At 36.9% G+C, this 62484-nt stretch overlaps 4 protein-coding genes and 4 long non-coding RNA genes across 9 annotated transcripts; 6 read left to right on the top strand and 2 right to left on the bottom strand.

The window, feature by feature from the left end:
* The first annotated feature begins 18795 nt into the window (after nt 1-18795).
* LOC139785557 (uncharacterized) lies at nt 18796-19356 on the top strand. Its single transcript, XM_071724722.1, has one exon. The coding sequence runs from the start codon at nt 18796-18798 to the stop codon at nt 19354-19356; it is 561 nt and encodes a 186-aa protein (XP_071580823.1).
* Nucleotides 19357-22996: 3640 nt separating this feature from the next.
* Nucleotides 22997-26309, top strand: LOC139785556 (uncharacterized). Its single transcript, XM_071724721.1, has 5 exons — nt 22997-23805; nt 24571-24978; nt 25257-25592; nt 25656-25842; nt 26217-26309. The coding sequence occupies exons 1-5, from the start codon at nt 22997-22999 to the stop codon at nt 26307-26309; spliced, it is 1833 nt and encodes a 610-aa protein (XP_071580822.1).
* Nucleotides 26310-38802: 12493 nt separating this feature from the next.
* LOC139785552 (uncharacterized) lies at nt 38803-39384 on the bottom strand. Its single transcript, XR_011721992.1, has 2 exons — nt 39192-39384; nt 38803-39102 (listed from the first exon to the last, which is right to left on the bottom strand). It is a non-coding gene; the product is annotated as an uncharacterized lncRNA (long non-coding RNA).
* Nucleotides 39385-41661: 2277 nt separating this feature from the next.
* LOC139785551 (uncharacterized) lies at nt 41662-42846 on the top strand. Its single transcript, XM_071724718.1, has one exon. The coding sequence runs from the start codon at nt 41662-41664 to the stop codon at nt 42844-42846; it is 1185 nt and encodes a 394-aa protein (XP_071580819.1).
* Nucleotides 42847-42914: 68 nt separating this feature from the next.
* LOC139785554 (uncharacterized) lies at nt 42915-53279 on the top strand. Of its 2 annotated transcripts, XR_011721994.1 has the most exons (4): nt 42915-43032; nt 43122-43722; nt 49339-49522; nt 53101-53279. XR_011721994.1 is itself a non-coding variant. In XM_071724720.1 (2 exons), the coding sequence occupies exon 1, from the start codon at nt 47548-47550 to the stop codon at nt 49237-49239; it is 1692 nt and encodes a 563-aa protein (XP_071580821.1). In that variant the 3' UTR covers nt 49240-49522; nt 53101-53279. The 2 variants fall into 2 exon arrangements, 1 of the variants encoding a protein (XP_071580821.1); XM_071724720.1 differs by lacking the exons at nt 42915-43032; nt 43122-43722 and having other exon boundaries at nt 47548-49522.
* On the bottom strand, nt 46966-47496 carry LOC139785555 (uncharacterized). The gene is made up of 2 exons (XR_011721995.1): nt 47381-47496; nt 46966-47255 (listed from the first exon to the last, which is right to left on the bottom strand). It is a non-coding gene; the product is annotated as an uncharacterized lncRNA (long non-coding RNA).
* A 23-nt stretch (nt 53280-53302) lies between the features above and the next one.
* LOC139785553 (uncharacterized) lies at nt 53303-54077 on the top strand. The gene is made up of 3 exons (XR_011721993.1): nt 53303-53723; nt 53929-53982; nt 54068-54077. It is a non-coding gene; the product is annotated as an uncharacterized lncRNA (long non-coding RNA).
* A 528-nt stretch (nt 54078-54605) lies between these two features.
* LOC139785558 (uncharacterized) lies at nt 54606-55467 on the top strand. Its single transcript, XR_011721996.1, has 3 exons — nt 54606-54643; nt 54727-54895; nt 55216-55467. It is a non-coding gene; the product is annotated as an uncharacterized lncRNA (long non-coding RNA).
* The last annotated feature ends 7017 nt before the right edge of the window (nt 55468-62484 follow it).

Below are 62484 nucleotides of genomic sequence, written 5' to 3'. Positions count from 1 at the left end.
TTTTACTCTATCAAATAAGCTAAAAACTATTAGTGATTTTTTTTTACAAGAAAATGTTATATATAGAAAGCGTAAAAAATTCTAATATGTTTTCGCGAAATATTTTATTTTTCTTTATCTGCAAATATGATGAGCGTTTTGTTACATTACATTTATACTTATATTGTTTCTAAATATATGTTATAGAAATATTATATATTTTTAAAAATTATGTATTTTTTAAGTAATATATGTATTTTGAAAGATATGTACGTATTATAATTAAATAAATGGATCACATTAATATTATTATCAATTTATATTTTGAAACATTTATGCGATACTATAATAATCATTACAAAAGCATATCGTAGTAACGTATAAGTATTATTCCTAAAAAAACGTTTCTGGCACAACATCAAAAGATGTTTCTGCAACATCGTGTGTTTTGGTATCTGAATACGGACATTAATTATTTTTGTAATGAATCTGAGATGTTTCCGTACGTATCTCCGAAACATTTCATGTTACAGAGGAATGTTTCTGAAAAGTTTTTGATACGTTTTTTTGCATAGTGGGTGACCTTGACCACATACTAAAATATCAAGGTCATTCAAGGTGACCCCCTCGATGTACATAATTACCTCAAGGGAGGTTAAACGGCCAAAATTTGAGCAAGAAATTTTAGATGTTAGTTTAAAATTAAAATTTAATAAAAATATGTATATGTAACATTTACGTTTCGACCTACTTGGTCTTCATCAGAACGTTCAAATCGATAAAATTACATTAATAAATTACGCAAAATAGATATAAAAGATTGAGAGAGACAATGGCTGATGGTCAATTTTAAAAAGTGGCATTACAATAAAAGAGTTATAACAATTTTCGTCGTTGGACAAGCGCGAAATTGAAGTTCCAAATTTAAAAAAGTCCAAAATGATGTGAGAACCGACTTATTGATCGATAAGTGATTATATCACGTGAAAGGAAAAAGAAAAAAAGAAAAGAAGTCTCGATCAGCCAAAGGCGTCTCGTCTATGTGAAGTATCGTGAGAGAGTCTCGTCTATGTGCAGTCTCTTATAATCTAAGCGATGTATTTTTCAAAAAATTCTTAACAAAACTAGAATATCACAAAGTTCCGTTAATTAACTCAACCCAAGTAATATGTATTTTCTAAAAGCAAACAAATCTATGAAATCTTTGTGGTGGTCTACGTCACTTGTGGTACACGCCCGCGCGATAACTCGACGGCCCTGTATTACCAGCGGCTACTTCGCATCAACGCCGATAGGCGCCGCATCGCCGGTATCGTTTCGCGAATTTCATATTCAGCCTCGACCTGTATATAAAAGGACACCCTACGAGGCCAGAGCAGATCTTCTTAGGCGCTAGACGCCTACGGCAGCAGCGCGTGAATGCTCACCGACTCGAGGCGCCTGGACGCCCTCGGCAGTAGCACACGATCGATTGCCGCCTTCTTAGGCGCTCGGTCGCCTTCGGCAGTGGCGCACGGACGCCCGCCGACTCCTCGGCGCGAGACGCCTCCGGCAGTAGCGCGTAGACGCTCGCCGACACCTAGGCGCTCGGTCGCTCTCGGCAGTAGCGCACGGACGCCCGCCTACCTCCTCGGCGCGAGACGCCTCCGGCAGAAGCGCTTAGACGCTCACCGACTCCTCGGCGCTAGTCGCCTTCGGCAGAAGCGCACGGTCGCTTGCCGATTCCTCGGCGCACAGACGCCTCCAGCAGTAGCGCTTGGAAGCTCGCCGACTTCCTAGGCGCACGGACACCTTCGACATCCACGGAAACCAGCCCAAGGAAGGAAGGAATAAACGCGGTCACGCAAACCAAACGAAAGAGGAGACAGAATCATTTTCAAGCAAAATGACATTAAAGACCCTGACACACTAACACATGTATATAGTGTAAATATACGTTAATTGTTTAAAATGCAAACAAGTGTCACCTTCCTTTCTACCCCTTTGCGATTCACAATCCATGGGCCAACTCCTACTCACGCAATAACGGATAAGTTAGAATAAGGTAGATAACCGCTTAAATATAAAAGTAGCAACGCCCATATCTTTACATTGTGTCAATTAGATAAAGAATTAACAATGAAAAAACAAGGGCCAATAATCGAGCAAATAGTAGATGTCAAATTTAAAAGTTTATTTCAATCTCAATAATACATACTATGTCGGGACGTTTTGAACTGTACACAGTCTTCTTCAGCCGACAAACAAAGTTATTTAAATAAGTTCAATCGGAGTCACATCAAACATGAGAGCAGTCAACTATTAAATGTAGACGATGTATACATATATGTAGATATTTATGGGTGAAGTCAAATATTAGATTAATTGGTAAATCAGAAGCCAAAGTTATATGCATGATTTATTCTTCGTTCTGATGGCGAGAAGGACCCAAGTGTCAGTTGTGTTAATCAAGCGCCAAGTTTTGTGTCAATAAGTTACTGGATGAAGTCTGCTTTATGTATGTACGTTAGATTGTAAAATTTAAATTGTAGTCAAATGTTTCGTGCTCTCACGGTCCATGTTGGCTCCTGTACATCTTAATTGACGTTTACTATTTGCTGGATTATTGGCTCTTGTTTTTCCGTTGTTGGTTTGAGACACACGAGCAAGATCTTTTTAATTTATAGATAAAGAATGTATGATAATAATTTTAAAAAATTAAAAATTTTTAAATCTAACAAGGGAATATAAGATATTTAAATACAAAGTTTATATACAAGGTGTAAAGCATTACAAACTATTATTTCTAAAACTAAAGCAAATAATGAAATTTTTGATTCTTAAAAATAATAGCCTGTAATATCTTAGCTTTCACCATTAGTATACGGGAGGCAGTGAACATTTTTGACACTTATTTTCACAGTCAGTGAATATAGATAGGATTGTTCCATTAGTGACTCTAATTAACAAATCGCCAGTCTGGCTATGATTTTCCGCTGGATCAAGCCAGGAAAAGCCTTGGAAAATACAAATGCGTTGCACTTTTTTTCGCACTAACGAATTTTTTTCTACTAATGAGTGTTATCCTAAAAGTCAGTAAAAAAGCAGTCTGGCTGATCTGCAGGTATGGCAAATAAGTCTGGCACGTAAATAATTGAAAAAATGGAACAAAAGTTAATGCACTTACTTTCGCAGTGCTGAAAATTTGTTAGATAATAATTTACATTATAAAAATAGCAAAGAAACGAGTCTGGCTATAATATGGGACCACCAAAGCCTTGCCAGACTGATCGAAAGATGCAAAAAACCTGCAAATTCATAAGCGATCGGAATATTTTTTGTTCGCACTCGTGCAAGAGCGGCAGTTTTATTTTTGCAGTGCTGAAAATTTATCAGATGATAGTCTATACTTTATATACTATAAATAAATGAAATAAAGCAGTCTGGCTGCTATTTAGAATCACCAGAGCCTCGCCAGACTCGTCTAACGCATTAACTGACCAGCGTTCAATTGTGTATTTTCGATTATACACAGACGACTTACATTCTACTTTCTCATATCTGTTTTTTTATACTTTTGAACATTAAGAAAATATGCAAGTGCCTATTTGGTAAACTGCAGAATGTTATCTAATTTGTCATAAACAATTTTATTAATTAACTAATTAATTTTTATGAAAGTAATAAAAAGAACATAGGGGTGACGACTAGTCTAGTGGGTAGAGCGCCAAATTCGTAATCCGGAGAACCGGGTTCGAATCCCACTAGGCCACTGAGAATTCTCAGCAAAAACGCTGCCCCCCCCCCCCCCATCTAGTGGAGAGGTATCCCTAGATGGAAAAACTGGGCTCCGTCTTTCGGAAGAGACGTTAAACCGTTGGTCCAAAGGAAATGGTAATGGTAATGGATGAGTTGGATAGGGTTGGGTACGTCACTTCAAAAACGCCACAAGGTACTAGATTGTAAACCCTACGGGGATATGCAATAAAATAATAGTTTACGAGTTTACGAGTTTTTAAAAAGAACATAAGCATGTGTGTATATTCTAGTACTGTAATGTAATAGCCAAAAATTTTCAAATGTTTACGCAGGTAGGTGTCGACGCCGAAACGCTCAAGGTCTTTTTTCACCTTTTTCACTTTTTCACTTTTTTTAAAGTTTGTTTACAATGACGTTGTATATTATGACGACGACGAGTCCCCTCGGTCTCGCCCGCCAAGAAGGAGCGCGCCGTCAATTTCACTAAATTTTATAATCTATATTGCACTGTAGGCTGGAATCGTTAAAGGTTGTTAATCACGTCGGGTAGCTCGACCAGGTATATTTCCGAAGCTCAGTACGGGCGCCAGGTACGATTACTCGTACCACGATACGCGAAATCTAAGCCAGCTAATTATCTCAGTTGTGGATTCAATAGTTCGATCGCTGTTAGATCTCGGAGAGGAAGAGAGGGAGCGCAGCGCAATCAACACACAAATTAAATGACAAAAGTAATAATATATTTAATTAGAAAGAAAAGCTTAGTAAATAAAGAGGCAAAGTAGAAAACATAAGAACGAATACTATATTCGTTAGAATGGATTCGATCACGGTCGCGGTAAAGGAGAGATCAAAATAGAAAGCATAATTCGTTAGCATAGAATCGATTACGGCGGCAATAAATGACATCAAATAGAAAGGAACAATAGAATCAATTACGGTCGCAACACGTCCCGTCACGAAAACTACCAGAAGAGAGAACAATGTTTAATAGATGTTCAATAAAATAGCCAATCTCGATGATGGCAACGATTATGGTCGCAACACGTCCCGCTACGAATTTCGCGGTAACGGAAAGATTAACTAATAACGCGAATGATAGTTCGCCTTTACGCGAAGCTACTTCGCCCGCAATACTGTAATGACCCCGCGAAGGGCATCCGCAATGGCGCCCGATACCTCGCGAGGTCCGCAATACTCAACGCAACAGATGTCCCGCACGCCACGACGCGATCACGTGAAGCCCATTCTACGGCTACACGACAATACGGTGTCCGGCCCGTGCGAAGGACCTTTCGCCCAAAACGATCCGGTCACGCGGAACGCATTTCGCCGCTTCGCGATGATCGCGAGTCTAACTTAACTTTTATTCTTTCTATTACATCGGTTACGATCCCACACGACGGGAGCGTAACTGCACACGATCTCCGCGCAATCCGTGTGCGAAGATCCCGACTTCGGTCCCGCATTACGGAACGCGATGTACGCGTGGCTCTAATTACGCGTTGTTCGGCGCGCGTGTTGATTCTAATTACGCCTGACGCGCGCGTTGACTGTCGGCGGCCGTGCGCGAGCTCCCAAGATGGACAATTACAATTCACTAAACCTCGGCCGGGCCCTCCCGCGGTATTTCTCGCTGTATTAATTAGCGGAAATCATGACAACTCTCGCGGCACAACGCGACTCCTGGGAGGGCCTCGGTCTCGGTACGATCTTACTGGCTTACGGTGGTTGAGCGGTGGCCTTACAGTAGTTATCGCACGCTGGGCAGCCGGTGGTCCTGGCCCTGGCGAAAATTAAGAAGCTTTATAAAGCGTTGACAACCGTTTAATGAGGGTTTTTTGAGAGTTTATACGCTTTCAAACTTTATAAGAACGCTTACACAACGCCGTTGGATTTTGAACGCTTCCAGAACGCTTATAAAACGCTGTATATAACGTTTCATGAAAGTTCTTAAATGCTGAGGCAACGCTTTTCAGAGAACGCTCAGTAAACGCTGCGTGCAGAGAGTTTGCTGTCAGATTTTTCAAACGTTTAGCAAACGCTTTTCCCAACGCCGTAAGACAAGCGTTTTCAATCCGTTCGGCAAACGCTCTTCCGATGGCGAATTGTAGAGGCGCAGTGAACGATTTGTAAGGCGTTAACGCAAACGGCTTGGAGACGCCCAAGAAACGCTTTTCCCGACTCCGTAACACAAGCGTTTTCCCTCCGTTCAGCAAACGTTCTTCTAACAATGCCGCTAGGCGGCGCATCTTTCTCGCGTTTAAAATACATCCAGCCGCGTATATAAGCAGACCCCCTGCGAGGCGAAAAGCAGATTTTAACATTTAACGCTCTTTACGCCGTTTCTTCTAACGACAAGAGTAAACGCCCGTTAAGCTCAATAGAGGCTGCACGCAGTTTCCAATGATGAAAGCAAACTCTTTCGACTTAGGCTGGATTCGAGGAGCGCGCTATTAGCGCTATTTGCTTATTCTATCCTTGTTTTACATCTGATGAGCGATAAAGACAAAATGATTCAATAGCGCTAATAGCGCTAATAGCGCGCTAATAGCGCGCTAATAGCGCGCTCCCCGAACGCAGCCTTATTAAACGCTTAACAGAAGATCTCTAAATGTTTTAAAGAACTCTCAGCAAACGTCATACGTCATGTAAACGCTGTGCAAACTCTCAAAAACGCTATATACAAACGCCTTTCAAACGCTGCAGCGTTGCAATTTCCGCTCTACGAACTCTCTACTGACCGTTTCTAAACTCTCAACGAACTTCCGCTCACGTAAACATCAAACAAACGTTTATGAAACTTCTCATTTTCGCCAGGGGGGTAGCACCTCACTTTACGACAGCTCGCACGACAGTGCCGCTCTCCTGGCCCGGTGGGACCACGCTGGGCCCGCGCGCCTGCGCGCCGGGGTTGCACACCCTGCTCGCCGGTCAACCCTCCGCGAGCGCTGCGCCCGATTTGAACCCGCCTCTTCCCGAGTCCGGCTGACCGGGCCGCGACTCTGGTGCCGGTAATCGACGGCCAGGCTGGTCGGACCATGGCGCGTCGTCCGGCGGCAGTATCCCGTGGGCGATGGCTGATTTCTTCCTCGACGGGGATCTCGTCGGGGCGTCCCCCGCCCGGATGCCCCGTGAGCGGGCCGACATTCCGTGTATTGGGCTGAGCGCTCGCCCTGCGAGACGCTCTGTTTTACCGGCTGTGGGCCTCAGCGTGACTCGCCCGCCGGCCGTCCTTCCGCAGCAAGCCTCCACCTGTAATTCCCGCGGTGCGACACAAGTCGTTACAAGTTCCAGCGGCCACCTGCTCAACACCTCCTTCCGTATCCTGTAAGCTTCGCAAATACTATTAGATCTAATACTAACGCAGCCGCCTCGCCCCCTCTCGGGTGGAGGCACCACCCTTGACGCTACCCTCGGCCGAGCTACCATCTGGACAGGGGACGTGACCTTGTCATGTCACAATATGTTACGGGCAAAGTCCGCATGGTGTGCAGTGTCGGCATTGTACAACGCGACTGGGCAAAGTAGTTTATTAGCGGACATTGCCCGGTTTAATGTAGGCAAAGTTAACACTGCTTATCCAGCGATGGCAATGTCAGCAACTATTATCACATTGCAAACTTTGCTCGGTTTCAAGTGAGCAATGTCGACAATGCTAATATTTAATTAAAATAAAATTAATAAATTTTTCTTGTAAAAAAGCTTGGCGCTGCTAGACTTTGAAATTTAAACATTAAAGTTTAAACATTAGTACTAAAATTTTTGATTGAATAAAAAAACAATAAACATAATTTAAGGAAGAATGTGACGGGAGTAAAAAAGCAGCGCCAAGTTTTTTTACAAGAAAAATTTATTTTATTTTAATTAAATATTTTTATTTTGTACTGTTACTTCTTTCATTTTTTGTGATTAAAATGATTCTTTGTAATATTATCATTTTGTTAAGGAGAATTAAGAAGCTATTACCACTTGGGTTGGAATAGAAAGACCCTTGAATGGGAACACAAAGATATGTACCACTTGAGTTTTATTTTTTAAAAGTAGTTGCACACAACAATTATTTTTCAAAGCAATATATATATTTTCTTTGCAATTGGCACAATTTAAAGATTTCACATCTTTTTTTAAAATACATGTCACTTGAGTTGAGTTAGGTAACATAATTTTGTGATATAATAATTTTGTTAAGGAAGAAATTAAAGCTACTACCACTTAGGTTGGATTTTTGGATTTATACATATCACTTAGGTTAAACTAGGTAACGTAATTTTGTGATGATATAATTTTGTTAAGGAGAAATAAAGCTACCACTTAGGTTGGAGTTTTGAATTTACAAAATACATTGCGTGTACTTGGCGCCTTTATTTTACCTTTTTTGAAAAAGGTAATTTTGTACTAATATCACGCATTTTTGTAGTGTTAAACAGGGATATATAGGTAAAAGTAAATTACAGATTACTTAAAGAATTGGTAATTTGGCAGAGAAAAATTTCTAGTTTGTGAAAGTTAGTATTTAGGTGAAAATGAATTAATTTCTTTTGCAAATTGATAATTAGTAAAAATAAATTCTTTATTATTAAAATAATTAATAATTTGTCAAAAATAAATTACTGCTTACTTGAAAATTAATAATTAGTGGAAAATAATTATTAATATTTTTAGTAATAAATAAAATTAGTCTCAGGTACATTACTTATATCCCATTTACATGGAGGAATTATCGTAAGTTACTACACTGGAAAAAAATAGTTAATCCCAAAAAATATTTAGTCCAATACGTTCAACTAAACATTTTAGTTAATAAATTTTTTTCTTAGTGTACAGGAGTAACGCTTGCGTAAACATACAGTTTGACAACTTTTACGAGACAGCATATACGTGTGCGATTTTGAATACACAAGTTCTTAAAGAACTCCTTGGCATCAGCTTTCTACGGTCAATCTATATATATAAAGGAAGATGTCCTGACTGACTCACTCACTCATCAACGCCCAGCCTAAACCCCTGAACCGAATTTTTACCAAAAGTATATGAAATAGGGGTAGAATTTTCCGGGGAGTGCCACTATGTGTATAGTTTTTCGTTACCGATTTTCTGGAAACCGGTTTTTTTAATTTTTCTAATTTTTCGAGAAATAATTGACCGAATCTCAAACCCCTGAACCGAATTTTTACCAAAAGTATATGAAATAGGGGTAGAATTTTCCGGGGAGTGCCACTATGTGTATAGTTTTTTGTTATCAATTTTCTGGAAACCGGTTTTTCTAATTTTTCTAATTTTTCGGGAAATAATTGACCGAATCTCAAAGAATTATAGATTGAACAGGGATAGAATTTTTCGGGGAGTGCTATAAAGTGTATAATTTTTCGTTACCGATCTTTTTGGAAGCCGGTACCGAAATTTTTTCAATTTTTCGGGAATTAATCGAGAGAGAGAGAGAGAGAGAGAGAGAGAGAGAGAGAGAGAGAGAGAGAGAGGGGAGAGAGGGGGGAGAGGGAGAGAGAGGGGGAGAGAGGGGGAGAAAGGGGGAGAGAGGGGGGAGAGGGGGAGAGAAGGGGAGAGAGGGGGAGAGAGAGAGACTATTTGCGTGTCTTATTACATATGTCCTCCGGGGCGAAGCCCGGGTAACCAGCTAGTACTTATATATATTTCACTATTTGTCACAACGCGGCGACGGTCACGACTGTCACACTCTCGTTTGCATGGAATGAATTATCGTAATTTACCACAAAATCCTGTCTACGCGGAGGAATTATCGTAAGTTACTACAAAAATAACGCTTACGTAAACATAGTAATGATAGCGCGCTGAACCGGTTGAACGCACACGTACTACGTTACATATGCTGTCAGGCACTGCGACAGTGCACTGCGTGGCACGCAGTGCACGGTCTGCACGATTATCACTACCCTCTCATGTCAAAAAAAGGAAAGGTACAGACGCCATTTTTGTCCGACGACGACAACGACGTTTCTTAAAATATAAAACTAGCGATACTAGCACCACTAGCGTCGAAAAAGTGAAAAGGACGCGCAACTAGCGCTGTGGTGTAAAAGTGAAAGTGACGTTCTGACGACAATGACGTATCTTAATAAAAATTTACACACTTCAGACTTTGCATCACAAAATCTCCGCTCGTAGGGTACGTAGAGGAAAAATAAAAACACTTTTGTCATATAATTCAACCCAAGCTATCGATTGAGATTAGTCTGAACTCGATCCGTTCAGTCATTTATTGAGACTTAAAATCTCGGGTACTCGCAACTCGTCGCGTCGCGTAAAAGAGTCACGGTCGGTCTCGCTCCGCGCGTACTTGGCGCCAGACACTACCGTGTCTCTTGATTTTCTTTAAATAAATATTTAATTTTGTATTCATTTTTACATATTACTTGGATTGAGTAAGGTAATACAATTTGATGGTATTATTTTTTAAGGAGAATTAAAGCTACATATTACCACTTGGGTTGGAGTAGGAAGAACCTTAAATGGGAATAGAAAGATACGTACCACTTTTTAGGTTTAATTTGTTAAAAATGCAAAAGTTATTGTAGTGTACTCAGGTGGAAATGATTCGTGCTACGGCTTGGTTATAACAATATCTTTATTAGCTTAAAGGGTATCTGTCTTGGCCCTGCGCCTGCCGTGCTCGGACTCTCGTACGTTCTGTTGCACGCTACGCACGCTGCTCACGCCCCTCTCTCTAGCCTACCTATTGATATACAATGCGGCGATACGCAATGGGCGCGTTCTCACGCAACATCTTTCCCTCTTTTTAAATAATAATAATATTAGAGGTGCAAATACATATATGGGCGCTGCTACTTATATCTAAACGGTATTCTACCTTAGTCTGCTACTGTGAGTAGGCGTTGTGCTCGTTACCTCTGAAGATGCCGATGATAGCACGACTTTCCGCTTTCTAACTGTTAATGCCTGAAGCGATATAGGTTGCGTCCGCCGACGCTTAGTGGGGTCTCCATTTATGGAGACGAAACGCTCATCGAACAAGCGCGGCGTTTTGCCTTTTTCCGGCTTACTGCTAAAGGTGTGAGACGCCAGGGTTAGATGACCACGCGTCGGGCGTCCGAGCGCCGTAACAGTATGAGGTGATTTTTAACCTGCGTGGCAAGCGACCGTGCGCCGTGGTAGATCGACAGGGGTCTGGCGCCTCAGTTCGGCGACCGTGCGCCTTGATTGGCCGGTGCCTCGTATCCCGGTTGGTCGGCTGTGCGTCGTTACTGGTTGGCGATTTACGCCCATGCCGGGCGGCCGTGCGCCGCTATTGGTCGGGAGGCGACTCGCGCCGAATGAGCGACTAGCGCTGTGATTGGCTGGCCTATTGCTTAATGCCGTGGGATTGTCTAGCGTAGAGGATGACTAACAGGCGACTCGCGCCGAGTAAGCGGCTTAGCGCTGTGAATGCTGTCTGGCGACTCGCGCCTATTTTAAGCGGCTAGCGCTGTGTTGGGCGATTAACGCCTTGCTGTGTACCCTGAGCGTCTAGGCGCTTCTATGCTAGGCAACTGGCGCCTAAGAATATCTGTTTCGGTCCCGTAGGGGGTCTCCCTTTATACTAGTCGATGCGGAATTTTGACCGTGAGAGAATGCGCGGGCGATGCGACGCCTAGCGGCGTTGCCGCGAACTGCCGGTAATGCAGGCGCCGCGCGAGCGTGCACCAATGGTGGCGCATGCCGCCACAACATATATAATACAAAATATAAATAAAAGGGCCTGCGAACTAGCGAGATATTTGTGCTAAATTTATTATATTATGAACACAACAGATAATCAATAAACATCAAACGTTTCGGCCATTACTGTGACCTTCTTCAGTGTAAGAAACCAATAACCTTGATCGTTGAATATAAAATTAACGGAAAAGTCGTTACATCGTTATTAAATTAAAAATTACAGAACAATCGTTATTAAAAAACGCCAATCGCTTACATACGTGTCTTCGTGTGGATCCTTATCATTTCTCGCAGAACCAGTTAACACAGTTCATCGTATACAATTATCGTTCGAGCGTCCATAAGTCGGTCATGGAAAGGATTTGTCTCTGCTGTCCAACAAGTCGCGGTCATTGATTGGATAGGACCGATGCCGAATGTCCTTACATAAATTATATAATTTATATGCATTGAATTGTATGTAATGAAATTAAAGTGATTCTCAATACCTTGAATAGTAGAGATGCGTGTCGAGGAATACATGTTTTGCTGTGGTCGGTCTAATGTCAAATGCGGGAGTCGGAGAATTGTAGTGTGGAGCATGTGGAAGGGACGGAATACAGGAGAGGAAAGGAACCTGAGTGGGAATTAGGAAGGAGGGAGTAAATTGAGTATTGGGAGATATGCTTCTGGTAATAATTCCGTGTCACTTTGTTTGTTGAGGCCCTCATTCTGTCTTTTAATATGCACCATCTCAGAAATGAGTCGTTTGTGATATATAGGTTCATTATCTAAGATTTTTACCCCTTCCCAATCTAATCTGTGATCTGTCTTCATGCGATGTTCAGTAATAACTGATGGAGATCCGCTTTTCTTCATAGTATCAGATTTGTGCTCTTTGATTCTAGTTTTTAATTGTCTTTTTGATTGTCCAACATATGTGGCATCACAATCATTACAACTTATTTTGTATACGATTCCACAATGTGCCGATCTTTCTAATTTATCTTTGCCCTTTGTAATAAATTTGTTCAATTTAAACGGAATCGTAAAAGCCGGGCGAAAATTAATATTTTTAGCTAACGTTGTGAAACCTTCTGAAATGGATTTAATATACGGTATTGTGAAATTAGGAGTCTTGTTTTCAATAGCGAGATTGTTATGTGATTGTATGTTATAAGAAAGGAATTTGATCCTATTCCTAATAGTAGAAAAAATGAACCCAAGTGGATATCCATTGTTCAATAGGGTGTTAATAACATCTTCTAAATTTTTCTTATGAAACTTTGGGTGAGACAGAAAGATGATTTTATCAGTAAGCCATATATTACGCCTCTTTTGTGACAAAGTGGATGGTTCGAATTGAAATTTAAATATCTACCAGAAAATGTAGGTTTATGGAAATGGTCGAAAATGATTCTGTTATCCTCAATGATAATAGTGACATCTAAAAAATTAAGTCTGCCCTTCCCTCCGATTTCACAAGTAAATTGCAACCGTTTATGTAAAGAGTTGAAAATCTCCAATGTATTATTAATTTCATTACATGGAGCATCCATTGCAATATCATCTACATACCGACAATAGAAACGTGGGACATAATTGAGTTGTTGGATTGCAATCTACTCGAGGTCGCACATGATCATATTCGCCGCTATTGGTGACAGAGAGGAGCCCATCGAACTACCAAAAATTTGTTTGTAATTGTTGAAAGAATAATATGTAGAATTAAGAATTAGTCGGATTGCAATTATAAATTCGTTAAACGGAATGTCCGTGTGCTCCGAAATCTCACTCCATCTTTTTGTAATACTTTCCACTACCAAGTCTGTCGAAACATTAGTGAAAAGTGAAACGACGTTCAATGATATTAACATATAATTAGAGTCGAAGGACATGCCATTTAATTTTTTCACTAAATGATAGCTATTTTTTATATGGCTAAGAGATTCCTAAACACCTTTAGACAAAATATCCTGTAAACAACAAGCAAGCATATACAACGGGCTATTTATGGATGACACTATTATTCTAATAGGATTGCCAGGCTATGTATTTTTGGCAATCCATAAGCTCTCGGTAGAATACTATCCGTGCAATTGAGTCTTGTATAAATGGAGTGATCTATATATCCCTTTTTCTTCCATCTTGTTAGTAGAGAACGTAAATCATTCGTGAGTTTTTTTATCGGGTCTTTGTCAATTACTTCGTAGATGGAAGTATCAGAGAGAGATGACTCCATTTCCTTTAAGTATTCAATTTTGTCCAAAGCAACCGTGACACTACCTTTATCGGCTCTTGTAAAAAGGATGTTGGGATGTTCCTTAATAAACTTTTTAGTTAATGTTATCCATCCCAAAATCATTTTATCGTTATGACTGACTGGTAATTTTTGATTAGCAATTTTATTGACTAAAGATATTGATCGATTCCTGACTGTCCCTCGAATGGATTCCTGACATTTACTTATATTACTTTCTATGTGTTTTATGAATTTAGTAATTAATTTAGGTGTCTCATATTCATTGATAGGTATTTGATGCACCCTGCAATCGGTGCAACAGAATCGAGAGTGTAGGTGAAAGATATCGATTAGGATATGGATGCCGCGATTATCGATGTACTGTCGCGATAGCTGGATCCTTTTTCTGTTAGAAAGCAATCTGTATCGCTACGTAATAGACGAGTTTGTATAAGCAAAAGGCGACTAGATATTATTTTCCTTTCCACATCGTTCCTGCACACAAAAGGGCATTGCGCTCTCTGCCAACAAGGTTATGGGCCCAGATGAAAAGGTAGATGGCTCATATTCGTAAAAGGGACAGAGTTGATCGAGACAAGGGAACATATAACCTAACTTATGGAAGGTTCTCAAAGTCAGCAAATCTCGATCTGGTTGTGAGATAAAGGGAAAGCGTATATACATATAGATACAGAAGAAATGGCCTCGTCATCCCAATTTGTGGATCGCATCGATAAACTAAACGGTGCGAATTATGGGTCATGGAAACTTAACATGATGATGACCTTAGTACAAAGAGAGTTATGGCAGAATGTAACCGGCGAAGCCATATTGTCGGCCAATCCCACACCGGAAGAAGGGGAACGCTTTAGAAATAGAGAAAGTAAAGCTCTAGCGACAATTTACTCGGCGTCGAACCAGAACACCAAATACATATTTTGGACTGCGACAAGGCGTCTGATGCGTGGGAAGCATTACAGAGGATCTTCGAACCGAAATCGCGGGCAAGAATACTACAATTAAAGAAGCAGATGTTGTCTATAAAATTAGAACCCAGCGAAACGATGAATTCATACTTGGCAAGGCTGAAAACGTGCAGCGACAGTCTTAAGGAGGTAGGATATGAATTTAAAGATGTTGATTTAGCCTACGCTATGTTATCAGGTCTCCTGGACGCGTGTGATGGAATAGTAATGGCACTGGCAAATCTGGATGATGAAAAATTCAAATCAACTGAAATTAAAGAGATACTTTTGAACGAGTATGAACGTCGAGCCATGAAGAAAGGAGGACAGTCTGAGGAGCAACCAAAGGAAGCGCATCATCAAATAAAAGAACACAGTAAAGACGAAAAAAGAAAATGTTTTAGATGTAATAAGATAGGACACTTAGCGAACAGTTGTAATCCAAAATCGTTAAACGCAAAAGGAAATAAAAGCGTTGGACATCTAATAATACACAAAAGGGTAATAACGCGCTGTTGTTAGAATTAAATAATACTCAGTTAGATGATTCGTGGTTAATAGATAGCGGAGCGACTCATCATGTATAGTAAGCATAAAGAATGGTTCGATAAATATAAACCAATAGTTAATGAAACGATTTATTCAGCAGATAGTAAGTCAAGCGACACTTTAAAAGCCGTAGGTGTAGGCAACATAAAAATACAAACCTTTGTTGGTAATAAAAGATTTAATTTAACGTTACTTAATGTATATCACGTTCCTAATATAAGACGCAATCTATTGTCAGTTTCGCAAATAGAGAAGAAACACAAAAGACTTTTGATAGACAACGGAAAACTTAAAATTCAAAATAAAAAAAATAGAGTGATAGTGGGGGAAGCTTTATGTAGAGATGGTTTATATATTGTTAAAGCGAAAGTCATCAAAAATAGAAATAAGCTAGAACAAGAAGAAACACACGTCATGTATACTAATAAGTTAACTGATAGCGAAAAATGGCACAAAAGATTTTGTCATGTAAATATGAAGACTATTCAAGAAATGTCGAAAAAGGATTTAGTTAGAGGCTTAGATAATGTAAACATAGTTGATACACACTGCAATAGTTGTAACGTTAGCAAATCAACGAAAGCGCCATGTAAATGATTAGATTGTAGACAAACGAAAAATGTATTAGAGTTAATTCACTCCGATTTGTGCGGCCCTATGCCGATAAAATCAATTGGTGGAGCAAAATACTTCTTAACATTTACTGATGATTATTCTAGAAAAGTAACAGTATATTGTCTACGAAGTAAAGATGAAGTAGTTGAATACGTCCGAAAATATATAGTTAGAGTAGAAAAAGAGACGGATAGAAAGGTTAAAAGATTTAGAAGTGATAATGGGTTAGAATACTGCAATAAAACTCTTAAACGGATATTTGATGAAATGGGAATAAAACATGAACGAACGAACGTAGATACACCTCAAATGAATGGTATTGCAGAACGAATTAATAGGACATTGTCAGATCTAGTATGAGCAATGCTTAAAAATGCTGAATTACCTGAAAGATATTGGGGTAAAGCAGTCGTAACTGCGTGCTACATTAAAAATAGAGTCATACATTCGTCTATCAATAACATTCCAGAAATGATTTGGACGGGAAATAAACCAAGTGTAAGACACCTAAAAGTTTACGGTTGTTTAGCTTATGCGCATATTACTAAACAAGGTAGGCACAAACTCGACTCTAGAGGAAGAGAATGCATACTTGTTGGATACTCTAGTCAAACGAAAGGGTATAGATTATGGGATCCGATTAAGTGCGATGTAATACAAACAAAACATGTAGAGTTTGTCGAAGATGTCTGCGGGTACGAGTACATTAAAAGGATACTTGAAACTCCATTTTCTAATACTGATAATATAGATGAATGAAGATACTGTGGACGATGACGAATCAGTGGAAGACGACGAATCAGTAACTATCGAAACGCAGGAAAAAGATGTAAACGATGATACGGGACCTTCGCAGAAAACTGTATCAGAGGGGAAACGTAGTGTAGGTAGACCGAGAAAAGTAGTTAGAAATCCATGGGGTCGTGCAGGCAAACCTAAAAATATAGAATTAAATTTAGCAGAAATAATTAAACCTACAACGTATGAAGAAGCGATGATGTCACCATAATCGGATGAGTGGGAGACAGCAATGTGAAGAGTTAAAAAGTTTAAATGATAGGAATACATGGAAAATAGTAAGCAAACCAGAAAACGTTAATTGTATTGGAAGTAAATGGGTCTATAGAGTTAAAACAAATTCAACGGGTAAAATAGTAAGATACAAAGCTAGATTAGTTGCACAGGGGTTTTCACAAAAGAAAGATATACTAGGTGCGCAACTAAGTTTCCGGGTTTCACACATAGATGGCACCAATAACACATGTACTCGACTTACATGTCTGAAGTTGTCTGAAGTTATAGCTTGGACATCTGTTAACAATAACCAGTCGTTACATAAACACATATCGCAACGCAAAAATATTTTTTCTAACAACGGAGATGTCGAGTTTTGTGCCAAATAAACAGCATTTGCGGGAAGCTTTGCTTTTCTGCTTTAACTTGAAAAAAAATGCAGCTGAAGCACGTCGTTTGCTTGAGGAGGCCTACGGCGAACATGCACCATCGAAAACTACCTGTGAAGATTGGTTTAAACGCTTCAGAAGTGGCGATTTCGACACTGAGGACAAGGAGCGCTCCGGAAGACCAAAAACAATTGAGGACGCCGATCTGCAAGCGTTATTGGATGAAGATGATACGCAAACACAAGATCAACTTGCGGAGGCATTAAACATGACTCACCAAGGTATTTCCAAACGTTTACATGCCATGGGAAAAATTCAAAAGGAAGGAAAATGGGTGCCGCATGAGTTGACTGAGAGACAGATGGAAAATCGAAGAGCCACTTCCGAAATTTTGCTTTTGCGGCATGAAAGAAAGAGTTTTCTTCATCGAATTGTTACTGGCGATGAGAAGTGGATATATTTAGAGAATCCCAAACGCAAAAAATCGTGGCTTTCACCTGGTGAAGAATCAACATCGACGGCACGGCCAAATCGTTTTGGAAAGAAGACAATGCTCTGCGTTTGGTGGGACCAGAAAGGAATCGTGTACTATGAGCTGCTGAAACCGGGCGAAACTGTCAATGGGCATCGCTACCGACAACAAGTGATCAATTTAAACCATACACTGCTCGAAAAACGGCCAGAATGGGACACGAGACACGAACGAGTGATATTGCAGCACGACAACGCTCCGTGCCATCGCAGTTCCATCGTCCAGGACACCATCAAAACGCTGAAATGGGATCTGCTACCGCACCCGCCGTATTCGCCAGACCTGGCGCCTTCCGATTATCACTTGTTCCGGTCGATGGCGCATGGCTTGGCTGGGCTACACTTGACCAATTTCGAAGAAGTGCAAAATTGGTTGGATGAATGGTTTCGGTCCAAAGACGCGTCGTTTTATTGTCGCGGTATTCATGTATTGCCAGAGAGATAGCGAAAATGTATAGCTAGCGAGGGACGATACTTTGAATAAACCATTTTTTGTATTTCTCTTGAAATTTTCCATTTTTTATTGATCAAAAAAACCCGGAAACTTAGTTGCGCACCTAGTAGATTATTCACAATCATATGCACCCGTTGCTAATATTTCATTGATTAGATTGCTGATAACCATGTCAACGTCGCATAATTGGAAAATCCATCATTTAGATGTAAAATGTGCGTATCTTTATGGAAACCCCTTAAGGAAGAAATTTATATGAAATTACCACCCGGACATGAAGATCGCGATATAAAAGTAACAAAACTTTTAAGACCAATATACGGTTTAAAACAGTCAGGACGTAATTGGAATGATGAGATTGATGAATTTTTTATTAAAAACGGATTTAAAAGATTGAAAGCAAACAGCTGTGTTTATATTTATGGTAATGATCTTCTAATTCTTACATTATACGTAGATGATATTATATTATTTGCTCGATCAATTGACAAGATAAACGAAGTTAAGTCATTACTTATGTTAGAATACGAAATAAGAGATTTAGGTAGAGCGTCATACTTATTAGGTATAACTATCGAGCACGAAGAGAACAAAGTAAGACTATCGCAAACGTTATATTTAAATAAGTTGTTAAGCGAATATGGAATGGATGATTGTCAGACATATAAAACGCCAATCGATCTAGGGGTAAAGTTATCAAAATGTGACAGTCCACATAGTAATGTTGAAAGAGATGAAATAAAAGGTGTACCGTACAAACAATTAGTTGGATCACTAATGTACTTAGCGTTGGCGACATGGCCAGATATATTGTATGCGGTGACAAAATTGTTACAGTTTAGCTCCAATCCAGGTAGAGCACATTGGTTACAAGCTAACAGAGTATTGAGATATTTGGCTGCAACGAAAGATATTGGTTTAGAGTACAGTTGCGGTGCAAATGAGATAGAGATTTTTAGTGATGCTGATTGGGCATCAGATGTCGATAATAGACACTCCTATAGTGGCATGATAGTACTTCTAAATGGAAACCCAATAACGTGGAAATCTAATAAACAAAAATCGATTTCAACATCTACTATGGAGGCTGAATGTGTTGCTCTAGAAGTAGCTGTAAAAAAAGTTATGTGGTTGAATATGATGTTCGATGAATTAGCGCAGAGAACAAGTTTAAATGTGCCTTATAAGACATATGTTATCTATTGATATAGCTTATCATATTACTAGAGAGATGCATGAGAATGGTTTGATTGAGTTGAAATATGTTTCATCTGGTGACAACGTGGCGGACATTTTTACAAAGGCATTATCCCATATTGTAATGAACAAGCATGTTGAGAAGTTGGGATTGCGACAAATTGCAGAGTGAACAAAGTGGGAGATTTGATAGGTATTTGATGCACCCTGCAATCGGTGCAACAGAATCGAGAGTGTAGGTGAAAGATATCGATTAGGATATGGATGTCGCGATTATCGATGTACTGTCGCGATAGCTGGATCCTTCTTCCGTTAGAAAGCAATCTGTATCGCTACGTAATAGACGAGTTTGTATAAGCAAAAGGCGACTAGATATTATTTTCCTTTCCACATCGTTCCTGCACACAAAAGGGCATTGCGCTCTCTGCCAACATTCATTAATTGCTACCCCGAAACGTTCACCCAATTGTAATAGATAGACGATTTCATCCGGGATTACGTTGTTACTCAAATTGCGAAACCAACCATACTGTGGAGAATCTAAATGAGATTCTTGTTTAAACTTTTGTGCTTGAAGATTAACATGGTGTAAATTAGGACCAGAATTATTTTAAAAAAATTTTTTCTTTCGAATGTCAGAATCCACCGAGTTAACATCACCCCGAACAATAATAATTAATCTCACATATCTTCGATTTCTTACGTGTGTTAGAGATTTTCGTCAGCCATTTAATTTTTTGTCAATTCTTACTTTTCGGTTGTGCCACAGCTGATTCTCGACAAATTTCTGGTGAGCAAAGAACGCATTTTCGATCATAGAGGAAAATACGTTAGAAATCGACTTATAAACTCTGTACATTTCGTGTCTAATACAGTGCAATCTTTTGTACGCATCATTTAATTCAAGTCTTAAATCGTATACAAAATAAGTTGTAATGATTGTGATGCCACATATGTTGGACAATCAAAAAGACAATTAAAAACTAGAATCAAAGAGCACAAATCTGATATTATGAAGAAAAGCGGATCTCCATCAGTTATTACTGAACATCGCATGAAGACAGATCACAGATTAGATTGGGAAGGGGTAAAAATCTTAGATAATAAACCTATATATCACAAACGACTCATTTCTGAGATGGTGCATATTAAAAGACAGAATGAGGGCCTCAACAAACAAAGTGACACGGAATTATTACCAGAAGCATATCTCCCAATACTCAATTTACTCCCTCCTTCCTAATTCCCACACAGGTTCCTTTCCCCTCCTATATTCCGTCCCTTCCACATGCTCCACACTACAATTTTCCGACTCCCGCATTTGACATTAGACCGACCACAGCAAAACATGTATTCCTCGACACGCATCTCTACTATTCAAGGTATTAAGAATCACTTTAATTTCATTACATACAATTCAATGCATATAAATTATATAATTTACGTAAGGACATTCGGCATCGGTCCTATCCAATCAATGACCGCGACTTGTTGGACAGTAGAGACAGATCCTTTCCATGACCGACTTATGGACGCTCGAACGATAATTGTATACGATGAACTATGTTAACCGCTTCTGCGAGAAATGATAAGGATCCACATGAAGACACGTATGTATGCGATTGGCGATCTACACGAAGACATGTATGTAAGCGATTGGCGTTTTTTAATAACGATTGTTCTGTAATTTTTAATTTAATAACGATGTAACGACTTTTCCGTTAATTTTATATTCAACGATCAAGGTTATTGGTTTCTTACACTGAAGAAGGCCAGTAATGGCCAGTAATGGCCAGTAATGACCGAAACGTTTGATGTTTATTGATTATCTGTTGTGTTCATAATATAATAAATTTAGCACAAATATCTCGCTAGTTCGCAGGCCTTTTTATTTATATTTTGTTTTATATAAAGCGAACACTATCAACGAATTGTTTATATTGTTACGCCCGCGCTGAAACGGCCCTTAACTCCGAGCTGAAGCGAGCGGTCATTCCGCAGAAGTCGCGAAGCGGTCCCTTGACAACGGGACATTTATTGATTTAATTACCGCCTGTCAGATCGATCTGGTGACTCGTTTCGTTCGGACCGGTTTTCCCAGATCTCTTTATTGTATTCCGTTCTGAGCTTTAATAAACCCGAGTTCTTTTGTAATAACGAGAGTGGTTATTTCTGCGATCCCGGAAGCACGCGTACGCGTTCGCGAGTGCGCGCGTAACATTTTGGGGGCTCGTCCGGGATCAGACGAGCGACCGCGGAACGGGAGAGTGACAGTGATTCGGACAGACGGAATGGCCACATCGGCGCCTTCCTTGAGGAAGCGGGCACGAGCGAGGACACCGCAGCCGGACGCCCCGGAAGTGACGTCGTTAGCGGCGACTCTGCAGGGCGTAATTGATGAAGTGCGGCTGCTGCGAGAAGAGCGGGCACAGAGGGAGGCGCAGCATACGGAGGAGCTGCGGCGCCGCGATGAGGAGCTACAACGTCTCCGAAGCTCTGTACAGCTAAGTCCTTCTATTAATAGAGCGACCGAGGAAATACGAAGTTCGGGGGTGCGTTCTGCGTTTCCCGGGGCGGGTAATGGGCGCGCGGGTCCGTCGGCTTATGGCGTGTTACCGGGAGTGAGCGGTGCGCGAGCGTATCCGACGGCTTATGACGTGTTACCGGGAGTGAGCGGCGCGCAAGCGTATCCGGCGGCTTGTACCGCATTTCCGGGAGCGAACGACGCGCGTTCGGAGCTGGGCTATAAGCTAAAGCCCGACACTTTTGACGGAACGACCCCGCTGCGAGAATTTCTCTCGCAATTTCTTTTGATCACGCGCGCGAACGGTTGGGATGACACGTCGAAGTCCGTTGCGTTGGCCGCAAATCTGAGGGGAAAGGCGCGGGCGGTATTAGAGTCAGTGGAAAATTTAGAGAGCCTTGATTTCGGGGAATTAAAATCTAAATTAGAGCTTCGTTTTGGTGAGGGAGGTTTATCACAAAATTTTTATACTCAGTTTACGAGCCGTAGACAGAGATATGGTGAGGATCTGGCTTCTTTCGGAGCAGAGCTCGAAAGGCTTTCTCGATTAGCTTATCCTGAGTGCCCCTACGTGGTTCGAGACAAGATCGCGTGCGCTCAATTTGTTTCTTCCCTTTCGGATGGATTTGTTAGAAGGACTCTTCAGTTAGAAGGGATTACCTCGCTGAAGTTGGCCATAGAGAGGGCAAAGGCCGTCAAAATTATACAGGGAGGGAATTTTGAAAGAAGAGGGGATTTTGGGAAGCGATTTGAGAAGGGGAAGGATAGGGGTGTGAAGAGTAATGAAAAGGGAGACGGAAATGAAAAAGTCGAAGAGAGAGAAAAGAAAGGTTATGGTTATGGGCGGAGGGATTTGAATAGAACAAAAGAGTGTTGGAATTGTGGAAAGGAGGGACATTTCCGATTTGAGTGTCCTGAGAACAAGGGAAACTCGGTTTAGTTGCTCTCGGCGGGGGGAGAACAACGGAAGTGAACATTACCCCGGGTGTTAGTTGTTCTCAAACTTTTTCTGTTAATCGAATAAAGTCGAGTTCAAAATATTTTAGTTATAAGGGGATGTTGGATGGTAATGAGTGTTGTTTTAAGATAGATACGGGTTCAGACGTTTCGATTCTTAGTAGAAGAATGGTTAGAGAGGGCAAGCACATTATTCAAATTAAGGACAATTCTCTTAGATATCCCACTGGAGAGGTAGTACCCATCGAATTTAAGGTTATGGCAAAAGTTCTCTTGGGAAGGTATTTCGTGGAAATTCCTATGTATGTAATAGACATGGATGACGATTGTTTATTGGGTGTAGATTTCTTAAGGAAGATAAATTTAGAAAATGTTTTTGAATCTGCTTTCGTTTCTTCGGAGTCTGAAGAAGAAAAGGTTTTGAGTTGTTCTCGAATTCAAGTTTCTTCCGGGAGAGCTCCATTCTTGAAAGAACTCTATACCAATAATTCCTCAAATTTAAATGAGGCTCAAAAAGAAATTTTTACGGATTTCTTAGAGGAGTATCAGGATGTATTTTCTGAAGAGATTGTTGCTGGTAATTGTGGAGTCGTCGAACATGTCATCAATTTAGAAGATTCTTCTCCCATTAAGCAGGTTCCTCGTCGAATTCCCTTACGAATGCGAGAGGAAGTAGAAAAGATTATTGAGGAAATGAGGAAGCAAGGGGTCATAGAAGAGTCGCAAAGTCCGTGGGTTTCTCCTGCTGTTTTGGTAAGGAAGAAAGATGGAACGTTGAGATTTTGCGTCGATTATAGAATGGTCAATGCAATTACTAAAAAAGATTCGTTTCCCTTGCCTAGAATAGATGACATTTTCGATCAGCTTTCGGGAAACTTTTGGTTTTGCACTCTGGATCTTAAAAGTGGTTATTGGCAGGTGAAGATTCGTCTTGAGGATAGAGAAAAGACTGCCTTTTCTATTGGACGTGGATTATGGCAATTCACTGTAATGCCTTTTGGGCTGTGTAATGCCCCTGCTACCTTCGAGCGTTTAATGGAAAAAGTATTGCGGGGATTATTATATAAAATTTGTTTGGTTTATTTGGACGATGTAATAATTTTCGGTAAAAATTTTAATGAAATGTTGGAGAATTTAAAGAAAGTGCTCTCACGGTTTCGTTCTGTTAATCTTAAAGTAAACCCTAAAAAGTGTATTCTCTTTGCAAAGGAAGTAAAATATTTGGGACATATAGTCTCTTCGGGAGGTGTTACTACAGATCCGGAAAAGATCTCTGCTGTGAAGGATTGGCCGGTTCCACATAACAAAAAGCAGCTTCGAAGTTTCCTAGGATTTTGCTCATATTATCGGAAATTTGTAAAAGGATTTTCTTCTTTGGCCAAACCTTTATATGCTCTAACAGAGAATCAGGTTAAATTTTCTTGGGACGAGAAGTGTCAAAGTGCATTTTTAGAGTTGAAACGAGTGTTATCTTCTTCTCCAATGTTATCCTTCCCGAGTGGGGAGGGAGAATTTATTTTGGACACTGACGCTTCGAATATTGGAATTGGCGCAGTCCTTTCACAAAAGCAAGAGGGAGTAGAAAAAGTCATTGCTTATTTCAGTCGTGTACTTAGTAAGTCTGAGAGGAATTATTGCGTTACTCGTCGAGAACTCTTGGCGATAGTCGATTCTATTAAATTTTTCCGGCATTACCTTTTGGGGCGGAAGTTCTTGATTCGTACGGATCATGTTTCTCTTAGGTGGTTGATGTCCTTCAAAGACTTAGAAGGGCAATTGGCGCGTTGGCTGGAGAGACTCCAGCAATATGAGTTCGAGATTATTCATCGTAAAGGCTTAATTCACAAGAATGCCGATGGGCTTTCTAGACGACAATGTGAATCATTTGGTTGCGAATATTGTGTCAAGGTGGAGAGGAGGCAGATGGAAGAATCAAGAAAATCAGTTGCTCGTATTATTCTCATAGGAGAAACTCTTCAAGATTGGCGCAAGGAGCAATTAGAGGACGTTAGCATTGCTTTTATTTACCGCGGGAAGGAAACGGGAATACGTCCGTCTCGTTTTGAAATACCCGCTGGAGATGTCTCCGCCCGGATATATTGGTCTTATTGGGATGCTTTGAGTTTAAAGGATGGGGTTCTTTACAAGAGGTGGGAAGCACCGAATCTTAAGTCGAGTATTTTTCAGCTTATTGTTCCTCGAAGCCGTGTTAACCAGATTTTAGAGGAGGCGCATGATTCTTTTTCTGGAGGGCACTTTGGAGTCAATAAAACACTTGAAAAAATCAGAAAGCGGTTTTATTGGGCCACCTGTAAACAAGATGTGGAGGAATGGTGCAAAACTTGCAAAGTTTGCGTGTCTAAAAAGGCCCTTTGGGGAAGGGAAAGTCCCCATTACAAATTTATAATGTTGGGGCACCATTCGAAAGATTACAAATGGACATACTTGGCCCTCTTCCTATTACTACTTCCGGAAATAGGTATCTCCTCGTCATTGTTGACTGTTTCACCAAATGGGTAGAAGCTTTTCCTCTCAGGAATATTAGGGCAAGTACAGTGGCAGAAGTCTTCGTTAATCAAGTCATTTCTAGACACGGGGTCCCTTTGGAAGTCCATACGGATCAGGGGAAGAATTTTGAGTCCAAACTTTTCGCAGAATTGATGAATCTCCTTGGAATTCGGAAAACGAGAACAACTGCTCTGCATCCGCAATCGGATGGACAAGTCGAGCGGCAACATCAGACTATTGTTAATTATTTGGCAAAGTATATTTCTGAAAATCAGAAAGATTGGGATCGCTGGGTCCCTATGTTTTTATTGGCTTATAGATCTTCTAAACACGAGACTACTGAAGTAACTCCCGCCGAGCTGTATTTTGCCCGAGATCTTAGGTTGCCGTTAGATCTGCTTTTAGGAAGTCCTCCAAGGGGAGGATCTCAGTCGGTTGGAGGTTTTATTGGGAATTTAAAGGAGAAATTGGACAGGATCCATTCCAACGTTAGGGAACGTATGGATGTAAAATCTTCACGAGCAAAGTCTTGGTATGATCGGAAGGCCAGGCAAACTCTTTTTCAAGAAGGGGAAAAAGTTTGGTTTTATAATCCTCGAAGGATGAAAGGTAGAGCCCCTAAATTGCAGAGCAATTGGGAAGGACCTTTCTTAATAGTTAAAAAGTTGAATGATGTGGTCTATTGTATTCAAAGGTCTGTGAGACATAAGAAGAAAATTGTGCATGCGGATAGATTGGCTTCCTTTTCCGAAAGACATTAGAGTTTGATAGGGATGTTATGGATTAGGTTGGGTGTGATAATTTGTGGGGAAGGTTAATTACGGTAGAAATTAAGATTGTTGTGTTGCATTGTTTACTGCGCGTGTTATTTTGTTCTTAGAAATTTACGGAAGCTGAAGCGGCCGTAACTCCTCGCCGAGTTGGACATCTTGGGAGCTGGTTTGTTGCCGAACCTAATACCGGCGAAGGATAAGTTACGAAGCTAGAAGACTGCCTCTCTCACGGTTGTTTGATCCGTGGTTTTTCCGTGAGACAAAGGGCAAATGCCGAGGCAGGGACTTGGGGAGTCTTTCGAGACGTTGGGTCCACGGTAAGCTTCCCCCCCCCTTGTCCGAAGATTTAGAAGAAGAGCAGCGACATCTCCGACGACTTCGGGAGCTGAAAGGAAGAGGCCTATGTTGGGAGACGAGATCTCCTGCGAGGGAACTGATGAGGGGTCGCCCTGGAGTCGGCAGGGGGGAGAGAGTATTTCCTTCCGGAAGATGTCGATTGGGGACTCGCTCCATGAGGAAGAGGACATGGTCCTGGACTTCCAGAGTACGGTTGGGACCGAGGAGAGGACGGTGCCCGGTAACCTGTGGCAGCAGTCCAGGGTAGGGCAGGAGGCCGTCCCGGTACCCTCGTACAGAAAAGTTCGCCCAGTCAGGAAACTGCCCTTCCGGATTGTCGGGACGACAATCTTGGAAAGGGAGGGCAGTGTTACGCCCGCGCTGAAACGGCCCTTAACTCCGAGCTGAAGCGAGCGGTCATTCCGCAGAAGTCGCGAAGCGGTCCCTTGACAACGGGACATTTATTGATTTAATTACCGCCTGTCAGATCGATCTGGTGACTCGTTTCGTTCGGACCGGTTTTCCCAGATCTCTTTATTGTATTCCGTTCTGAGCTTTAATAAACCCGAGTTCTTTTGTAATAACGAGAGTGGTTATTTCTGCGATCCCGGAAGCACGCGTACGCGTTCGCGAGTGCGCGCGTAACAATATATACAATGTTTTCCTATACGTAAAAATCCTTAAAATAACTAGGTGTTTTCCTGTCCCTGGATGTCTTCCTTGGGATGCCTGTTGATGTTGATGCTTCCTCAGCATCGTGGAAATCGGCCGGCTTCGAAGAGTCGTCATCTTGTGTCTGCTTATCAATGTTGTCCCTTCTCTCTTGTTGTCTATTTTGTGTTGTCTGTTTTGTTTCCCCGGTTTGGCTATCATCCTGTTCTTCAAGGACAAGTGGCGGGTCATCCTCTAAGTCCAAGCTAGCGTTCTGTTCTAATGGTGCCAAGATGAGGTGCCAACGATTTCTTCTTAGTATACCACCGCTATTAGTTTTAACCAAATAAGATTTTGGGGTATTCGCTTTACCTACTATTCTACCGTAACTACGCACGTCTGTAATCTAAACTCTATCATTTAGCTGTAATTGTGATACTTCTTTCGCGCGATGTCTCTTATTATAATATCTTTCCTGTATTCCTTTTCTTTTATTCTTTCGCGGTAATATTTTCTTATGTTTTATAAACGATCCTAACTTTCTTGACAGAATAGGAAGTAAGGAACGAATTTTTCTCGTAAACATTAGTTCCGCGGGAGAATATCCGTTCTCTAACGGAGTCGTTCTATACGCTAATAATCCTAGACTTATATCATCACATTTTTTAAATATGCTTTTTGCAATTTTAACTGCTGCTTCTGCTGCGCCGTTGCTTTGTGAATATTTCTGTGAGCTTGTTGTGTGTACAAAATCGTATTTACGCGCAAATTCTTTAAACTTTATGGCAAATTGAGTTCCACAGTCGCTCCTAACAATTTCAGGTACCCCGTATCTCGCAAATACCTCTTTGCATTTCTCTATAACTTCAGTTTCTGTTAATGATCTCAAATTAAAAATTTCTAAGTATCTTGAATAATAGTCAAACATAACTAAATACCACGTTTTACATTTGAAAAGATCGATTCCGATTTTTTGCCAAGGTCGACTGGGAAACTCTTCCTTCCTAAATGGTTCTTTAATATTAGACTTTTCCTCTATGCACTTCGGGCAATTTTCTGTTAGGTTTTTTAATTGTGTACTTAGCCCTAGTCACCAAACTGATTGCTTAACTCGCTCCCTACATTTGTTAATACCAAAGTGACTTTCATGTATTTTGGAGAGCATTTCTGCTTGCAATGTAGGAGGAATAACTATCCTAGAGTTGTACAACAAAAGATGATCTACGTAAGAAATATTTTTTCTTAACTGATAATAAGACCATATTCCGTCTGGTAATTTAGTTTTTGCAGGCCGTGATCTTAAACAGTACTCTATGAGTGTTTTACAAATAAAATCTGTTTCTTGTTCTTCACGTATTCTATCTAGAAGATTACTTGTTGCAAGCAAATTAGAAATTGTTAATCTCACATATTGAGCTATTTCTTCTTGTAGATCATCCTTGTTCCTAGTATTTTCGTCTACTGGACACCTAGACAAACAGTCAGCTAACACTAATTGTTTTCCAGGTACAAAAATAACCTTATTATTATATCGCATAAGCCTTAATCTTATTCTCTGAAGACGCGGAGTAAGTTCATCTATTGGTTTACTCTGTAATATCTGGAGTAGCGGTCTATGATCTGTTTCAAGAGTAACGCCTATAATTTATTCTTTATAATGGTCTGCCGCAAAGACTAATGCCAAGGCTTCTTTCTCAATCTGACTATATTTTTGTTCAGTTCGTGTCAATGTCCGAGAAGCATAAGCAACTATTTCTCTCTTACCAGTCTTATCCTCCTGAATAAGTGCACTTCCTAACCCATAACTAGAGGCGTCTGCCTGAATAATAATATTTTTATTAAAGCCAAAATGGGCTAATATAGGAGCTTGTAACTACAGTTCTTTTATTTTTTTGAAAGCTGCTTGTTGTGGTTGAAGCCACACAAAATGAGTATTATCTTTCAATAAACTGTTCAAGGGCTCTAATATGGAAGATTTATTTGGCACAAACTTGCTTACGTAATTAACCATACCAAAAAAACGTAATAAGGAGGTTTTATCTGTAGGCTCTGGAATTTTCACAAAAGCCGATATTCGTTCTGGTAGATTTTCAATTCCTTTTTCGGAAATTAAGTGTCCTAAAAACTCTTATCTTATTAACTCTAAATATACATTTATCCTTGTTTAAGGTTATCCCTTCTTCATTTAGTCTATCGAGAACCTCTTTTAATATTTTATTTTGCTCTTCCATAGTTTCTGCATGAATTAGTACATCGTCTATACGTACTATTATGTTTTAATGCCTTTTAATTTGTCTCTAAATTCCTGAGAAAAATAATCTGTTACACAGTTGATACCAAAAGGCAATTTAGTGCTCATATATCTATCAAAGGGTGTGATAAAAGTGATAAGAGGTTGACTATCTTTGTGAAGAGGAATTTGATGAAACCCCGTTTTTGCTTAGTAAATATCTTTGAGTTTTTCAAATCAGCTATAGCTGTATCAACTTTAAGAATTGGGAAGTTAGCTCTTTTCATTCAGTTATTTAAATTAGTGTAATCACAGCATAGGCGAATTTCATCACTGTTTCTTTTTGGCACCACAACAATAGGACTGCACCAGTCCGTAGGGAAATCTACCGGTACTATTATGCCTAACTTGACGAGTTTATCTAGTTCCTTTTTTAATTTTGGTAACAAAGGAATAGCTACAGTTCGTGGAACCGACTGAAAAAAAAGGTCCTCCCTCTTTTAAGTGAATTTTAAGTTCTCTTTTGAATTGGCCTATGCCTTCGAATAGATTTAGATAGTCAGTACAAATATCGAATGGAATCTTATTTCCTAATCTTGTCATATTAATCTTACTTACCAAATTGAATCTTTTAATCTCGGGTTTGCCTAACAAATTCTGTTTCAACCCTTGTATATAATATAAACCTTGGCCTTAGTTTTGCAACGTTTGTTCCATAGCGTCACATCGAGAAGTCCTGTTACTGGTAGGTTTTTACCATCTGGCCCTAAAATATTTTTAGTCGATTTAACAATTTGATTGCGAAAATGTTTCGGTATACAATTATCTGAAATACAAGATACATCTGCGCCAGTAACAAATTTAATTTCATATCTAATTCTTGGATAGCAACCTTTACAGTGAAGTCTCCGTCTACCGAGTCATCGTACACTTTACCCAGAAAGATAGGATCGTCGGCGTCTTCTCCTTCGATGCAGTGTATCTTCTTGGAGCGACACCTTTGTCCCAATGGCCCATTTTCTCGCAGTTTCTGCATTTGGAATTCAGCGCTGGGCATTTCTTGATATCTGCGTGTCTTGCTAAACCGCATAGGGTACACTTCTGTTCTTCCTGACTCGAAGTAGACTTCCGCGAACGCTGATTATGGGAAGTTTTCTTCTTCTGCGTAATTTTATTTATCCCCTTGATGCTTAGCCTCTTGCCTAATTACTTTACTTTCTTTGGCTTGAATTTCCACTTGGCAAACCATATTTATAGCCTTTTTTACCGTTAAATTCGAGGTTAGCTGCAAACGTTCTGACATACGAGTATCTCGAATTCCGATCACAATACGGTCTCGTATCAACTCTTCTTTTAACGTACCATACTCGCGCGTTTCTGCTAGTGTTTACAGGGCTGTTATGAACAAATCTACTGGTTCGTCCGCCTGCTGTACGCGTGAACTTATATCTCTCGAACACTGTGTTCCTCTTAGGGGAAAAATACGTATCGAACTTACGTTTGACGGCATCGAATGTCGTTCCGGCAGAAATTGACGGCATGATTTGAGTTAACCCACTCGGCATGTTATGTTGCTAAAATATTGAAATATTCGGAAATGGTGCAGAAATATTTCGTTAACATTTTATTTGTAACTATGCATCTGAAATATTTCAGAAATGTACCTGCATCATGTTTTTTATAATATTGCATTAACAATATTTCTGAAATCTTTCAGAAAGTTGTTTACAATATTTGTAAGTTTCTGTAATATTGCAAAAAAATGTAGCAGATGCAATATTTCAGAAATATTTCTGAAACATTATAAAAGTAATATTACGTTTGCATTGCACGAATAATATTTCTGTAACATATCAAACGCAACATTGCATTTAAAATATTTCTGAAAAATTTCTGAAAGATTGCGTAGGTAATGAAAAATTGAATTGCAGGCAGTGAATTTCTACAATATTGCAGAAGAAATATTGCAGATGTAATGGTTTAGAAACATTTCTGATACATGATAAAACTATTATTACGTTTACATTGAACGCGTTATATTTTTGAATGTTTCACATACAACATTGCTTTTGTAATATTTCCGAAAAATTGCTGACAGACTTTAGAACTTATAAAAAATTAAATTTATTATTATTTAATATTGCATTTTATTGCATTTTTTCTCTTTTATTAAGAATTTTCTAATATTCCAAATTTTGTCATATGGCATTTTTAATATAAAATATAAAATATTTAATAATATTTAATATAAAATAATATTCGACGCTGACTGGCAAAAAAGATTTATTCGTATATCTGTATTGTTAATATTGTTATGCGATAGCTTTATGCTCACCAAAATAAGCAAGTATAAGAAAGAAAGAAGCGTCAGAGTCAGAGGATCACCACTACCCTGTTCGATCATCGATGTCAAGCAACAAGGCGCCGGTATACTAATTGGATGGGTGACCGGCTGAGAGAGCGGATTTCTTCGGACAAATGCGCGGCGGCTATACGCACATAGCTTAATATATTTTTTTTGTTCCGGTAACAAATTATTTCATTTTTCACATATCAACAAATAGTTTTTGCGTCAGTAACAAAATTTTGTTTGCTAATACAAAACATTTTTCTCAGTGTAAAATGTATTTGAAATATTTCTGAAGTGTTTCTGCAATATTTCGTAGATATATTTCAGAAATATTTCAGAAATATTGCCGAAATCTTTCAGCAAAGTTGCATTTGAAATAATTATGCCGATTGAAACATTGCAGAAATGTTGCAGAAACGGTCGTGAAATATTTCTGAAATATTGATGAAAGGTGTAATATTTCAAATGGAATTTTGCAGAAATGTTTCTGAAATATTACATGCCGAGTGGGAATATTTCTTCCGCCTTTTCGCCCATGGTATAGCACAGGAAAGTCAATCTTTTTTTTGTCCGGTCTGTTCGTCATATTCGTCACCAAGATATATCGCAGGAAGCGTTTAATCCAGATGTCCTGCAGCTCTGGTTTTTGGAAGTCAAATTGGTCTGGTACCTTTATCCCGTACATCCCCTAACAGCACTAATATCCTGTATATCTATAGAATATACTAAGGATGTACTTAATATACTGAGAACATCCTTATAATATCTTATACTGTACGATATCCTCTGAACATTCTCAGAATATACATGTGCTGTTAGGGTCGGTTTTTCTTCTTCGGTCGCCATCTTCTTTCGTAGCGCCTTGTCTCGAAGATATTATTGCAGACTTCTCGATAGGTGATCTCTGATGAATCTTGTTATGCAGGATCTTACGGATCCCACTTCTGACACCATGTAGTGTACTCAGGTGGAAATGATTCGTGCCACGGCTTGGTTATAACAATATCTTTATTAACTTGCAAGGGTATCTGTATTGGCCCTGTGCCTGCCGCGCTCGGACTCTCGCACGTTCTGTTGCACGCTACGCACGCTGCTCACGCCCCCTCTCTAGCCTACCTACCGATATATGGTACAATGCGGCGATATACAATGGGCGCGTTCTCATGCAACAGTTATTTTTCGAAATAATACATTCGAGGTAATGTAATTGGCGCAATTTAAATTTCGCCCTTGGCGAAGCAAAATTACGACATCCGCAGGTCTTCGGATCCGATGCTTCTTTTAGATTTAGAGGAATAATCCAATCTGAGCTCAGGAAACTTCCAACACTTGTAAAAAAAACACGTTCTGCTAAACGTGGCCAATGTTAATCAATATTTAATAATTTAATTGTTGTTACATTGTTTTTAATATTTACCGGTTAATATATTATTACAAGATTTTTTAAGGTGGTTTGGCTAGTACCGTATGAGTCAACATAAAGCCTAAATTAAAAAGAAACATATTTATGCATATATTCTAGACACTTGTATAATTACTGGTTTTATAATGTAACTTTTCATTCGATTATGTATCAATTTATCTACTGATAAATGTAAACAGTTCAAGATTTGACTTCCGTTGACTTTCGTACAAGAGAAATGTCGCGACATTGCATCTCTTCGCTGTAAGCAGCTATCATGCCAGTGCCATGTATTTGAGTGAGGTTATGTATTGTGTTTACGTTGAAAAATAATGGAAGGTAACAAATAATTTCGATAATGGGAGATTTGTTTGCAAAAGAACAGTGCTGTGGAAAGAAAACACTACATGGCACGGCGTTGCCACATGTCGCGCACAGCTGATCGAAAGGCCGACAAGAAACGCGACAATTCATCAAGTTGATTAAATTTTTGGACTTATTACACGTCAGCGTCGTTTTATCTTATACTTAACAAGTGCTAGAAGAATTAAACAATGTTATTTTCAGTTTTTTGAACTTGTTTCTTTACAGATAGTGAGTAAAATTCTCGAAAAATGTATGTTTTCGGTACAATTTCCCATAAAACCTATGTTAAAAATGCTAACTTTGAAATTTAATATCTCAAAAACTAGACGTCAGATCTTCTCAAAATTGAAAATTTAAGTGTATTTTGATTTTCTTTCTAACATATTTTTTATTCAGAATTTTTTCTTTGACATGTTCTGATGGCCGAACCACCTTAACACTATAAAAATTATTATATGCAAGTATAAGCAAAAAGGAAGTGTCAGAGTCAGAGGATCACAACTAACCCATTCGATCATCAAGCAATGTTTTCTGAATGTTGAATTGCAACGTCTACAAGACATTACAGATCAGCGGACATTAGATGTTTGTATAACATTGAATTTACATTTTGCAGTTAATACAATATTGCAAATGTTGCAATGCAATGTTTTTGAGATGTTGATTCAACAATGCTTGTGTGCTGTGTGGGTGGACATTGGCAGAACGTCATTATGTACGTATGATCAGAAACAAAATTATTAGCCTTTATTTTATTAAAGGAACCTCAACCGGAGAAAAATATGCTGCACTTTTAGAGAACATTCTACAAGTTTGTTTAGAAAACTTGCCGTTAGAAATTCAGATGCAAATATACCCAGATAGCCAAGCGTGATAGAGCATATTGAGCAAACTAATGCATTGCATGTGTTTACATATATTTGCTGTAAATTTGCTGACATCGAAATAGAACACGTTACAAATACAGCTACATGACTGCTTATACATGCAATCAGTTGACGCAATTTCAAAAGCAAACGGTCCTCAATATTGGTACGTTATGTTGTCTGCAACGTGTCAGCAACATGACAGCAATGAATGATCCATCGTTCCATCTTGAGCATCATGATGCAAACGTGACGGCAACAACACATATATAATGATTTCCATCCGTTATTGTGTATATGTCGTCAAGCTATGAAGTTTTTTAATTGTATCTCGTTGCTAACGAAGTATTGACAATATGAAATTGTCACAAATCCCTCACAAATTGATGCTGTCACGTTGCAATCAATTTGCTGTTAATAGAAATATAATTCATATGAGTTCAACCCAACAAGCATAATGCTGTCTCACCTTGTCCCGAGTTGTCAAAATTAGTTGCATTAACGACAAGCTGCTTGTTGGCAACATGGCAGCAAACTCACAGCATTTGGCTATCTGGGTAGTGTATCATCATGATGGTTGTCACATAATCAGCGATAGGATTAAGTATCTTATAAATAGATTCAAATTTTTTGGCGTGGTTTCAAACTCTCTATTTACTTGAAAAAATAAAAGCAATACTTTCAAGTAGACTCGAACCTGGACGAAATGGGTTTGAACTCTCCATGAAAAACCCTCTACCTTAAAAAACAAGAGTATTTACTTCCAAGAATTCGAACCTGAGTCGAATGTGTTCGAATTTTTTATGAATACTTTATTAGCCTTTGAATCAAAATATTTGTATAAAACGATGATTATTTTAATATATTATTTTTTGATAATTACAAATATTAGAGTTTAACAATCGTTGAGATTAAATCCATAAACATATGATTAAAAATATAGAATAAAAATTACTTAAAATCTTTACACATTTATACATTCTTTATGGCTCTTGCCTCCTCGCCGCTTCTATCCTTGTTTGATGACATCAGAAGCGAGAAATCGCATTCCAAAAATTCTCTCAGTTTCACGTTGAAATAAAAAGATATATTCATAAAACTCAATTGTAATTAATTCAGCACATTTGTAAAACATACCAAACACTTTCCTTTGGCTTTAATAATCAATAAACAGCTGTAAAATAAAAAATAAAAGAAGACAGGTTAAAAAAGTAGATTGCATGTCATGTTAATTTTACGGCTATTTAGTGATTATTAAAGCCGAAGGAAAGTGTTGGGTATATTTTACAAACGTGCTGAATCAATTACAATTACGTTTTATGTATATATCTTTTATATCGCAAGTACAATGTACGAAATATTATTTCTTATGAATATTAAACCGAAATCACACAAAGCACGATTTCTTGAATGATTAGCATGCTGCTATGCCTGCTCTGATGCATGCATATACACATGTTCATGCATTGAGCGAGGCACTCTGGCATGCATCTGCATGCACCAATTAAAACATTGAAAATAGTCACGATCAATCAGACGATCGACAGCATCTTCAGAAAAGAAATTTTAATTTCGTAGTACGTACATATCAAACGCCAGATTCGAAAATGTCGTGGAATAAAGAACAAATAACAACATTACTAGAGGCGTATAAAAATAAATCACTTATTCATACAGCAGTTTTCAAAAAATATTTCTAAATATTTCTATAAAAATATTGCGAGAAACATTTTAAAATGGTTTTAGGAATATTTTAAAATGGTTTAAAAACCTTTTGTGTTAACAGTTTTAAGAATATTTGAAAAATCTTTTAAAAATATTTTTAAAAATGTTTTTTTTTATCACCCAGGCAAAATTTTCTTAAATATTTGAAATATATTTTTGTAATATTAATTCAAATCTACATATTTATTGTATCATAATCTTGTTTCAAAATATTAAAAAAATATTTTTATTTCTTATTGGTTTTATAATCTTTTTTCAAATATTTTTAAAAATATTTTTGAAATATTATGAAATATTCTTAATTAAGAAAAATGCATGGTAGCACATCTTTCCGTGCTAGTTCGCAACGACGCCGCTAGGCGGCGCATAATGGTAATATGGTAAGACTAACTCGCAAGTAAATTTCAGTTGGGATCTAATATAAGCAGGCCTCCGGCGAAGCAAAATCATGACATTCGCGACACATGTCTTCGCCAGTAGGAATACAACGCAAGGCTTACCCAACACCACTGCGATGCTATAAATATACAAAATATTTTCCAAAGTAAGATCTAAAGATGTATATTTTTCAAATATTAAAAAAATCTTTCAAACGTGAAACAATTATTGCTGATTGGGTCAAACATATTTTATTTTTCGAAGCAATATTTCTAAAAGATTTTACAAATATTATTGAATATACTTATTTGCAATCTTTTAAAAATATTTTTGAAAATATTTTTTTGATATGATCTGGCGGACATAGAAACATTCTAAAAATATTTTTGTAAATTATTTTAATCTTCCTAAAAAATATTTTAAAAATATTTTAAAAATATTTTGTGCTGTATGGGTACCACCTACCCTCTTTTTTTATTTTCCATAAAGCATGTTTTAAGGTAGTTCTGTCGTTTTTCACTCTTCTTACGAATTTTTTTAAATTTTAATATGTTGTAGACGGAGTTAATATCTATCGATTACGAAATTTTTAAGTCGATTCACCGTTTAGTTTATTAATTAAAAATACACGGAGAAAATTGCTACGGTTATTACAACAACATTCTCTATGATTGAAAAAGAAATGTATGTGAATTCAAGTTAAATTGATATTACATTGAATGCAGCTGTTAAGATATGCTCATTTATACAGTTTTCATAACCGTAGTTCTTACGATACGTGACATTCGGTTACAATACCCTCGTATATGGTTGCCTCAACCAAAGAATTATTGCTATCTCTCTTATGTGGTCTGCAGCACAAATATTATGGTTGAGAGATCCATAAGATATAGCTGCACGGTACAGCACTGAATCACTGCATGATTGAGAGTTTAGTTCCATTGCGCGCGCAAAAGAATTTCTGCATAGAATAAAGTGGATTTGATAAGGATGTTTTAACTTTATAAATATACTTTTTTCATAAATATATTTACGAACACAAAATTTTGTAATGAGCCGACACTGGTTTCTGACATTCACCCGACATTAAGAAATATTACATCATATATTCAATTCAAAATTTTATTACTCTTTTTAAACTGAATTTGTTTCTTAAGATGATTTTTAAAAAATTATATATTTGCGCTGATTATGACATATGTAGACTATATATAACACTTACATTAAATTAAGAAGTAGTCTACCACGTAAAGCAGTTGGCTCACGATCCAGAGGTCCCGAGTTCGAATCCCACCAAGGTAAGTGTTTTTTTCAAATACGAGAAAATATTTATAATCATAGACTGCATCTTAAGAAACAAATTTAGTTAAAAAATAGTAATAAAATTTCGAAATAAATAATTTTTTTTGTCGGGTGAATATTTGTTCATTATGGTTGTAACATCCATATATTATGGTTGCAACATCCATATAGTAGCTACCCTCACTAAGGTTAGGGCAACCATATAGGTCACTTCCAGAGTACTATAGTTTCCATAACCCTTTTGTATGGATGGGCGAAAATTAACATTATTATTCTGGTGCCGGATCCTCTGTCGGTGGTGGGATGTTTGTTTCCCCGAATGTTAACGGACTCGCCGAATGGTATCAACCCACTCGGCATGTTATGTTGCTAAAATATTGAAATATTCGGAAATGGTGCAGAAATATTTCGTTAACATTTCATTTGTAACTATGCATCTGAAATATTTCAGAAATGTACCTGCATCATGTTTTTTATAATATTGCATTAACAATATTTCTGAAATCTTTCAGAAAGTTGTTTACAATATTTGTAAGTTTCTGTAATATTGCAAAAAAATGTAGCAGATGCAATATTTCAGAAATATTTCTGAAACATTATAAAAGTAATATTACGTTTGCATTGCACAAATAATATTTCTGTAACATATCAAACGCAACATTGCATTTAAAATATTTCTGAAAAATTTCTGAAAGATTGCGTAGATAATGAAAAATTGAATTGCAGGCAGTGAATTTCTACAATATTGCAGAAGAAATATTGCAGATGTAATGGTTTAGAAACATTTCTGATACATGATAAAACTATTATTACGTTTACATTGCACGCGTTATATTTTTGAATGTTTCACATACAACATTGCATTTGTAATATTTCCGAAAAATTGCTGACAGACTTTAGAACTTATAAAAAATTAAATTTATTATTATATAATATTACATTTTATTGCATTTTTCTCTTTTATTAAGAATTTTTTAATATTCCAAATTTTGTCATATGGCATTTTTAATATAAAATATAATAACTAAGTAAGGCTCTATAATGTAAACGAAAAAACCCTTAAACGGGCAATAAGAGCACAAGCGTGTCGTTAGAACGCTAAACTTTATTCTCAGAAGTCGAAATTAGTCAAATTCACGAACGTTTCGACCCTTATTTGGGGTCCTCCTCAGCGTAACTCCTACATATAAAAATTAGTACAAATTGGTCCGACGTCGCAAACATACATACAGATATTCTACCGCCGTAAACAACAAATCATCGCTGGTCAGTTATGTTAGATGTGCACTCCGACACGTTCCAGAATATCGTCGCATAGAAGTTTCCTGGTTGGAGCGCCAGAAAATTTTCAAACGGATGTAATGTCGTTGTCATTGTGACGCAACGCCTGTGGACAAATTCGGAGTACCATCCTCTCTCAATATTCATACAGGAACACAATAGATAGCACAAAAGATATCAACCAAGGTAACTCACAGATTTAACATACTGGACAATAGTCAAGTCGCAACGCCACGTCAATCAATTACAGGGATCGGTGTGTCTCCGAGGACGTTCACACAGAGAATGGCACGCTTGCCTTATACAAGGTATCGACGACATAGGAAGCGGGGGGAAAAGGTCACGCGTAATTTAAAACAAGTCCGCGTAACAACAATAATTCTAGACTTTAACAAGTCCATTGATAACACTAATGTATGTTTCTGGTATATCTTTCGTATCCGTCTGCAAATTTAAACCTTCTCTTTGCCTTTTTATGTAAATCATTTCTGATATTAAGCGTTTACTCAGGGACGGTTCCTGGTCTAATATTTCCACATCTTTCCAATTGAAGTCATGGTTATACTGCAATCTGTGGTCTGTTAAGACCGAATGACCCGCACCACTCCTTCTGATATGCGAGTTATGTTCTTTAACTCTCGTTAAAAGTTGTCTCCCTGTTTGACCGACATAGGAAGCCTCACAATCATTACAATTAATTCTATACACGACATTCCTATGCGATAATCCAGGGAGAGTATCCTTGTGAACTCTGATAAATTTGTTCAATTTATTAAGACTGAAATACGAGAGCTTTATATTAAGATCCTTAGTTAAACTTTTATATTTCTCAGTCAACCCAGGGACGTATGGTATCGTGAAATATGGAACTTTATTATCAATGTTCTTATCGTTAGTAACGTGTCCACCATTAAGCAAAATTCTCAAACGCTCATGTATTGTCCTAAAAATAAATTCCAACGGATAACAATTATTTATCAGAATTTGAATCAAAAATCTTATGTTTTTTTGGTGAAATCTCGGATGCGACAACTTGAATACTCGATCGATCAAGCCGATGACCGTGCCCTTTTTCTGACAAAGTTGATGTTGAGAAAGGAAATTTAAATATCTTCCGGAAAAAGTGGGTTTATGGAACCAGTCAAATTGCAAATGTTCACCTATGTGAAACATGGTGACCTCTAAGAAATTCAATTTGCCACCCACTCCGATCTCCATAGTAAATTGCAATCTCGGGTGAAAAGAGTTGAATGTTTCTAATACGTGAGTGCATTCGTTTAGAGGCACTGCCATTGCAATATCATCCACGTATCTCTTATAAAAAGAAGGGGCAAAATTCAAGCTTCCGAGCGCTCTAACCTCCAGGTCCTGCATCACGATATCCGCCCCTATGGGTGACAATGGGGAGCCCATAGGAGAACCGAAGGTTTGCTGATATATAACTCCATTAAAAACAAAAAAGGTCGATTCCAATACCAATCTTACTGCCTGAAGAAATTCGGGCTCCGGAATCACGCAACTCTCAGATACATAATTCCACCTTTTTGCAATGCTATCAATAACCATTTCAGTAGGCACGTTAGTAAAAAGAGAGATAACGTCAAGAGACATTAAAGTGTAGTCTTCTCTAATGTGGGTTTTGGATAGTTTTTTGACCAAGTCAAAGCTATTCGAGACATGGCTATCTCCTTTAGGAAAGCTATCAAACATGACTTTATGGAGAAAAGCAGCCAAATTGTAGAACGGGCTATCCACACATGAAACGATGATTCTAAGAGGACAATTAGTTTTGTGGATCTTCGGGAGTCCGTACGCTCTCGGCAATGTTCCATCACTACAATATAGCCATCTGTACAATGAGTCTGAGATGAATTCTGATTTCCTCCATCTAGTCAAAAGTTCTCGAACCCGAGTTGTTATCTTTCTAATTGGATCTCTAGAGACAATCTTGTAAGTATCGGTATCTCCTAAGAGCTCCTCCATACTGGCTATATATTTATCTTTGTCCATTGCTACCGTGACGTTACCTTTGTCAGCCCTCGTTAGGATTAAATTAGAATTATCATCAATAAAATTCTTTGTAGCAATCGACAAATGTTTCATCGCGTTGTTGTGTACACTTTCCTGTACCACGTAACCCCGAAGACCATTCACCAAATTCGAGAATCGATTTCTAAGAGTTGTATGAGTTTTAATGGGAAACTTCTTTATATTATTTTCGATGTTTTTAATAAATTCGATCGTTACTTTGTCTTTCTTTAGTCCCGGAAGGCTGAAATTTTCACCCAGTTGTAACAGACCTTGAATATCTGTAGGGATATCAGTGGATGACAAATTAACGAACCACCCCTCATTTAGTTGTGTTAAGGAAGGTATCGGCGTGGTGAAAGATTTCGGATCTATGTTTATTGCAATTTTTTGGCCAGAGCGGTTGAGAGAAGGCACTAACGAGTATGTCAAATTATTATTGTCAAGGGCCCGGTGTTCAGATGAAATGTTACAAAAATATTCAATCGGTCTGATGTTTTTCCGTTGTTTGATATGTTTGAAATATAAAAATTCAAATTTCTTGTTTCCGAAAAAACTATCCAAAACCCACATTAGAGAAGACTACACTTTAATGTCTCTTGACGTTATCTCTCTTTTTACTAACGTGCCTACTGAAATGGTTATTGATAGCATTGCAAAAAGGTGGAATTATGTATCTGAGAGTTGCGTGATTCCGGAGCCCGAATTTCTTCAGGCAGTAAGATTGGTATTGGAATCGACCTTTTTTGTTTTTAATGGAGTTATATATCAGCAAACCTTCGGTTCTCCTATGGGCTCCCCATTGTCACCCATAGGGGCGGATATCGTGATGCAGGACCTGGAGGTTAGAGCGCTCGGAAGCTTGAATTTTGCCCCTTCTTTTTATAAGAGATACGTGGATGATATTGCAATGGCAGTGCCTCTAAACGAATGCACTCACGTATTAGAAACATTCAACTCTTTTCACCCGAGATTGCAATTTACTATGGAGATCGGAGTGGGTGGCAAATTGAATTTCTTAGAGGTCACCATGTTTCACATAGGTGAACATTTGCAATTTGACTGGTTCCATAAACCCACTTTTTCCGGAAGATATTTAAATTTCCTTTCTCAACATCAACTTTGTCAGAAAAAGGGCACGGTCATCGGCTTGATCGATCGAGTATTCAAGTTGTCGCATCCGAGATTTCACCAAAAAAACATAAGATTTTTGATTCAAATTCTGATAAATAATTGTTATCCGTTGGAATTTATTTTTAGGACAATACATGAGCGTTTGAGAATTTTGCTTAATGGTGGACACGTTACTAACGATAAGAACATTGATAATAAAGTTCCATATTTCACGATACCATACGTCCCTGGGTTGACTGAGAAATATAAAAGTTTAACTAAGGATCTTAATATAAAGCTCTCGTATTTCAGTCTTAATAAATTGAACAAATTTATCAGAGTTCACAAGGATACTCTCCCTGGATTATCGCATAGGAATGTCGTGTATAGAATTAATTGTAATGATTGTGAGGCTTCCTATGTCGGTCAAACAGGGAGACAACTTTTAACGAGAGTTAAAGAACATAACTCGCATATCAGAAGGAGTGGTGCGGGTCATTCGGTCTTAACAGACCACAGATTGCAGTATAACCATGACTTCAATTGGAAAGATGTGGAAATATTAGACCAGGAACCGTCCCTGAGTAAACGCTTAATATCAGAAATGATTTACATAAAAAGGCAAAGAGAAGGTTTAAATTTGCAGACGGATACGAAAGATATACCAGAAACATACATTAGTGTTATCAATGGACTTGTTAAAGTCTAGAATTATTGTTGTTACGCGGACTTGTTTTAAATTACGCGTGACCTTTTCCCCCCGCTTCCTATGTCGTCGATACCTTGTATAAGGCAAGCGTGCCATTCTCTGTGTGAACGTCCTCGGAGACACACCGATCCCTGTAATTGATTGACGTGGCGTTGCGACTTGACTATTGTCCAGTATGTTAAATCTGTGAGTTACCTTGGTTGATATCTTTTGTGCTATCTATTGTGTTCCTGTATGAATATTGAGAGAGGATGGTACTCCGAATTTGTCCACAGGCGTTGCGTCACAATGACAACGACATTACATCCGTTTGAAAATTTTCTGGCGCTCCAACCAGGAAACTTCTATGCGACGATATTCTGGAACGTGTCGGAGTGCACATCTAACATAACTGACCAGCGATGATTTGTTGTTTACGGCGGTAGAATATCTGTATGTATGTTTGCGACGTCGGACCAATTTGTACTAATTTTTATATGTAGGAGTTACGCTGAGGAGGACCCCAAATAAGGGTCGAAACGTTCGTGAATTTGACTAATTTCGACTTCTGAGAATAAAGTTTAGCGTTCTAACGACACGCTTGTGCTCTTATTGCCCGTTTAAGGGTTTTTTTCGATAAAATATAATATTTAATAATATTTAATATAAAATAATATTCGACGCTGACTGGCAAAAAAGATTTATTCGTATATCTGTATTGTTTATTTTTATGCGATAGCTTTATGCTCACCAAAATAAGCAAGTATAAGAAAGAAAGAAGCGCCAGAGTCAGAGGATCACCACTACCCTGTTCGATCATCGATGTCAAGCAACAAGGCGCCGGTATACTACTTGGATGGGTGACCGGCTGAGAGAGTGGATTTCTTCGGACAAACGGTGCGCGGCGGCTATACGCACATGGCTTAATATATTTTTTTTGTTACGGTAACAAAATATTTCATTTTTCACATATTAACAAATAGTTTTTGCGTCAGTAACAAAATTTTGTTTGCTAATACAAAACATTTTTCTCAGTGTAAAATGTATTTGAAATATCTCTGAAGTGTTTCTGCAATATTTCGTAGATATATTTCAGAAATATTTCAGAAATATTGCCAAAATCTTTCAGCAAAGTTGCATTTGAAATAATTGTGCCGATTGAAACATTGCAGAAATGTTGCAGAAACGGTCGTGAAATATTTCTGAAATATTGATGAAAGGTGTAATATTTCAAATGGAATTTTGCAGAAATGTTTCTGAAATATTACATGCCGAGTGGGAGCTGGCTAGTCCGTGTCTTGTTTCGTGTGGAACTCCTCTACCCGGGTAGGGAGTTCCTGTTCGTTTTTGTTCGTGCACGTCCTGTGACCATGTACGCCTTTTTTGACCTCACGTGTGTCTCTAGTTTAGGGTTTACGTTATATATATATATATATATATATATATAGTGGAGGCTGAATAACATAAATTCGTCTCCTTATAAATTATTACAAGCTTTACTTTAATAATATGATGTTTGATTATCCTTTTCCATGTATTATTGCTGTAAATTCTTCACTTCATTATTCAAAATGGTCACAATATATACTATAATCATTAATATTATAAAATTATTATTAAAAACATAATTATTTATGATATTAATATCAAATGTACATTTAATAAAATATATTATACATTAAAATTCGCGGGCTAAAGCCGCAGCGCGCAATACTACTAGTGCCACATAATGGTTATTAGCGACACTAAGAGGGGCAACAGCGCCAACAGCTGAGATTTTAAACTGAGTGCCAGGGGTCTGGCTCTGTGTTTGCTTCCATATCACGAAGTATAGGCTGATAGAAGCTTACAGCTTAAAGTTTCTAAAAGTTTCTGTTCAATTCACTCGTGCATTCTCGTCGCCTACCACGCTTTTTAACATGGGAGACAAACCGGTAAGTACTTAAAATTACGTCACGTATGTAACAAAAATAATGTGTAAGAAGTTAATTGTCAGGGCCGGTATTCTGTACACAACTACCGACATTTGTCGGTTCGATATATAAGTGTCGTTGCGCATGTTTTTTGACATATCAAAAAACATCCGCAACGACACATCGACACTTTATCGAACCGACAAATGTCGGTTACCTGGTCGTCGTATGTCCTTTTTTGATAAATTAATAAAAATTAACGATGGCAACCTTCATTTTGTTAGACCAGATTTTTTTACTCATATAATCAAATAAAAATAATATTACATATTTTTCATCGAAAAAGTCAATGTCCTCACAGGGGTTCCCACCTACTTCGGCATTTTCGTTCGAAAGATAAAAGGACTCATTAAAATTTATTTTGCCAACAGTGGCAAAGCGTGCTCTGAATTCATAAGCGTGCTTAAGTAATGTTTCTTTCAGAGCGCTCTTTTACTCGCTCAATGTTGCACGATGGGAATGAAAAAAATTGCGAGTGACTTTTGTTCTGTTTTTGAATTTAGCCTTCGAATCTTCTATGTCGATGACTCATTATTCTTTTTAGATTTATCTTCCCCTGCAATAATGAAAATGAAATAGAAATAGCAATCGTTGTCCAGAGGTAAAAATGCGTAATGTAACAAAATTCTACAAAATTATCTAGAAAGAATTGTATCTAATTATACGTCCTTAAAAAATTACAGATTCATAATTTTGTATTGAAAAAATATATTGAAAAATTTACTACATAGCATACCAAGATAAATTTATCGTGTTTTGTAATGCTTGGTATGCTATGTAGTGAAATTTTCATATTTCTTTTAATTAAAAAATTGTATAAATATGTAATTTTTTGAGGACGTATAATTAGACACAATTTTTAAAATTGTGTCAAATTAAAAATAGATTTAATTTTTTAATACATGTAGTATATTAAATGTAACAAAAAATTCAATATTTTTAATTTAAAGAATAATTAAAAATATTTAATTTTCTAGAACAGAATAATTAGCCGCAATCCCTCATTACACGTTCTTCCTTTCTTTACCTCTACATAATCTTGTCTTTTGAAGAGTGACACTTTGTCTTTCTACATTTCTGTACGATGATTGCCACTAATATTTCATTTTCGTCAGATAAGAATCCGAAACAGAATAGTGGATCAACATCATCAAAATATTCAAAGGCAGATTGTTCAAACGATATTCAGTTCTACGATAAGCTTGACGCTAATATCGATTTTTTAAAATTTATTTAAAACAACGTTTTTATGAACGTGTGTTCTTTTCAAGCAGATTATTTGAGTTATTAATTTTTTTAATATTTTTTAAATGTCCACAAGAGAGATTGAGTCGAAACATACTTGATACAGATTTTTTACGAAAATGCAGATTTTTTTTTTAATACTGTATTTACATTTGTGTCACTCACAATCACTTTCTTGTTTCATTTTTTTTTATCAGCAACACAGGCGTACTTGGCGTCATATTGCCTCGTGTTGAAGCTAACAGGAGATTGAATCTTCAAGGTATCCAAGAAAGGGTTGCACAGATGATAGTTGCTCATAATAATAACATGATCTCTGGCAGTGACACGGAGTACAGTAATAACAATTTTGGTGATGTCAATGATAGTAGTGATGTCAGTTCTGAAGAATATTTCGGCCTACACGATGCATTGGTAAACCATGATTTAGACGAACGCAATGAGATATGTAATGATGATAGTACAGACTATGAAGATGTAAATATTATAGTAGAAGATGAGGAAAACATGGAGATCAATCATGTTAATATCGAGAATGATCTTGTCGTAAATGATGCACAAATTAACGCATATGTGTTGAGGAGTCTTAAGGAATGGGGGAGGAGGGGTGTAACTGGACAGAAAATAAATGGACTACTACGAATTCTAAGAGTTGTCTTCCCACAGCTTCCAAAGGGCTACAGATCTCTCCTGAGTAGGGGAGACCGGGGCTAAACAGTCCGTTTTTTTCGGTGCCGATTTTTAACAACAAAATAAATAATTGTAGTTAAATGTGGTATACCACTGTAAAGAGTGAACCTTTAGCTACAAAATTTATATAGGAAATTTTTGTCTATGTCGCTTTGTTTAACCGGTATAGAGCAAAAACGACAACGGTGGAAAAATTGAAATCTCAAAAATGCCGGGGTATAACAGTCTGCACTGCATTTTCGATACATATACGTACATCTAATCCTAAAAAATAATAGGATACATTTTAATAATTGTTTTTTAAGAGAAAAATATAAAAATTTATTTAAAATTTTTATGCGAAACATTATTAAAAAATAGTTACGAGGGTTCCTCTTTCCGCAGAAATCACTCGCCCGACTTGTTTTACTCCTCGACGTCCGATGACTCTATTCGGTGTCTGAACGGTTGTAATTCCCGTCTCATCCATATTCCATATGCAGTGAGCCCGAAAATGTCTTGGAAATGCACCCGGACTGCTTACTGACCAATTAGCCCCAAACACAAGTTTCAGGTTTGATCGCCCACGAAATATTAGACATCAACGATAATAAAAAAAACTACACTGGATTCGTGTTCAGCATGTATTACTCTTTATAATCACGTACCTCGAGATTTGGAGAGCAAATATTATTGCAGATATTACAAAATTTCCACGCGCAGAAAATGTAACTTTCACCTTCCGAAAACACGTTTGCCCTCGTAAAAATCATAACACGGCAGGTAACCTGCCGAAACTCCGTTGGTCACATGGGTACTATAAGCAGCGTTTACAATGTTAATAGCGAGTTCGCACAATATACAGGTTCCGAGATATTTGATTAAACGTATTTACCCCGTAGACGTTTTAGCCCCGGTCTCCCCTACTCCTCGAAACACACCTGTGAATGATATTGGAAATGGACATCTCTGGTATAAAGGCATCAGATCTAATATTCAGTCTAAATTATCAGAGGAATATTTTACTGCTAATCAAGAAATTATGATGGATGTCAATATAGATGGGATAAAACCTTTCCCTCAGAGTTGTTCTCAAAAAGACTTTTGGCCAATTTTGGGGAGTTTTGCCAATCAGGATGAACCATTCATTATAGCAGTATTTTATGGTGACGGAAAGCCCAATGACTTAAATGCATTTCTGGAAGACTATGTTGCAGAAGTGGCTGCTCTTCAGGAATCTGGTTTTGAAATCAATGGAACTGTTTATCCTTTTAGAGTAAGAAATTATATCCTGGATGCCCCTGCTCGAGCATTTATCAAGTGCTGTGTTGGACATGGTGGAACTTTTGCATGTGAAAAGTGCTGTGTCACAGGTTGTAAATATCGGGCTCGGGAAATTTTCATTGACATGGATGCTGATCTCAGGACTGATGAATCTTTTAATACCAGAAAAAATCCTCAGCACCACACTAATAATGTGTCACCATTAGAAACTATTGGAACTGGAATGGTCTCCCAGTTTAGACTGGATAGCATGCATCTAAAAGATCAGGGTGCTTTCAAGAGATGGTTGAAATTCTTATTGGTTGTTCCGGGTAATTTTACTTTGACCGATGCAACTCTGAGAGCTGTATCAAATGCTCTTGTGGAATTGGCTCCTCACACTCCCAGAGAATTTAATCGCAAACCGAGACAACTTAAGCGATCAGGTAATAGACTAAAAGCCCAAGAATTGAGGAGGATAGCACTTTATGATGGGGTAAAAATTTTCAAGAATTACCTTACACCTGTTCTTTATCAGAATTTCCTTTTGTTCCATACTTCTATATACATACTATCTAGTCCCCACTTGCTTGATCGGTGTATTGATGTTGCGGAAGAGTTGATGAGAGAATTTGTTACTCATTCTATACAAATATTTGGCCGAGAATTTGCTGTTTACAACATACACAGTCTGATCCATTTGGCTGAAGAGTGCCGGCAGCATGGTGTGCTTGACAATTTCAGTGCATACAAATTTGAGAATCATCTAGGTCTAATCAAGCGCTCTCTTCGGTGTCCCTATCAACCTTTGCAACAGATTGCTAATCGAGATTCAGAGGGTTATGGGGACTTGAGAAAAACTACCAACAAAATACTAGATCGTCAGGAAATCCGCTTAAGTAAGAGGCGAGAGGGTCAAGCTGAGATTCCAGGAGATCATTATAGTAAAATAAAAACTCGTAACATGACCCTTGCTGTAAACGAAGCTGACTGCTGCTTTGTAACTAATCAAAATGATGTGGTAGTCCTGATTAACATTATCCGTACTCCTCAGGGAGAAATTAGATTGGCCAGTCATAGGTTCACACGAATGACAAGTTATTACGACTTTCTCATAGACTCTACTGACATAGGAATTCTTAGCGTGTCTGAATTGAGTGAGCGAGAACAGTTTTTTCGTCTCTCAGATGTTGCTCGCAAATGTTATCTTATTCCAGATGGAAATATTTATCTTTGCATCCCATTAGCTCACACCTTGTTTTGATATTATGAGGCATGATTTAATTGACTTATTTTATTTGTTAAAAATAATCTGCTTTTATAAGTTAATTTAAAATTAATTTTTATATTCTATTTCTTGTAGTACTCCGTAGTTATATTCACTGAGGAGGATACAGTCGACGTAGTAGCTACCAAATGGATCGTAGACAATGGTACGGCAGCATATTGGCCACCAACTAAGCAATCAATAGCGAGGCTTGTGATGGGACTTGCCGATCCGAGTAATGACTGGAAAAAGTGTCCGGTGATAGTGGAACATAGTTATAGTGCGTATGATTTAATTTCCACCTTTTACATGCAGTGTTGTACCAGATAATAACTTTCTTTTTATCTGAGATAAAGATAAAGATCGGTTTTTTTTAAGTTTTATCTGACAAAAAGGTAAACTGGTTTTAAAATATTATTAGATAAAGATAACAGCAAAAATTATGTGGATAATTTATCTAAATTATCAAATTATAAGTAAAAAGTAGAAATTATCAAATTACAAGTAAAAATAAGTAGAAATTCATTACTTTTGGCTTTAGAATAAAACATTTTTCTTTTATTCGGGAATGTCTATCTACTACTATTGTAAGAAACAAAGTGTAAAATTGCATCCGCGGTTCAAAACAACCGCCAAAAAAATTATCTAACATTTTAGATCGATAACACACATTTAGATAGATAAAAAAATCTTACCTCAGATAAAGATAAGCGACACTGTTTAAAATGTAGGCAATAGAACGAGGAGAGATCATATATATGACATCTAGCGCGATTGTATTCGTATCAACTTAGTAAAGTCGAGTCGCGCGAGATGGCTATACTAGCGTCGTCATGCATGCTCCCGCTCGCTTAGCGCGGGTCGCATAGTAACGCGCGCGGTGAAGAGTGTGTGTTGCGCGTGCGCGAGTCGGATGAGGACGAGCTTGCGGCTCACCAGCGAGCATTCGTTTCCGGTCCTTTGGCGAAGTAAGAGCGTTTTTGTATATGAGACGTGCCGGTAGAATAATCTAGAAAAACGAATCGTAACGAGTAGCTAAAGCTGATTGTATTCCCGTATTTCACTATCGTAGTGAGCTTGTATATTTGCGAAGTGGCGAGCAGATCATTTCTGCGAGATATAGATTTGATTGAGATACGCCACAGGACTATACCGGCCGGACGAACGACCACGCCATTATCGTTGCGTGTGAACGCCAAGGAAGGGCCGCTATTACAGCATCGTAGTTTCTCACGAAGGAATAACTGCCATTGAAATACATGAGATGCTTGACGGGCCACAAAAGAGAGATAGATTCTTATATAAAGAATCTATCAGGCAAGCAGAGATCTCTCCAGTAACGAGGTAACTCTTAGAGTTCTGAAAACCATAGATCCTTACCGGTTGTTGAGAATCACTTGAATTCTCAATCGGAGTGCTATGGCGGATTAATATTCCCGTCTCCTTATTTCGATCTTGGTTCCAGATTTCTGGAGAGATTATGCGAGGCTGATGTCCTCAGAGAAAGATGTCTCCTATCTATCGATAGATCTGACATCACATTTTACGATAATCAAGTCGAATCTGAGCTCAGTAAATATTTGTCTTTGTTTATTTTACGTGCGGTTGCAACCGATATATCATTATTCCTTTATTTTCTTAAAGTTCAATTACTCAATTCACGTCGATGAAACCGATCGTCATTTTGTCCAAGAGAACATTGGCTGCGTTCAGCAGAACGCAACAGTATTGCAACTGTTTTATGATTCTCTGCTGAACGATTCTAAACGCACCTAAAGTCTCAACATGTTCACTCAGCGGTCGCCATAATTTTCAGCGAATTAAAAGTACGTAAAACGTCAAACTGTCAAGCAAAACGTCATCGACATATAGTATGGACTGTGGTATGGACTACGCGATGTATAAATGTATGGACTACGGTGTGTACAAATATTAATATAAGAAAATAAAGAAATATATAATTATAATTTAAATAAATTCGGGTTAGCACGCATATAACATAGAATGATAGGTTAAGGGTCTATACACGTACGAGTTTGGCTCGCAAGTCCGGCTCGGCTCGGCCTCTACTCGTTCGTGGATGGGATGTTACGAGCCGGGCTCGGCGTCAAATGAGCCAAATTCGTACATTTTCTTTTCGTGTGTGGTGAAAAAACGTTCGAGTCTGGCTCGTGAATCAAGCTCGCCGAGCCGGACTTGCGAGCCAAACTCGTACGTGTATAGTCCCCCTAAATGTATAGTATTTTCAATAATTATTTTTAAGAAAATTACCAAGAGATAGTAGGAATGCTTGATATATTACAAGATGTGCCACAAACATCATTAGAAGGTATGTACATTTTATTATAGTAATATTATAATTTGAGTTAGTACATTACATTTAATTAATAAGTATAATGCATCAAAGTATTACATATTTTGTATACATTTAACGATTTAACCTATTATTCTATGTTATATGCGTGCTAACCCAAGTTATCTAAATTATAATTATAATATATTTCTTTATTTTCTTATATTAATATTTATATATACATACCATTTTGTAACTTTCTGTGCGTTTCCACTGTATCTATTGAGTTATAAATAATATTTTTATATGTATATTTAGATTTATTATTCTCAGCGATATTAATACACTGGAGGCAGTTATATTACTGATAACGTTTTGCTTGAGATACAGCGTACTTTAATTAGCTGAAAATCATGGCGACCGCTGAGTGAACGTGTTGAGACTTTGAGTGCATTTAGAATCGTTCAGCAGAGAATCATAAAACTGTTGAAACTGTTGCGTTCTGCTGAACGCAGCCAATCTTTCTATGAAACATGTTCGCGTTATTTATATTCCATACTGCGTTACTCATATCACGATAATTATTTTGCGTTCAAGACTATTTCACGTTAGCTTGAAGTAAAGATTCTTTCGCACGTTCACGAATTTCATAACGTCTACCGTAAATACACCTGATTTCTTTTCGAAGATGCAATGCTGCGGCGATTAACGATATATTATTTGTATAGATTGATACGTCTTTCCTTATCGAATAGGATATTTAATAAACAGTGACGCATAATTGGTATATTATTTCCTTCGTATTCTCGATTATCATCTGAGTTGATTTATTTTGCAAAGGTTAGCTACCTTCAAAGCCATTGGCTATTCGAACGAGAATAAAGTTACTTTACAAAGGATAATACGACGTATCAATCTATCTCTTACATGCAATTGATTTTCTATGAATTATGCTTATCTATTTATGTGTGATTATTTATTTTATTCTCTATGTGATTTGTTTCATACGAATGGTCTAATTATCCGAATCTATTATGATGCAAGCTATGATCTGATAAACAATTGCAATTGAAATTACATACAATCCATGGAAACATTAGATGAATATTTCTTGTTGTAAAAGATCAAGATTTAGAATTCATTGAATGAGTTGAATATTACGAGTCGTATTTATTTAGTCCAGCTGACCAAAAGGATCATTCGTCTGAGAATTATGTATATTATGTGAACTACCATTAATGTGATTTGCCATTATCTTATGTGAATTATTCCAAACAAGTTTACTGATTTACTACTTCAAAAATGCAACTTGATATGTGAATATATGATCTCTCCCTCGAATAGAAAAGTGCGTGTGTCGTTTCCTCCCCTCATTAAATCACAAGCCTAGGCTCATGCGTGAGCTTGTACAAAACAGACACGAACTATCTCAGATAAAGATAGAGGAAAAGTTTTCTATATAAATTATTTAGATGATTTATATACATAGTTTTATGTAGACAATACCTTACACTGTTCAACTCTTATTATAATTATAAATCGAAGCTTTGTCTATCTTTTCTCAGGTACGTACAATGTAGCCCGTAAGGCAGCTATGAAGAAGGCTGACACTGGTCAAGCCTTGGACTCGGAAATAACGGATGGAGAAAAGGGAAGGGGAAAGCGGCGCGTTACGAAAAAGAAACATTTTGATGATAGTGACAGTAGTAAAGAGGACATGGACAATGTGAGCCCTGTGCTGAATCCTAAGAAAAGAAGAAGACAATCATTGTGCAGGAGTCTAGTGATTCTGAGGATGACAGAACGTTACTACTACCTTCTCCACAAATAAGTGGCGTCAGAGAGAGATTAAAAGCGCTTCAGCAAAGAAATGCGTCAACCTCAAAGGATGTTTCTGGTACCTTGTATACACAGAAGAGTACTTCTGTATTTGGTACATCAACGAAGGCAAATGTTGCCACATCCAGTGAACCACAAAAGGAGAAGCAAATTACATCATCTATGAAATGTGACAAGAGACTCAGTTCAATGAAAACCCCTGATAAAACATCTTCAAACAGAACTTTTATAGATGACGAAGGATGCACTGAAGCTTCATATACAACTGCATCAAACAGGAGTTCTCCTTCCTGTGTGAGTGTGTCAAAGAAGAAAATTTCCAGGGATCTTTTCCCATTATCACGGAACAGTGAGTTTATACTGATGTTTTTATTGCTGAAGTGCATGCATGGTGTAGATCTCTGAAATCAAGAGACTCGACAGTGTCTTGACACCAAGTAATTAAAAACGATTTTAAAGTGTCAAGACGACGTCGTGCACTCTTTATACAGTAAGTTGGACTTTTACTGGTCATATTTGTTAATTCTAACAGCACATTTTGATTTCTCTATTAGATGACGGCGGCAGCAATAAGAAATGGCCACATCTGATTGATACTCCACGGAAATGTAAGCTATTTGTTTACATACATTTCTATAAATTTTTACACTACGAATCTTTGCCACATGTTAATTTGGATCTTTTCTCCTCCAGTTACCAGAGATAGTTTCATCATGTGTGTGAACGTGAGAATTGCAGTACCCCTCAACAGGGTAGGTATATATTTGTAAGTGAGTAAGTATGATTGTAAGTGATGTACTGTGATGTACTGATGAGAAATGAACTAAACTTTTCTCTTAATTTGTATAAGTGTTTCATTAATTTGTAAACTGTTGTCATTAATTTTCCCTCTTCGTAATAAGCATGAGAGAGAAGTTTTTGTATGAAAAATACCAATAGAGTAGATAGGAAAGATGGTGGGATTGACAAATTGTGCTGTTAAGATCTTTATATGATATTGTTTGTAATATATGCAATACATTGTTGTAGCCTATTCATCTCAGCCAATGTATTCGGCATCAAGTGTGGAAGTAATCAAGGTGGAGCTACTTCATGAGCTAAACAGCAAATTGGATTTATAATGATCCAAAATCAACGAATTATAAAGCAACTATACCCGGAGGAAGCTGCTCTAAGAAACCAAAAGACTTCATCCCTGCCACTTCAATCCAAGGATGATTTCAACAACTTTGAAAATTCTTGCAAACCGAAATCAACCTCATCAGCACAGTAAGTTATCCTTTAAATTAATGTATCTATAACTATATGTCCAAGTCTAGTACAACTATTACGTTTCAATTTTTGCTCTCCAGGCAGATTTCTTCCACGCGGTTGCTTCTGACTGTGTATTGGAGGGTAAGGCGGCAGGAAAGCTAATGAGGAAATGTGTGTCAAACCGTCTCTCAAGAGTGATGAGCTGGGATGGGACTAATAAAACCAAGCTTAGCTTTAATAAATCGAAACTGAAGGAATCAATCTTTTGTGAGTATTATATTATTTCTGGTGATGCCTGCAAATTTTGTTTTTTTAAGTAATAACAATATCAATCGAAGTAAATCATGTTTTTGCAAATCTTTTTATGTTTTGAAAGAGGTGTTAGTAAATTAAAGTAACTATATTTCTGAGTATGAGTGTAATAAAAAGTACTACTGTATTGCTGTATTACTTTATTGGAGAGTTTTGTTATCTTTTTTACATTAGAAAAAATTATTGCAATTTTATGTCTTATTTTACGTGTACGATTTTTCTGTATGGATTCTAGATATTGAAGCTCAGTATTTACAAAATCATACTTCTTTCAGGTTCACTTCTCAAGTTATACCCTGGGAGTAAGCTCTTAGATGTTGAAGCTGCTATTAAAAGGTGGCTAAACACGAGTGCACAGCGCTTGGTATAACAAATACCGTTGTTAATTTCTCGCCTGAGCTATAAATACAGGAGCAGACCTGCAAGTACTTCCACATAAAAGACGTTCTTTTGATTATTTTTGTGTTATATTATTTAAACATACATGGAGAAGCATATGGACAATAATAAACCAAATAGTCCATAAAGACATGTATTATATTTTACACCTTGTTCCCTATGCTCCTTATCGTAGCCGCAACGCATCGAAGCGTGCTCGCACGTCCTACGCCTTTATAAAAAGGTCAAAATAATGTCATTTTGATATCAAATGACGTCAAAAATTTGTCAATATGGAGGTACTGATTGATGTCAAAATGACCTTGACTTACTTGACCTCAGGTTGACGTCTACATGACGTCAACTTGACTAACACGTGTTGCTTGGGCTAGATCCGACAAACGTCTTATGAATTTTTTTTTAACTGTAGAATCCCTAGAAATCCATACATATCAAAAAGTTATGACAAGTAAAAATTTGCTTTGCAAGGCTCCAATTACATATCTGCCTTTAACTAAAGTATATATGCTTATTTCGGCATAATTTTTTGATGGAAGTTATATGTTTTGAAAACGAAAGTTTTCATACCCACCGTCACTATTTTGCAGAACGTTAATACAGAAAACTCGCACTGTCACATTGGACCCCGTGGCTCAAGGAGCCCACTCTCCCCTACTTACGCAGTACTATCCAAGTAGAACAAAAGTCAAGATGATATCAAATAACGTCATATTGATAGTTTAGTGTGTTAATTTAGTATTTTATTAATTTAGTATTTCCAAGATACGTTACGAAAAAGTAGTACTAGCAATCAGTACTCAGTACTGAGTGATCAGTACTCGTAGTATTGACAGTATTAGTATGTTAATACTCATGAATATTGCAGAACGGTCAGTTCTGTGCCTATTAGTTTTTTACAGTACTGGCAGTACTATCATGATAGTACTCCGAATATTAATCTGATAAAGTACTGACCACTCTTCAATACTTTGAAGTAATAAGTATTATTGCTTGTAGTACTGCAGTACTGTAAGCACTGACAGACACAGTACTGACCATTCTGAGTATTAACATACTAATACTCTCAATACTACGAGTACTGATCACTCAGTACTGAGTACTGATTGCTAGTACTACTTTTTCGTTAAGGGTGGTGTATTCATGCATGAGCTGTTTCTATGTGAGCAGGTTCGGACTTGTACAGATTCAGTCAAAAGTGTCGCTCCGGTAGCATTGAATAAGAATAAGTGTTGAATTTTCCTATCTACTGGAGACGAAATTTTAGTTGATAGTGTATCGACAGAAACTACCTTAAGGAATGTAATTTGTTCATACATTCTTTAATTTCTGTATTTGGGCGTATTTTTTGCACTTCATTGTTTATTCTTTGCAGAGCTTTATAACGTAGATGTTTATTATAGTAATTTGGGTGTTTAACAGTATACAGTATAGGTTCATTTTTATACGCCTTTATTAACATTGTTATTTGTCTTTATTGCACATTTTCGAATCTGACGTTTAACGTGTACGAAATTAGCACAATTAAAATTTCTTTTCTGAAGAGCTGTCGATGTTTTCTCAATCGTGACTATTTTTAATGTTTTAATTGGTGCCTGCAATGATGCATGCCTTGCTCAATGCAATGAACGTGTCTATATGCATGCATCAGAGCAAACATAGCAGCATACTAATCATTCAAAAAATCGTGCTTTGTGTGATTTCGGCTTTACTCAAATCCTAGAAAATGAAAACTGATTATTGGATTTGATTCGGACTTTGAAGAACGTATTGAACTTGATCCCATCCTTACATATAATACGTCTGAGACGGGATTCTGTAACTCCTTAACGACAGTTTTGGTATCGTTACGCAGCTTTTTTACCATATATAATACCTGCGCAATGATACCGAAACTGTCGTTAAGGAGTTACAGAATTCCGCTACTGGCACGTTAACTTTTTAACCGAATATTTTTTCAGTGTTGAATCGATCGCGGTAGCACCGTAAATTGACTAGCTCAGTCTCCTGACTTCACTCCCTTAGATTTTTTATTGTAAGGCACATTGAAAGATAAAGTTTACAAAGACGTCTCAACGACATCACAAAACATGCAGCAACAAATTTCATGCACAACGATGAATTTGAAGCAACTAAGAATTCACTTAAATTATATATCCAGAAGTCTATAGAAATTAGGAATACCATTTTGAACACATTCGATAGATACGTAAATGTTTCTATAAATATTTTTCCTCTAAAATAGTTTTTTCAATCTTTTTTATATCTTCATTGTAATAATAAAACAAGCATTTTATGATGCATGCCGAATTCGTCTCTCGCACTGTTCACTAGAAAGATAGGAAGGCAGAGTCCAAAAGATGGGAAGAGAAAAATTGTAGAATTTTATTTTAAAAAATAAAGGTCACCTTACGAAGAAGTTGTAAAGAAAGGACTTACAAAATAAGAAACAAAACATCAATTCATGGATTCTCCTGAATCAAAATATTAAAAAAATAATTTGAATTGGTAGAAATAATTAAGGTTCAAGTTATGTTGTTCACTCGTACATGCACCGGCGTCGCTTTTGAATTGCTTTTATTTAGGTCGTATAATAGTAGTGAAGTGACGCCAAAAGTCGCGACGATTATCCTTGTACATATATACAATAAAATACATATATACTCTCTTTCTTACACAGTTCTCTCCCTTTCTCCTCCCTCCCCCCTCTCTCTCTCCCTTTTGCCTCCTGTTCTCTTCCTAACTTCTTTGTCTAATAGTAAATATTTATCTTTGAAAATGAATGAAAGAAAACGCGCGAGAAGATAACAAATAAAACCTATCAGAACTATAATCTAAATGCATAACTTTTTATTTCTATAATAGAAAAAATGTATTTGATTGAATCTGTATAATTAATGCTTTCATTACAATATATGTATTGTATCTTTTACGCCATCTTGAGCATTAGTTGATATTGACAATTTTGCATTGATATTTCAAATTGTTAATTATTTTAGTTTTATAAATTAGAATTATAAATAGTTTTCGTAAAAATAACAAAAACCATAATTTATATTGTAATTAATTTTAATCTTAGTCAATTAGCTAGTATTTTATATAAAATACATAAATCACGAGTCATAGATAATCATAAATAATGGTAAAATTTATAATAAAATAATTTTTATAATATACGTTAAAATGTAATAATAGGATTATTATATTGTTTATGACCGGTATTCATATTCGAATCTTATATTTAAGACCAATCTTAAGATGTTGTGAACCAATCACAGAGCCATTAGCCATTAGCATCTTAAGACAGTCTTAAAATAAGATCCGACTATGAATATCAGCTTATAATAAATATTTAATTTTCTATATATGACTTTATATATATGTATATACATATATACAATAATTATTAAAGATTTTTTATATATTTATAATAAATTTATAAAAAAACAAAATAATGTATTTTCTGTTATAGATTTTTTAAAAATGTTATCTACATGTATCTAGCCTATTCTATAATAAATATTTATATGTAAAAAATTTTGCAAATATAAAATATACAGTTGTCTTCTTAATATTAATTTTTTTCTAGCTGAAACATCTACTAAAATATTTTTATATACTTTAAACGCACAATGTGGTCCATTTAATTAAAGCACGATAATTCTATTTAAAAAAATCTAATTTTGCATGTGTGTTTTTTCGGCGGTTCGTATTGCTATAGATAAAATAACATTACCTGAAGAACTGTTATGACGAAGGCTGAAGTGAGGAGCAATATCACAATTTATTCGAGGCATCTTGCTTCTTTGATCGTATAACTTTTATCCTTTCGATGATGATGATGTAAATTGCACAATTTAGAGGATAGCGCTCTTCGAGGAGGAAGAGTTGTCGTCGTGTAGACAGACTGATCGTGAATACGCGAGTTCCCGTTCTTGAACACTGCGTTGCTCGCCGCCCCCTATCTTCTCCTACCCCAGATCTTTCCTGACATTTTATTCTCTACTGCCGCCAAATTTTTCAGTAACGCATACGACGCGCAGATTCCACCCTATCTAATATACCCTATGCTCTCTGCATACCTCTCGCTTTCTTTTCTTGCATAGACATTTTTTTGCGCAATGTATTAAGGGGGTATAACACCTTTGAGCATGAAATTTAACCTTTTTTTTCACGATTTTTTTTAACATATAAAGGAATAGAGCAATCGAAAATCGGCTTTAAGGCCGTCTTTTTATTATACATTGAAGATGTAAAAACAAATTTTTTTTGTATATAAAAATTATCGTATATAAAAGAACACCCTGTCAAAAGAGGCCGTGTGCGTCCAGCTGGTGTACACGATTTCGGCTCTGACTGGTAGACCTCGAACAGAAAATCCAAAAAAATTCTTAATCTGTGATAGATTGGCTAGGAGGTACATAGGATTTTTGAAAAATACTGATTTTTGCGGAAATGACACTAATTTAAACAAAAGTGTCCAAATTACACTGAAAATCGTGTATAAAATTGGTTCCAAAAAAAAACTAACAATCCAATTTAAAAACGGCTATGTACCTCAAAAAGTCTGATCAAAAATATAATTTTGATTGTAAGCTTCAAATAATAAAAACATAACATATATAATTAAGTTGGCTTTAATTAAATTCATATACTATCCTAACCTTACTTATTATGTCTTATAATCATCTCTTTTCTAAATAAACATTTTAAAACAAAGTAAAACTAAAATAATCCTAACAATTCACAGTATAAAACATGTGGTTCATTGTTAAAAATGGCCAGGTTCATTATGTACATAATGAACATTTGACACTGTTTTAAAAAAATCAAAATTGTGACTAAACTTTAAAAATAACTTATGAGTTATCTTATAGAGTATGTAGCCAACTAAATTGAACTGTATGCAAAAATAGAGATCCAACTCAATAATTGAGAGAAATATAAGCCTCTGAAATTTACATAGTTTATGTGGACTATTACCCTACATATATAAAATGATGATATATGTACATGACATGACATGACTATATTTATAAATATATACAGTAGGTGAGAAAAATATTTTTATTATTATTTCTTTTTACAATTTTGTATGGAACAGAAAAAATGTCACATAATGTAATAAGGTGGCAAAGGTTTTCTTCAGCAGGATCATTGTATTTATTTATATTAATTGTTTAAAATTAAATTAATTATGCTTTTTTACCACACATTATATATTATATAATATATATATATATATATATATAGTATAATAGATGATATGTAGAATTTAGTTGCAACATTTAGCTGATTTTCGTTGACATTATCTATCTTGTTGCATCTTAACAACGGAACTGCGCTGCCAGCCAAATTTGAGCAACACAAAATTTAAAATATTCCAGTGAAACACTACTTAAAAGTCCGATTCTTGCTTTACATGCTCAACATTTTTTCTTAATTTGAAAATAAATAGCCATTACATTTAGCACAGTTGCGGTTAACACAGTATTGTTTAATTTTAAGAAAATGGACTACGGTCATAAAGCCTTTTTCCATAACTGATCGAGCTGTGAATTACTTTAGAAAGTGCATGAAAGAATCTTTCATTAGAAAAAATAAATAAACTTGTAGTTAGATTATCTAATCTAAAGTAAAAAAGCGATTAAACGCAAGGGTGGCTACTTTGACAAAAATAATGTCAAATATTCTTTAGTGTTTACTCTTTTTACCTTGCAAAAATATTTTTTGCAGAGTTTTTAACATTTCATATTATTTTTTATTTTATTATAAAATATTAAATTATAAAGCAAATGTTAAATTATAACGCATAAGTTTGATTTTATTCATATAATAACCATTTTCAATTAATTAATGGTCTTGAACTTTTGGCTAGCAGTGTATATACACTGCTAGCCAAAAGTTCAAGAATAATCAAGGAATGTGACTCACGAACGGTCGAACTATGAATATGATAAAATCAATATCTACTGCTATTGGGTATACGCTAGGGGAGACCGGGGCTGATAGGCCAGTTTTCCAGTTTTTGATTTTAATAAAAGAATATTGTCGCGTTTATAGGCTACGGTAAGACACGATATTTGGCTATTAAATTAAATTTTTAAAGTAATTTAATTTGTTGATAATTAACTAATCGAATATTTTCCTTATACTTTCACTCTGGTCAACCAACCATGGTCGAAGTTGTTGACTAACAGTATGGGACAGGTTGGTAGGTGTAATTAGTCGAGAAAATGTATTTGCAGCTTAATCCGCGGTAATAAAATAGCACAGTATGAATAGGAAAGTTGTTTTATCATAAACTATTAATTATTTTTTATAATAAGTTATATTTTTGATGATATAGGTATATTTTAAAATTAAATGTAAATTATATGAACAAACTAAACAAATTCTTAACAAATAAAAAATAAATTCGCATTTATAATAAAAAAATAATTTTTTTCAAATAGTAATATTACATCTCCCTTGTAACAAAAGTCAGTCATATACCAATGACTAGTATCTTTGGTAAAATAAAGGCATAAAATTATGTAACAGAAAATGTTTGAAAATAAATGTCTTATTATATAAAAACTTGACATTTTTTAAAATTAACTTTAAAGTTTAAACAATAATTTCTTTAATTTTATTATATTTATGACTAAAATTTAGTTTTTTGAAAAGAAAAAAAAATTAAGAGATATTACTACTTATTAGGTAAATATCCTATCGCTCTTGTATGACTCCTGAACAAAACATTGCGCGCATCTTATTGTTAGATGCGAGCGCGGCAAGAAGATTCCTATATAATGGTATTACATCAATACGAAAATCAAGTCAAAAGTTAAAATACGAAAATAAAGTCAATTAAACCTGATTACTAATCTGGATAAATTTGAAGCTCTAATTTAAAAACGCTTTTGGATATGACTAACGACATATATATGTAACGGCAAAATTATGATATTTTTTAGAGTAAATGACCAATAAACACTTAATGTTTAGGTTACTCTCTGCCAAGTTTGGGAATATTCATACTTGTGTTGGTCATTTTTAAAACAATCTACATAGACTGAGTTACGTAATGAAATGAGATTACCGATTTTGTTCCATTAAAAAAAAAGGATAGAGAAAAAATTGATGATATAAAAGATTATTCATCT

Source organism: Temnothorax nylanderi, unplaced genomic scaffold, assembly GCF_030848795.1.
Source record: "Temnothorax nylanderi isolate EJ_2023f unplaced genomic scaffold, tnyl_v1.0 TNYL_tig0827_pilon, whole genome shotgun sequence".
NCBI lineage: Eukaryota > Metazoa > Arthropoda > Insecta > Hymenoptera > Formicidae > Temnothorax > Temnothorax nylanderi.
The sequence above is the reverse complement of the archived record's forward strand: the minus strand, read 5'-3'. Positions and strand labels throughout refer to the sequence as shown.

Bases quoted from the DNA above. Each gene is read 5' to 3' on its own strand.
- LOC139785557 (XM_071724722.1), top strand. From the start codon at position 18,796: ATGGATGATTGTCAGACATATAAAACGCCAATCGATCTAGGGGTAAAG.
- LOC139785556 (XM_071724721.1), top strand. From the start codon at position 22,997: ATGGTTAGAGAGGGCAAGCACATTATTCAAATTAAGGACAATTCTCTT. The intron at 23,806-24,570 runs GCAATTCACTGT...TGTTTCTCTTAG, and splicing joins TCTATTGGACGTGGATTATG to GTGGTTGATGTCCTTCAAAG. The intron at 24,979-25,256 runs GTGGGAAGCACC...ACCATTCGAAAG, and splicing joins GATGGGGTTCTTTACAAGAG to ATTACAAATGGACATACTTG.
- LOC139785551 (XM_071724718.1), top strand. From the start codon at position 41,662: ATGGTTATTGATAGCATTGCAAAAAGGTGGAATTATGTATCTGAGAGT.
- LOC139785554 (XM_071724720.1), top strand. From the start codon at position 47,548: ATGTTAATAGCGAGTTCGCACAATATACAGGTTCCGAGATATTTGATT.